Source organism: Tenrec ecaudatus, chromosome 1 (genome assembly GCF_050624435.1).
Source record: "Tenrec ecaudatus isolate mTenEca1 chromosome 1, mTenEca1.hap1, whole genome shotgun sequence".
Classification (NCBI taxonomy): Eukaryota; Metazoa; Chordata; class Mammalia; order Afrosoricida; family Tenrecidae; genus Tenrec; species Tenrec ecaudatus.
The window spans coordinates 39,278,692-39,347,703 of record NC_134530.1 but is presented as its reverse complement, the minus strand read 5'-3'; the positions used below and the strand labels follow the sequence as shown (position 1 = coordinate 39,347,703).

General features: G+C 53.8%; 3 protein-coding genes across 5 annotated transcripts; all 3 read right to left on the bottom strand.

Moving 5' to 3' along the window:
* Positions 1–9,418: 9,418 nt before the first annotated feature.
* On the bottom strand, positions 9,419–13,682 carry TMEM82 (transmembrane protein 82). Its single transcript, XM_075538350.1, has 6 exons — positions 13,595–13,682; positions 13,402–13,474; positions 13,106–13,277; positions 11,637–12,054; positions 10,124–10,311; positions 9,419–9,828 (listed from the first exon to the last, which is right to left on the bottom strand). Exons 1-6 carry the CDS (start codon positions 13,680–13,682, stop codon positions 9,739–9,741), a joined length of 1,029 nt encoding a protein of 342 aa, XP_075394465.1. The 3' UTR covers positions 9,419–9,738.
* Positions 13,683–14,792: 1,110 nt separating this feature from the next.
* On the bottom strand, positions 14,793–18,709 carry SLC25A34 (solute carrier family 25 member 34). The gene is made up of 5 exons (XM_075538344.1): positions 18,317–18,709; positions 17,699–17,764; positions 17,476–17,628; positions 17,076–17,210; positions 14,793–16,426 (listed from the first exon to the last, which is right to left on the bottom strand). Exons 1-5 carry the CDS (start codon positions 18,692–18,694, stop codon positions 16,244–16,246), a joined length of 915 nt encoding a protein of 304 aa, XP_075394459.1. The 5' UTR covers positions 18,695–18,709; the 3' UTR covers positions 14,793–16,243.
* A 2,654-nt stretch (positions 18,710–21,363) lies between these two features.
* Positions 21,364–66,108, bottom strand: PLEKHM2 (pleckstrin homology and RUN domain containing M2). 3 transcript variants are annotated; one of them, XM_075550945.1, is made up of 20 exons: positions 65,867–66,059; positions 35,366–35,472; positions 34,819–34,928; positions 34,310–34,409; positions 33,767–33,854; positions 32,808–32,994; positions 31,098–31,157; positions 28,066–28,294; positions 26,668–27,471; positions 26,410–26,479; positions 26,202–26,292; positions 25,922–25,986; positions 25,511–25,599; positions 24,858–24,990; positions 24,444–24,634; positions 24,013–24,078; positions 23,417–23,576; positions 23,036–23,215; positions 22,839–22,955; positions 21,364–22,249 (listed from the first exon to the last, which is right to left on the bottom strand). In XM_075550945.1, the coding sequence occupies exons 1-20, from the start codon at positions 65,924–65,926 to the stop codon at positions 22,112–22,114; spliced, it is 3,045 nt and encodes a 1,014-aa protein (XP_075407060.1). In that variant the 5' UTR covers positions 65,927–66,059; the 3' UTR covers positions 21,364–22,111. The 3 variants fall into 3 exon arrangements, with proteins under 3 accessions (XP_075407060.1, XP_075407058.1, XP_075407059.1); XM_075550943.1 differs by lacking the exon at positions 31,098–31,157 and having other exon boundaries at positions 65,867–66,108; XM_075550944.1 differs by lacking the exon at positions 34,310–34,409 and having other exon boundaries at positions 32,808–33,032; positions 65,867–66,016.
* Positions 66,109–69,012: the final 2,904 nt, after the last annotated feature.

The window sequence follows — 69,012 nt, the reverse complement described above, 5'->3', positions numbered from 1 at the left end:
GAGGCCCCTGGAGCCTCAGTTGGTGTCCTGTCCTCATACCACCAGGACCTCAAGTGCCCTCTCAGTGGGCAGCTCTTTCCGCCACTTGTTCAAGCCGGACCTGCTAGCCACCCAGGATTCCCCGTCCTCTCACACGGCTTCAGTCTTTGGGGAATGCTAGGACATTTGCTAGGAAGCCCCTTCAGACACAAGCCAGCCAGCTGACATGGAATTGACCCTGACTGACGGCGACCGGGACCTCGCATGTGTCGGAGAGTAACTGGGCCATGGTGTTGTCACAGGCGGAGTTCTACAACGTAGATGACCAGGCCTTGCTTTCCGGCACTGCAGCCTTTCGGCCAACAGCTGAGCAAGCCAATCACCTGGACAGCCACGACTTTGCTCCCTTTCCCTGAACATGAACCAGAAACCCTGTCTTCAAAAGATGCCCAGGAGCCGAATACTATGGAGGATCACCGTGGAGGGGGCGGGCAGGGCCCGATGCTTAGCAGACCCCGAGCTCCCGGTCAGGGTCAGGATGTGCTGTGGGACAGCCTCAGGGGATGGCCGCACTACGTTAGGGACATCACTGAGGTGTCCCTGGGAAGGTTGCTGAAATGCCATGCCTTGTCACTGATGATTTTGCCACAAGAAAAGACCGGCCGCCTCCGCCGTAACTAGGGATTAAGGCTTTTTAAAAGGAAGAGGGAATGAGATCCCATGTCCACATCGTGTCATCTTCACTGCGCCCACCCTGGCCAGCTCATGTCCTGGTCCTCTGTCCCCTGGCTTTCTTCCAATGCTCCTGGGCTGGGTCACCTGTTTAGAAACGGCCCATTCTAAAACAAGCAGCTCCTTTAAAAAGGGAGTCGAATCCTGCCAATGGCACAAAACCCTCCACTGGCTTCGTAGAGCAGGCCACGGGATCGTAACCTCTGACCTCTAACCCCTAACCCCCGGCCATGGCCCCAGTGTCCCTTCCCCGCTGTCTCACCTCCGCTCCTCCAGCCACACGCAGTGTCCTCCTGCTCCTAGAGCAAACACTCCCGGTTCCCACCTCAGGGCCCCCCAGGGCGTTATCCCCACTGCTTTTTAAAACTTAATTTTTAACAGTTTTATTGACATACAGTTCACATATCATACAATTCAATAGCGTAAACGTATTCCAAAGAACTGTTCAATCAACATGGCTGGCCCTACTATGAGACATGATGCCCCTCAGTGACTAAGGGCGATACAGGGGACAGCACTGGAGACACAGTGTGGGAATTGCACCTGACCTGATCCCACCACACCGAGGCAAATCACTGGGGGAGTGCAGCGGAACAGCAAGAGAATGGAGTGGCAAGGTCCCCAGGGAATGCTGAAAGTGGACTTTGGGGCCAGGGCGTGGTGCCCCAACAGACTGGACTGGAAAACGCTCCTAAGGGCCAGCAAACGATCCCTGAACTAACTACAAGCTTTTCTCTTGTGAACTGTTTTGTTCTGTTCTTTGTCAGTGGTTTGTTTTTGTTGTTTTGTTGTCTGGTTGTATACTGTTGCTTTGTTTTCCTCTGTCTAGTTTTCGTGCATGTTAGTGACTCCACAGGTCTGTCTGAATAGGACAGGCTGGATGAACTATCTGGAGGAAAAACAACGGGACCGACAGTTCCGGGGGGACTTGGGGTGGGGGGGTGGGAGGGTAAGTAAGTGGTATTAACAAACCCAGGGACAAGGGAAAAACATGGGACCCCAAATGGTAGAGAAGGGGGAGTGGCAGGCATGGTGGGAAATGATCAAGGGTAAGGTAGCTTAGAGAAGAGGTATACTCTAGCCCAGGTGGCGATGAAGCATGGTAGTAGGGCAGGAGGAAAGTCAAGGGAGATGGAGGAAAGAGCTAGGAGTCAAAGGGCATTCATGGAGGTCTAGACAAAGACATGTACATGCAAATATATATAGGAGGATGGGGAAATAGATCTATGTGTCTATATTTATAGGTCAAGTATTGAGGTGGCGGAAGGACCTTGGGCCTCTACTCAGACACTCCCTCAATGCATGAATGCCTTCTTTTATTAAATTGGAACTCTATGATGCTCACTCTCCTGACACAATGGCTGGAGCCAAAGTGGGTGAACAAGTAAATGTGGTGAAGAAAGCTGATGGTGCCCGGCTATCAAAAGAGATAGTGACTGGGGTCTTAAAGGCTTGAAGATAAACAAGCGGCCATCTGGCTCAGAAGCAAAAAAGTCCACATGAAAGAACACACCAGCCTGTGTGATCGAGTGGTCCCAAAGGGATCAGTTACCAGGCATCAAAGAACAAAAAATCATATCATTGACTGCACACCTCCATGATAGGATCGCTGAAGACAAATGGGTGCACAAGCAAATGTGGTGAAGAAAGCTGATGGTGCCTGGCTATCAAAAGAGATAGTGTCTGGGGTCTTAAAGGCTTGAAGGTGAACAAGCGGCCATCTCGCTCAGAAACAAATAAGCCCACATGGAAGAAGCACACCGGCCAGTGCGATCACGAGGTGCCCAAGGGACCAGGTATAAGGCATCATGCAAAAAAAAAAAACAACGATATAAGTGTGTGTATATATGTGTATATGTGTGTATATGTATATATGTATATGTATATATGTATGTATATATATATATGTATATATATACCATATTAAATGAAGGGGGAAGTGCAGAGTGGAGACCCAAGGCCCAAGTGTCGGCCAATGGAGATCCCCTCATAGAGGGGTTTAGGAGAGGAGATGGGTTAATTAGGGTGCGAGGTAGTACCGATGAAGAACACAGCTTTCCCCCAGATCCTGGATGCTTCCTCCCCCCAACTACCATGATCCGAATTCTACCTTGCAGGCCTGGATAGGACAGAGGCTGTACACTGGTACATATGAGGGCTGGAGGTACGGGGAATCCAGGGTGGATGATACCTTCAGGACCAAGGGTGTGAGGGACGATGCTGGGAGAGTGGAGGGTGAGTGGGTTGGAAAGGGGGAACTGATTACAAGGATCCACATGTGACCTCTTCCCTGGGAGAGGGACAGCAGAGAAGGGGGGAAGGGAGACTCCGGATAGGGCAAGATATGACAAAATAACGAGGTATAAATTACCAAGGGCACATGAGGGAGGGGGGAAAGGGGAGGGAGGGGAAAAAAAAAAGAGGACCTGATGCAAGGGGCTTGGGTGGAGAGCAAATGCTTTGAGAATGATTGGGGCAGGGAATGTATGGATGTGCTTTATACAATTGATGTATGTATATGTATGGATGGTGATAAGAGTTGTATGAGTCCCTAATAAAATGTAAAAAAAGAAAAAAAAAAGAACTGTTCAATCGCCATCACAGTCAATTTTAGAACATTATCTTCTTTCTTGTACTCAGTATTAGCTCCCCTCTGTTTTTAAAAAGAGCCTCTGAAAGTGTGTTAAATATATATGTATGTATATATATATGGAACGAAACATTTGCCATTTTTCCGTGTACGATTTAGTGACATCAACCATATTCATCGTTGTGTTCCATCCATGCCCTCAAATGCTCCATCCGTCTGTCCGTCCCAACCAAATCTTGGTGGCCCCTAGCAGGGAGTCTCCCTTCCCCCACCCCTCAACCTGATACAAACTTTGATCTCTGTCCTTTCCTACTGCAGATGTTTCCCATCCGTGTCCCACCCGCTGTGCTCCCTCACTCCCCTCCTCCCTTCAGGTCTCTGCTCCAGTGTCCCCACCTCAAAGCAGCCTCCCTGAGATGTGGCCCCTGGCCCTGATCACCTGGCCTCCGTGGCTTCACGCCGTGCCCTCCTCCGACAGTGGACTACACCTCGTGACTTGCTTCCAACTAATAAAAGACAGCCTCAGCCAAGGGCTGTCACTCCCATGGGGCTCCTGAAAGACACCGACTTCTGTCTCACGCCTGCCCTCCTGTCCTCTCTCTCGCTTGCTCTGTGGGAAGCCAGCTGCCGTGTCCACTTGGCCAGGAGCTGAGGGAGCCCCCAGCCATCAGTCAGCGAGGGACTGGGGTTGGCAATCTAACGGTGCAGGACAGACGGAATCCACGAGTGGCCTGGACGTGGCTCCCATGGCTGAGCCCAGCATGGGCACCGCCAGCTCAGCCTGTGGGAGATGCTGAGCCCGAGCAGCCAGGCACCCTCCGAAACGGTGAGAGTCGAGGTGTGGTGATTTAAACGTGGGCGGGTTTGTGTTTTCATCCACGGGGGCGATCCTTTAGAAGTGAGACGTCTTATCTCGGGAACTCTGAAGACGTCATCGGGACAGATCAATCACTAAAAAAGGACACCATGTCTGGTAAAGTAAACAACAACAAGACACTGACTGCCACTGAGTCGATTATGGCTCACGGCTGTGGGTGGGTTTCCCAGACTACCTCTCTACCGGAGTGGAGAGCCCCATCTTGCTCCCGAGGGCCGGTGGTGACTTTGAGGTCAGCAGCCCAGTGTGTGGGCACCCAGCTGAAGGTCAGTGAAAGCCAGGGGCACCTCCCATGAGACGGACGGACACGGCAGCCCACCCTGGGCTCAAACAGACCGATGGCCTTGAGGCTGTGCAGGCCTAGGTGACGTGCCATTTGTGTGTAAGGTGGCTCTGAGTCAGGCAGACGCTAAGGGAGCCAACACCGACAACAGTGTGTGGTTCAGTTGTAGGTGACAAGCACACCCGTCCTAACCACCCATCCCATCAATTTCATCTGTATTTTAACTCCCAGCTCTGGGCCATGGGGTGAAACCCCCACCAGGGGGCAGTGCTGTCCATCTTGCTCATCGGCATCCCTGAAGCCTCCAAGTACACAATAATCATTTACAGAATACACAAGTTAGGTGAAGGCATGCAAAACACCCAAGGACGGTCAGAAATTCTCACAGTCAGAAGTGGGAGTTAGGAGGGGAGGGGTCAGCTGCCTCACGGGTCACCATCCCCTCTAAGTGGGGCCTGGGGCTCCCCCTCCCCTATTGCCTGGGGCCTAGGCCGCCGGGGCCCAGGATTGAGCCCGTGCCCTCTGTGGGAGAACACGTCACAACGTCACGACCTGCCCAGCTAATGTGATCCGGACTCTCCTACATCCTCTGGCCCTCAGGCTTGTTTTTCCTTCCTTGGCCATCTAATTTTTATAGCCTGGCAGACTTTCTATGAAAATAATGTCAGAGATAAGGAGAGAATCCTGTTCCCAGCCACGTGATCCCATTTTTGTTTGGAAAATGGTCTCCGTGCCCATAAAAGGAAAGGACTGCCGAGTCCGGACATCTTCCTGCCCTGTGCCCGCAGGGTCCCAGCAGCCTGGGCACCGTCCAGCTAAAACACCAGGCTCTGGGTTGGAACTTGGTGCTCAGTCTGGGTCTGGAAGGGGGCTGGCCCCCTCACCACTGAACTGAGCCACTTCCTCCTAGATGGAAACTAGCTTCCTGAGCACAGGGAGGGTGCACACCCCAGAGGGGAGGGCTGAGTCCTGTCCTAGGGAGGGGACAGTAGCTGCAGCTCTAGTTACCCTACCTCACCTACCACACCACACTGGAGCTAAAGGCCTATCCTGGTGGCCAGACCAGGAACAAAGGGGAGAGGGTGGGCTCAAGTGTACCAAAAGGTGGTCAGCTCCCAGGGGGATCAGCAGAAGCCACATGGCCTGATTTGGGGGTCAGCAGGTGGGAAGTAGAGGCTCTGAGGCAAGCTTTGGAGTGCTGGCCTTCTGCTGAGAGGTGGGTCCCTTGGAGCCTGGAACTCTCCCTTCTCCAGACTCCCCTCCTCCCCTCCTTGCTGCCTTCCAGACAGTGATGGCCTTGGAAGCCCTTTGGCTGGGGTCTCTTTTGTCTGATGGGGGTGCTCCTAGAAAGGGGTCCTGAGCTGAGCCCTTAGCCCCTTGGAACCAGAGCTCCCTGTGGGTCTAGAGACCATGACTATGGCGGAGTCTCAGCCTGCTCTGAACAAAAGGCCAGCCATTCACTCAGAGGGCCTGTTGTATTTTGCTCACTGTCCTTGGACCCAGTCTTCAACAGGGACAGGGCAGCAGGGAGTGCACAAAGCAAGCACCTGAGCTCTGGACTCAGGCTGTGTGGGTCCTGGCTCTGCTGTGCACCCTTCAACCAGTGACTTAACCCCACCCAGCCTCAGTTGTTGAACCTGTGTAAAGGGATTCCAACAGTATCTGCTCCTTGAGGCGCTGTCAAAACGGAATGTGATCATGAAAGTACCCGGGAGAAGGGTTCCCCAAACAGGAAACAACCGTGTTGGCAAGACTGGAACCCTCCCCCATTGCTGGTGGGATTGTCAAGTGGGACCACTGCTGTCGAGAACAGTCTGGCACACACGGAATGACCCTCGGACTCAGCACATCTGCTTTGAGGCATATGCCCCAAAGATCTAAAAGCAGGACCACAGACCGGGACGTCAGCAGAGTTCATCACAGCACTGTTCACAAAAGGCAAAGATCAGAAGCAACCAAACTGTCCATGGAAGGATGGGTGAACAGCACGGGGCACACCCCCCATCCCACCCCCACCCCATCCCACCCACCCCCACCCATATACTATATGCTGCTCGCTGCTTCAGGGGCAACTCTGACTCGCAATGACCCTAGAGGACAGGGTAGGACCACCCCTGTGGATTTTCAAGACTAACTCTTCACAGGAGTAGAGAGCCTCCTTTTGTCTCCCCAAGAAGGGCCTGGTGGATTTGAACTGCTGACCTTGCAGTTAACAGCCCCAGGCACAACCCACTACATCACCAGGGCGACATACGCTACAGCAAGGCTGAACCTTGAAATCCTTGCAGTTAGGCGCTGTCCCGTTGGCTCTGACGCGTAGCGACCTCATGTACAACAGAACACACACTGCCCAGTCCGGCTCCCTCCTCACAATGGTTCCCATGCTTGAGCCTGCTGCAGCCACCGTGTCAATCAGCTCCTCCAGGGCCTTCCTCTTTGTCGCTGCCCCTCCACTTCACCAAGCAGGATGCTCTTCTCCAGGGCCTGCTCTCTCCTGACAACACGTCCGAAGTGTGTGAGACGAAGTCTCCTCCATCCTCGCTTCTAAGGAGCATTCTGGCCGCTCTTTTGGCAGGCAGTCCGCGGTGCTCTCGGCAGTCTTCGCCAACTCCACAGTTCAAGGGCATCAGCTCTTCTTTGGTCCTCCTTCTTCGCTGTCCAACTTTCACATGCACAGGAGGCGGATGGAAACACCGCGGCTTGGGTCCAACTGCAGTTCTCAAAGTCCCACCCTTGCTTGTCAACATGTTCAAGTGGTCTTGGGCAGTGGATTGCCTCAATGCAGTGTGTCTTCTGACCTCTTGACTGCTGCTGCCATGAGCATTGATTGTGGATCCAGCTAAAGGAAATCATAGACAACTTCAACCTCTCCTCTGTTTATCGTTAATATTACCCTGTGGCTCAGTTGAGGATTTTGATCTTCTTTATACTGGGTTGTAATCCATACCAATCTTTCCTCTTCATCAGCAAGTACTTCAAGACCTCACTTTCAGTAAGCCAGCTTGTTACTAAGCCTTCCTCTGATCTTTTAAAAAATTATCTGTTTTTGCCTTCCTCTGATCTTGATGGCCCATTCTTCTCTCTGTAAGCCAACTGCTCTGATCATTCTCTCAGCATACCGGTTGAGTAAGTATGGTAAGGGGATCCAACCCTGATGTCCACCTCTCCTCATTTTAAACCAGGCAGTACCCCTTGTTCTGCTCACACAGCGGTCTCTCGGTCCTGGTACACGTTGCAGCGGAGCACAAGGAAGTGTTCTGGAATCCCCATTCTTCTCAAGGCTCTCCAGTTTGTTACGATCCACACAGCCGGATGCCTTTAGTGACATTAATGAAATCAGTGAACATCTCTGTTATTCGCTGCTTTCAGCCACGATCCAGCCGACGTCAGCAAGGACAGCCCTTGTTCCGCATCCTCTTAGCTTTCAGCTTCCCAGCAATTCACCAAAGACCACAGTACAACAAACTGACACAGTTGGACTGATGTGTGGGACCATGTAAATTAACTGTTTGTAGTACACCCAAGGGTTGGATAGCTCCCTAACACTCTAAGTAAGGGTCATGGACCCCTAACAAGAGATTGGTCAGTTTGCCATCCCCATAGACTTCAAAGAGAGCCAATTCCAGAGCACCACGTGGGGGTGGGGGTGGGGCAAGAGAGGTCCACTGCCACAAAGTATCAAAAGTTGGGAGGAGAGCATGTCCCTTGGACCTGTGTTCCTGTGCTGAGAACCTCCTAGACTCAGGAGACAGACATACACACCGAGAACACTCCAATACAGGAGATGGCAGCAGAGAAACGGCAACAAGATAACCAGGAGGTGGGTGGGTGTGAGGTGGCACAGTGGGCTGTGGCCCTGGCGGTGTGCCCATGCACAGACGGAGATTGCTGAGCGTTTCTGGGCCGAGGCTTACTGGAGGAGTGAGTGCCTCTGGGCACTTCTTAGTAGAGCCGAAGAGCTCTGTAACACTTGCCCACACAGGGCAGAGGCCAGGGCCAAGGGCTCTAGAGGCCCGGCAGGCAGAGAGGCTGAGGGCCAAACAGCAGCCTGCATATGGGCACTGCTGGGAAGAAGCTGTCAAAGATCACGATCCTGAATCATTTCTCCTAAATGGTCACCTATTACACTCCCCCCACCTAACTGTGAGTATGGTTTGTGGTTAGTGCAGCGGTGTCTCAGACCCCCCAGCAGACGGGTGCAGAGTGGCTTGGGAGGGACAGCTGCTGTGCGATGGTCTGGGATTGGCAGTGGAGGTAGGTCTGACCGCCGCACCTTGCAGGATCCAACCTTGGGCTGGTTCTCTCCCTCGTGAAGCCAGAGGGGGCCCGGCACCCCTACCAGGCCACGCTGACAGTGGTACAACACGATGAACGCCATGACACTACCTTGTGTTTGTAAAGAGCGTTGACATGACATGTTTTGTACATTCTCCTCTGTGCCTTGGAACACGCCTGCACGCACACACACTCATGCACGCACGCATGCACGCACACTGTTCAGCACATCGCCTGGCACGTAGTCGGCACCTGCTTCGTGGCAACGGCTCTTCAGACAGGCTCGGAGCGGTGCAGTGGCTTGCTCAAGATCACGCTGCAGGTAGGCACGGATGCCCAGCCCCGAAGGCTGGGCCTTGTCCACCCCTCTGTGGAGGCCCTGAGCTGGGCCCAACGGGCAGGAGAGGCCTTGTGAGCAAAGTGCCCCTTTCAGCTGGTTCCTAGCCTCACTGGGACAGGGCAAGGGCACCTCTACCCAAGACTATGAGTGGTTGCTGTACTGTGTGCCCCCAGCCCCTCAGCCACCTCAACGCGAACCCCGCCCGGGGCTGCTGCCCCTCTCTCCCAACCCGGAACTCCCTTCTGTGTCCGCCCGGCTGACCCTGGGGTGCAAATCCAGGAGCCTCCCAGGCAGCTCCGTGGCTCCAGAAAAGCCTTTGAAGCAGCTTGAGAAAACCTTGGTCTTTATTGTCTGTGGGAAGGAAGGACAGGGAGGCCGGTACAGAGCCCTCCTCCCCGCTTCCCAACCAAGGTACACGGGTCTGAGGGGTTGGTGGTCCCTGCCCACCCTGAGAAAAAGGAGGGTGACCCCACGCAGCCTCCTGATGTTGCCACCTTTTGAGAGCCCCCTGCCCGCTCTGCCCTCCACAGGCCCCCAGCGCCCACCCTAAGCTCCAGACAGAGGCCGGCCCTGCCCTCAGCTTCCAGGCAGTGGTCCAGGGACAAGGGCTCGCTGGTCAGCCCACTGGGACCGCAGACAGACTTGAGTCCTCCTGAGGCTGATCAGGAGGGGGCTGTGCTCCGTGGAGAGGCAGCTGCTGGTGGCCGGGCCTGGCTTGGGGCTGGCACAGAAGGATTCTGGGGTAGAGAGTCCTGAGAGATGGTGGGGTGAAAAGGACGAGGACAGTGTGCATTCCCTGAGGCCCCTCTCCCAGGGCCCCCTCAAGCCTGCAGTCATCTAGGACCTGCCTCACCCTTGGGGCCTTGCAGGGTCTGCGGGCGCAGCAGGGAGTGGGCTGCAGACAGGTTAGGGGCTGCTGCTTAGCCATTGTAACCCTAGTGACCAAGAGGACAACCCCCCCCCCCAGCCAGGCTCCACAGAACTCCCTGTGCCTCCCCTCCAGCAGAGGTCACCCTAGCTCCCCTTAACCCAGGGATGCGTGCCTACCTGTACCTGCTTAAGTTGGAGCAGAGAAAGAGTGCCTGCCAGACACCAGAGCTCGCCCAGCAGGGAGGCCAGGATGCCCAGGAGGTCCAGCCAGCGGCCCACCGTCAGCAGCAGCACAAAGAGGCCACCCATGCGCACCAGTACCGTCTGCACCTGGCCTTGCATGCCCGGGTGCTGTCGCTGCTCCTCTGGGGACAGACAGGACACTGTCACATTCTGGGCTCATCCTGAGGTCCAGTGTCCCTCCCACCTGCCCATCCTCTTGCTTCCTCCTTGCCCACCTTATTCAGATGGCAACAGGGTTGGTGGGTGGAGGTACGGCTGACCACCACATCACAAGATTCTACCTTGACGGTGATTCTCCCCCATTCTCCCAGTGCCCTCGGGCACCAGGCACTCTGCTCACCTGCATTCCTCCCCGCCCCTCTGTTCTCCTGCAGTCTAGTTGTCTAAGGGCAACAGCACTGCCACCTGCCAGGGCCAGGGCATCCTGACATCCATGTCCAACATATCAGTAAGCTTAGGAACTCTTTTTGTGAGGACACACCCTCAGCACCTTTGGCCGCTTCCACTGCCCCACCCCGGTCTAGTCCCCTTCACTTGTCCCCAAGGGCCACCGAGGCGGCCCCTTCTCTGGACACCTGGCTTCTGCTCTTGCAGCAGACACAGCGACCTTCTGAGGCATCAACTAGACCAGCAGTTCTTAACCGGTGGGTTGCGACCCCTTTGGGGGTCGAAAGACCCTTTCACAGGGGTCGCCCGATTCATCACAGTAGCAAAATGACTATGATGAAGTAGCAATGGAAATAATGTTATGGTTGGGGGGTCGCCACCACATGAGGAAGTGTATGAAAGGGCCACGGCATCAGGAAAGTTGAGAACCACTGAACTAGATGGACTCCTTCCTCTGCTTCCTGGAGGAGACTTGTAACTCCTTCTCTTGCCTTAGGCGGTCTTGCCCGCTCTAACCCCAGCCCCTGCTCCAAGATCACTCCCTCAGCTCGCCCCTCTCACTCCAGCCAGTCTGGTTGTCTTCTGCTCACTGCGCTTGCATGCTCACCTGACCTCAGGGCCTTTGCACTTGCTGTTGCCTCTGCTGAAGCAGCTCTTCTGGTCCCCTCCTGCGCTCCCCATCCCATCCCTGCCCCCACCCCCACCTGCAGTCAGGGGGCTCTTCCTACAGCCCAGACCTGACCCTTTTTAGAGGTGTCTCCTCAAATTGGCTGGCCTGATGATGACATCACAATTCGGTCCCTACACACTTGGCCAGCCTTAGCCCTTCCCAGGTTCCTGAGGTGATGGCCAAGCACCATGCTCTCCCTCTCTCCTCTGGGCTCCAGTCCCCTTCTCTGCCCTCTTCCCTCAAGGAGCTCCCCTGTACAACACCCCTTTTCTGAGCTGCCCCCTGTGTTACCTCTGCCACCGGCACAGGAGCTGGGGGTGGGTGGGGGTCTGACTGTTGCCCCCTCAGGGCCCAGCATGGGGCTTGGCCCAGGCCCTCTGGGGTCCTCACCCTGCATGTAGATGACCAGCAGCGTGTAGCAGATGGTGAGTGGTGTCCAGAAGCGCACGGCCTCCGAGGCGGTCAGGAAGTCTCTGTTGATGAGAGCCACGGCCGCCAGTTCACCCACAGCGAAGGCCACGGTCAAGGCTCGGCCCAGCAGCTTGGGGAGGTCGTGGGCACCGGCCAGCAGGCCCAGGCACAGCCCGCAGTAGCGCTGGCTGCTGTGTAGCTCATAGAGGCGGTAGACGTGGCGCCGGAGACGCCGGGCCCCTCTGCAGAGCAGCGTGGCCAGCCCGAGGGCCAGCAGCAGGTTCAGGGTACGGTGCGGGGCGCCCTCCTGCAGGAAGCTCAGGCCGCAGCTTAGGCTGCAGCCCAGCGAGTACTGGCACAGCAGGTAGAGTTGCAGCCTCTCCTTGCCCTTGGAGCCCTGCAGGGATAGCGGGAAGGTAGGTGAGGGGCCAGGTGGTGGGGCCAAGGGGCTGTCAACGATTTGATGCTTCACTGTACAGAATCCATAGAGACCTGTGGTCTCAATCCCAACAGACACTGGGGTTTATGGGACTATTTGTTTCGATTTCAATCTTATGGTTTGAAAACCCCTCTGCTGGCTGAAGAGTACTGGGTCAGCAAGAGAGTCAAGCCAGGCTCTGCCCCCTGCTGGCTGCTGCCGGCCACAGGCCTCCCCACCCCTGACTGCACTCCCCTAATCATACCCGGAGGTGCAATGGAGGCAATGCGCTCCGAGCATTTAACCCCCGGAAAACCAAACAGACTCATCCCCACCGACTCAGTCGGACTACAGGACGGAGCGGAACTGCCTCACAGAGACTCCAAGGTTGTCCATCTGTCGGAAGCACACGGCCACATCTTTCTCTGGAGGAGCAGCGGCTGGTGGGTTTGCACCCCTGACCTTTTGGTTAGCAGATGAGCACTCAACCACCACGCCAGTAGAGCTCCCTGGTGGAGCACAGTCCAGGTATTCGGAAATTCCTGAGACCCAGTCTCACAGAAAAGGGGGTGGTGGAAGGACTGGGATCTCCCCATGGGTCTCAGGGGGAGTTCCCGCCTGTCCCAGGGAGGAAAACAGCCCTGAACCAGCCCTGATGAGTCAGAATCTATCTACCTTTCAATCAGACCGCCAGGTGATTCTGAGCGACTCAGAGTGGTAGTTAAAGTGTGGAGTCTGATAAGCCATCAGGAGCCTGGTGGCCCAGTGCAAGGCCAGCAGTTGGAAACCACCAGTTGCCCTGCAGGAGAAAGACGGGGCTGGCTTTCTACTTCCCTAAAATGTGACAGCCTGGGGAGCCCACAGGGGCAGTTCCCCCCAGCCCTGGAGCGCCTCTGTGAGTCAGCATCAATGAATTCCTGGGTTTTCAGGGGGTGGGGATGTGCCTTCTCAGCAGGGGCCCGCTGGGACCAAGGCTGCCAGGAGCCCCAGAGTGGTTCGGCCACCGCCCTGTGGTGGGGGGTGGTCTCACCTTGCCCAGGGACAGTAGCATGGACACCGCCCGGAGAGAGAACTCCAGCACCACCAGGGCTGCCACGCGGGCCCCCACGAAGGTCAGGATCAGGGCGAGCCCCGCCAGGTGCACGGTCTCCAGCGAGGCCCACTGCAGCCGCTCCTCTTCAAGCTGCCGCCGCTCTGGGTCCCTGCGGAGGGAGGGGCAGCGCGGGTGGGCGGGGCGAGGAGGCGCCGAACCCCAGGCAGGGAGGTGGTCTCTCGGCCCGTCCTCCCCAGGGGTTGGGCGGTGCTCAGGGAGAAGCGGGCACTCACTTGGTACAGCGTACGAAGAAGTACACCTTCAGGAGGCTGCTGAGGATGGAAACTCCGCAGGCCCCGATGAGGCCTGGGGGGGGAGGGGCGGGAGGAGTGCTGGATGGGGGGGCAGCCCGGGCACCCCAGGCCTATGTGGGAGGGGTCCCGTGTAGCTCCAGCGGGCAGGGGCGGGGCTGATGGAGCCGCTCACCTTGCAGGAGGGCATCCAGGAGGTTGGAGCCCCACTCGAGAGAGGGGAGGCCAGGGAGCCACGAGGGGAGGGCCAGCAGCGAGAACATGGCTCCCAGCTCCCTGGTAGCCCAGGCAGGGCAGACTGACGTCACTGAGCAAAGGTGTCCGCCAGGACGGGAGGGGCAGGTCAAAGGCCCACAGGAGGACGCCCCCAAGGGAGAGCCAGGAGGAGAGGCCAGGCCTTAACCCTTCCCAGGCCGCAGGAAGGCAGAGCCTCAGCTCCAGGGACTTGAGTCCGGGCTGGCTCAGGAGCTCCCCATCTGGGGCAGTGTGGGTTGAGGGCATTCTTTGATCCTGTGGAAGGCCAGCATCCACTTTCCCACCCTCCCTACAGCTGGGGCCCCACAGCACCTTCCTGAAGCCCAGGCCTCCCCTCAGGGTTGGGCACCCCTTTCTCTGAGCCTGAAGGCTCAGAGCACCCTCTCATCCCAAGGTCCAGAAGAGGGGCGCTATTCCCCCAAGTCCAAGGTCAGGCTCTGCTTTCCTGTCCCAGGACTGAGCCTCTGTCCCCCCACATCCTGAGGTCTGGGGTCTACTCCTAAAGCTTGAGAGAGACCTGGGGTCCAGTTATTCCCCCCTACTCCCCCGCCCACCAAACCTGAGATCAGGGGTCTACTGCCATAATCTGAGATCAGAGTTACCCCCCACAGCTTAGATTTGGGGTCTACCTCCCCCAGCCTGAGATCTGGGGTCTACAATCATAATCTGAAGTCTGGAGTTACCCCCCACAGCAGAGATCTGGGGTCTACCCCACCTCCCAAGCCTGTGATCTAGGGGGTCTACTTCCCACAGCTGACATCTGGGGTCTACACCCCTCCCACAGCACGATATCTGGGGGCCTACCCCCAACAGTCTGAGGTCTGGGGTCTGTCCAATCCTGGCCCTCAGAGGTCAGTAGCCTCAGTTCTGGGGTGTGGCTAGCTGAGAGCGGGCTTCCTGCACAGCCCCTGGCCTCCCGTTCCTCAAGCCTGGGCCGTCGCCTTGACATTCCCCCTGCGTCCACTAGGTGGCAGACCTCACTGGTGTCAGACTGGGTGGTGCTGGCCCCAGGGAATCCAGAGAAAGAGCAGGGAAGGGTTCAGGGATGGGGGACACAGGCCCGTTGCAGAGAGGAGCCATCCGAGTAAACAAAATAGAAAACTTTATTGATTTGGAGTGTGTGGTAGCGGCGGAGTGGGGGTGGAGGTAAGCTCCTGGGGCTCTGCTGGTGGCAGACACGGGAGGGCCTGGCAGGGAAGGGGGTCCCGGTGCCTGTCCCTTGCAGGGCCTTGGGAAGGGGCCCACAGGGAGGGGAGGGAGTGCTGCTGGGGTTCAGGGGCAGGCCCTAGCTCATCTCTCACTTCATGCAAGTCCCTTTCCTTCTGCAATCCTCGTCTTCTCCTGTAAATCATGGGCATCTCCCAGGCCCCTTTCCGAACTGTGGAGAGGCCAGGTGCAAACGCCCACATGGGCTGGACACCTGGCTGCTGCTCCAAACTCATGGCCAGCCAGTCTGTGCCAACCTGTAGCGGGCCCCATAGGCCAGGGCAGAGCTGCCCCGTGAGTTTCTGAGGCTGTAACTCTGCACAGGGGTCGAAAGCCTCATCTGTCTCTAGATGAGTGACAGGTGGCTCAAACGGTTGGCCTTGAGGTTAGCAGCTCAACTCGTCACCAAGGCCACCAGGGCTCCTGAGCCCGGTGCCTTGGCCTCACTATGCACCTCAGGCCTACCCAGGGGTACAGTGAACCCCACCTCAAGGACACAGGTCTAAGGTCAGAACTGAGTTCCAGTGCTGCCACGTCAAAGCTACGTAGCCTCTCTGAGCCTCAGCTTCATGCCAACAGAAGATTTAGTGTTACGGAGCCCGGCTGGCTCCTTAACTAAGTGGCTAAGTGTTCGGCAGCTGCTCATCAGCAGGCTGACAGAGGTTCAAGCCCACCAGCTGCTCAAGAGAAAGAGGTAGTAGTCGACTCCGACAGAGATGACAGCCTTGGAAACCCACAGGGGCAGTTCTACTCGGCCCTACAGGGCTGCTGGCAATTGGAATTACTCGACAGCAATAGGCTTCCATACTGCTTGGAAGCCTCTGGGTGGTTTAAACAGTGAATGTGCTCTGCCACTGACTGAAAGGTTGGAGGTTCCAAGTTGCCACACCTCCTCCACCCAGGTACCTCAGAAGAAAGGCCTGATTATCTACTCCCAAAAAAACAACCCCCCCCCAAAAAACAGCCATTGAAGACCCTGTGGAGCACAGGCCTATGCTGACACATCACGAGTTGGAGTTGACTCGATGGCGCCGTTTGGGTGGGTTCTTCTTCCTGCTAATCAGCGAGTTGATGCATATCATATGTCATCACCCTACTTAAGGGAGTGCTCCCTACCTAAGGGAGTGCTCCATGGCCCCCAGCGAGCGGTTGTCCTAACAGTGAGTAAGGCTGTGGGTGGGCAGAGTTAGCCATAGATACAGAGGGGAGAGAACTTTCCAAACAGAGTGGGGAAACACCCTGGGCCTGGTTGGGATGGGAGGTGGGTGGCCTACAGCCTGTGGCCTGCTCTGGGAGGGCCAGCCCCTGAGGTGTGGGTGAGTCCCTAGGTGAGTCAGTACCAGTGGAGGGGGAGGGGAGGTGCCTAGGTGCCCTGTTGCTGGGCCCGCCCGGCCAGTTTCCGAAGTTCGTCCCAGAACAGCATGCTGAGGATGGTGTGGGGGCCCAGCCGCACGTAGGCGGGACCCAGGCCCTTGTACAGGGCCAGGGGGCCCTCCTGTCTCCAGATCTTCACCAGGCAGTCCGCAAGGCCTCTGTACAGCTGGCCCTGGGGAAGGACACGTGTGGGCGTCACTACAAGGGCTGAGGTCCCTGGTTGGCCCACTGGGGGTGCCTGTGACCAGGCTGGCACACACACAGCTCTTTGTGCCAATCAGAGGTGGCTTCCCACTCACATCGGGCCACTTATACAAAAGTGACCTTCTGGGCTGCAGAACAAGAAAAGTGGCCCTTACAGCAGGCAGCCTTGGCCTCATACCAGGGGCTTGGTACGACTAGTAGGATACTGGCAGGTGCCGCCCCTAGTGTCCTTTGGCAGGCACCTCTGTATTGGGTACAGCCTGCACCACAGTGAGGCCGGGCCTATGTGGACCTGGGTAGGGAGGCCAGCAGTCCCATGGGCAGGCAGCTGAATCAGGAGGGATCCCCAGTCTGGCTCCTCTGCCTGTGAGCTGGTGACCTCAGCCAAGTCACTGGATCTCTCTGGGCCTCCCTTTGCTCATCAGGAAAGTGGGGGTGCTAGAAGAATGGAGTCAGGTCCTGACAGGACAGCAGTTATGAGGGGTGTGGGACACAGGTACTGCTCAGGAGCAAACTGGATCATGGTGCTGCATGTGTGTAACCGTGTGTGCATGCTCGTGCATGCATGTGCTCATGTGTTCCCGCACCCCATTCTGCCCCACCGCGTCCCGGCTCACCCTGCCAGCTCCATCCACGGGCTGATTGTACAGTCTCGTGCTGACCACATCAAAGGGTGTCATGACTGCAGCCACAGCGACACTGCTGATCATTCCCCCAGCCAGGGCCACCAGCCAGCTTTCTTCCGGGAGCCACTGTGGGGACAGTACAGGCTGCTGACCCCCTTGCACCGACTCTCTGTGGTGACCTGCCCCACTCCCAGGGCACAGGGGCTGAGAGCTGGCCCAGAGGAGTAGACGGCTCCCAGCCATCCTCCCAGCGCCATCAGAGTTTCAGGGTTCACCAAGGGTAGAGACAGGCCCCCGCCTCCCCCCCTCTGCTCACCTATCACTCCCCCTAGAATTCCCAGTGTTTGGGGACCTGTCGAGGATGGGAGTCCAGGCTTACTGAGTCCCTCACCTGCTGCTCCTGCACCCAGGCCTTGGCGGAGGCGAAGGTGGCCAGCTGGGCAGCAGAGCCCACCATGACTCGAGGCACAGCTCCACCCACGCCTCGCCATAGTCCCGTCAGGCCCTGCTGTCGCCAGATGGTCTCCAGGGCTCCAAGGACCCCCTGTGTGGGGAGGGCATGTGTCAGTGGATGGTCCTGTCCAGCCCACCCAGCTCCACCCGGGGGCTCTCACCTGGTGATGGTGTTGGTGGCCCACAGCCATGGCGGCCACTGACTGGGCCTGCAGCTGCGTCTTGACCTGTCAGAGCGGCAGGGACAGAGAGGTTTCTGGGTACAAGCCTTGGAGGGTTGTGTGTGTTGAGGGTACCCTCCCAGGGCTCCCCAAATCCTGGCTGTGATGGCCCCACACCTAAGCTGGGGAAGGGGGCTGTAAGGGTGAGGGTCTGGAGTTGTGTGACCTGGACATGACCGTCACTTAACCTTCCCTGTGCCTCAGTTTCTTCTCCAGGTCCCTGGAAGAGCATTCTAAGCTCAGGACTAGACTGCTGTCCAGTACACAGCCCTTTGCTGGACACCACAGGGGGCCCTCGCTCATACCATGCACAGGGCACACAGGAAGAGGGTGACAATGCTAGGACCTTAGATACCACACCTCCTGCCACCCTTAGCCCTGTCCTCTGGCTCAGGGACCAGGAGGTAGTGAACTCAGGATCAGGTGCCCAGGGCCAAGGGCAAATTCCAAGCCTGGGCTGGGAGTAGCCTCACCCAGCTGGCCCCACCTGGGACAGGTCCTCTGCAGGGACCCTGGAGGGAGTTGGGTGTTGGCGTGGAGGTGGATGAGACCACTCACCAGGTAAGCAGGGCTCCCCACGAAGGCTCCCAGCGCCCCTGCTATGGCGCCCGCCACCATGGTGCCGCCGGGCTGCTGGGCGAGGCCAGCCTGACACGCCAGGCTGTAGCAGTAGAAGCGGACACCGTTCATGAGGGCCTGGTAGAGGAGGCCGGCGGCCAGTCCCTTCTGCAGACCCTGCAAGCCGTCGGTGCGGGCCACGGCGGCAGCCGCAGCCACAATGCCGCGGTAGGGCCTTGGGTAGGTGCCCCGGGCCCGCAGCTCCCCCTGCAACTGTAAGCGCGTCTTCACCACCTCCAGGGGGTTGGTGAAGACACAGGCCAGGCAGCAGGCCGAGGCGCCCAGCACCAGGTCCACAGCTGGGGACACCGGCTCCATGGCCTCGGGGCCAGGGGCCGGCTGTGCCGGGCTCAGGGACATAAGCTCTCGGCTGGGGGTGGTGGCGCTTAGGCTGTTTGTGCCCGCGGAGGGCCGCAGGGCCAGGGGCCGAGGGCGCCCAGGCGCATGTCTGGAGGGCAAGCGTCCCGGTGGAACAAGTCCGCGGCTGCCGGGCGTCCGGGTCTATCTCGGGAGTCCACCTGTTGCGATCTGCCTGCCGGCCCCGCGGCCAGAGCTCGGGACACGCCCCCGCCAGTTCCAGCCAATCCCAGCGGCCTCTGATGCCACACCTCCTGGCCGGGGCGGGCCCTGGGCCCTGGGATCTGGGGGAAAGGTCTCAGGGGTCTGAAAGCCAGTGGGGTGAGAGGAGCCCCTGCCCGAGTGCTTCTAGGGACGCTATTCCACCTCTGGTTTAGCCAGCCCTGCTCTGGAGCAAGCAGCTTGGTGGTGCAGTGGCTGCGACTTGGGCTGTGGTCTGCAAGGTTGGTGGTTTGGAACCATCAGCCTCCCCAGGAGAGAAAGGTGGGGCTTTCTACTCCTGTGAAGTCTCTTTAAGCTCACAGGACCAGTCCTTCCCCTTATTGGGTCACTATGAGTCTATGGCACTGAGTGTGCTTTATGTTTTTCTGGATCGTGTTTGGGGTGGTGGTGTTGGGTGGTGTTCCAGAGCAGAGCCCTAGGCAAGGGAAGAGGTAACTTCCCTGCCCACATCCCATCCATCCGCCTCCAAGTGCCTCCCAGCCCGAGCCCAGTGCCAACAGGGCTGCAGCGTCCGAGCATGAGTTTGAATCTCAAGCCTGTGAGCCTGGGTCAGTCCTTCCCTCTCCAGCCTCAATATCCCTGTTGTAAATTGGAGGGTTTTTTCCCTTCAAAAGATGGGTTTTTTCACATCTAAAAAATGTCACCCATAAGAGGTTAACAATAGTCAAACACAATAGTGGGGTAGGAGGAAAAACTCCAACTATATACATATATATGAATATGTGTATTTACTTATATGTATATTTGTAAACACAAGGAAACAGACTTTGGACCTCTACCTAAATCTTACCTCAGTACAAGAATGGTTTGTTCTACTAATGCGGCATTGTATGATACCCACCTTCCCGACATGATTGCTGAAGACAAAAAGGGTGTATAAGCAAATATGGTGAAAGCCGATGGTGCCCAGCTATTGAAAGATAGAGTGTCTGGGTCTTAAAGGGTTATAGTTAAACAAACTGCCATCTAGCAGGGACACAACAAAACCGACATGGAAAAAGCACACCAGCCTGTGTGATCATGGGGTGTTGATGGGAAGAGGTCTCAGAAGTTAAAAAGACACACAAGCAAATCTATATAAAGGGGAGTAGATGTAGTGGAGACCCAAACTCCACCAGCAAGACAATTGGACAGTCCCTTCTCAAAAGGGCCTCATGAAATAAAGGATAAATCCAGGGTGCGGTATGGCACGGTTAAACCACATAACTATCCTCTAGTCCTTTAAGAGTTCCTCCCTTTACTATTAAGGTGTTTATGTGATATAACTCATTAATCATGTTAGATTTGCCTATGCTCATTTGTATATTTAAGATCGCTGGGTAAGTGGCAGTCAAGATAGACCCCTCAGAGACAGTGAGGGTGTAAGTTCCCAGGGCCTGGGAAATGGGAGGGGGAGGGGCAGAGGGGAGCTGATAGCATTGATGATTATATAACCCCACCCGATGGGACTGAACAACAGAACTGTATGGAAGGGATCTATTGGAATAAGATATTTTTATTGGCTCCCTCGATAAAGGACCAACAAAAATATATTTAAAAAAGACTCGTATTATCACCCAGAGGTCTTAGGAACTGCCCAGCCTTGTTTCCGCAGCTGGGAAATTCTTAGATCATACTCAGACACTGATACCATCTAAAGTTTTTCTGATGGCCTTGTTTGTAATTGTGGGGACTTGCTTAATTAAAGCAACTGAATTTGATATAAGTTCAATGATGTTTCAAGAATTAACTTATCCTTCTGGGCAGATACCACAGGGCAAGGGGCTCTGTGCCACCTGTCCCAGAGGGCGAGGCCCTGGATGTAAGAAGCCCTTTGCTATCCTGTCAATCACTTGTCAGCTCATCCCGCTCCTCCCATTTTGGACTGGCCCTGCCCAAAGTCCCCACACCTCTGCGTTTTACCCAGTAAGGGGGTTCAGTACACACTTCCTTGTGAAAAAATGTAAAACTATTCACTGCAGAGTAGTAAGTAATCACAGTAGGCCCATGCCTACCTTACCTTCCTGACTGGATACGCCATCCCCGGTGGGGATTGCCGAGCTTTGGCTCTGTAGGAAGGGGCGAGTGAGACAAACGAAGTGGAAGAGTGGGAAACCGTGCACCGTGGTCACGTGAACTGGGCTTCCTCTGCTGCCTGGGTAATCTGACAGCCTCCGATTGGAGGGGGAGGGTCAGGGAACGGGGGAGGGCAAAGGTCAGGTTCAGACACTTCCTAGAGGCCACGGTGGGTGCGGCTGGAGATGGGTTCCCCGTGTGTGGGCAGTGTAGAGCAGGTGACTTCGGATCTTTATGCTCGTAGGAGGAAGTAGAGGGCTGTCAGGAGGGCCTGGAGACTCGCCCAATTGTGCACCCCCCCCACCCATCCCAACCCCCTGCAAAGGGCCAATGAGGAGCCACGGCACTATATAACAGGTCTATTTTATTTTTTTTAAAAACCAAACCAAACCACCTGATCCCTTCTCCCAGAGGGTCTGAGACAAAGCTCCTGGGATGGGGAGGGGCCCGGCTCCAGCCAAGCAGGGACAGCTGGGGTGTCAGTGTAGGGGCTTCGCTCCTTGCCCCAGCTCTTTTTCCTTCTTTGCTCCCGGCAAAGGGACATGGCCTGGTTCCTGGGCCCTGCTGGGCTGCAGGGCGAGGCGGTGGTGGACATGCAGGGCCTCCTTGGGGTCGGTCCCAGCTGCAGGAACAGGTGCTTGGAGGTGGCGCTAATGGGCACAGCCATGCAGAGACCAGCACCCCGGTTTCCTTCAGCCAGGCTGAATGTCCAAAATCGAACTAGGGTGGCCCCGCGCTCGGCCCCACGCTGTCCCTGAGCCTCTGCCTGGGCCCCTGACCCAGAGAGCAAGAAGGGGCTCCTGACCCCCAACTCCTCTCTCACTTCCTCTATTCTCCTTGCCACCCTGCCAGCCCAAGGAGAGGCTGCGGATCAAGGGCGCTAGCCCCGGGCCCAGAGGGCATACATCTGAGGCCCACGGGCTCGGAGCCCCACCCCTGAGCTCTCCATTTTCGGTCTGCTGGGCACCCCACGCTGGATCCTCTGGGGTGTCAAGAGCCCGCCCCGTGGCATCCTCACGTGTTGGGCGGGGTCAGCCTGGCCCACAGTAGCAGCAGCAGCAGCCCAGCTGAGACAATGACCTTCCACCGCCCAGCGCGGCCTCAGCACCACGGGTCCCGGGAGGCTCTGCCGCGGCACAGGCTGTCGCTCCGCTGCCAGGCACTGTGGATGAGGCTCAGGGCGTCCTCGAATTTCTTCTGGCTGGAGGCTTCCTGGATGGCTTTGTGGGGGAGGTCCACCTGTAGGGCAGGGGCATCTGAGGGGCTGCAGAGCTGGGCCTGGCCCACAGCACCCTGGGGGCCTGCCTATGCCTTGGCGGTGGCACCCCTTACACCAGCTCGTCTCCCTGTTGCTGATGCGTGCCCAGCCCCCTGCTAAGGCGGCTTGGGCAGTCCAGGTCTCTGCGGAGATGGGCAGGACTTCCTGAGCACCCCTTTCTGGGCATGCCCTCTGCTCCCAGGGGTTGGGGGGAGGGCAGTTCCATTTCAGCTCTGCAGACAGGGGGCGGTCTCAGCCTCAGGCTGACATCTAGCCCTAGGCTGGTACCTGTGCTCAGAACCATCCCAGTACCTGATTAAAGGGGTGTCGAGGCAGCCAAGTGTCTCTGAGGGGGCGGCCAAGCTGCAGTCTTAGGTACCACCACTCAGCTCCAGAGGGGGCACTTTTAGATGGGAACCAAGGAGGTTAAGACTGAGGTTTTCTGGCTTCTGCTGGCTGGGGCCTCAGACTCGCGGTCCTAAATGTCTGCCTGTCCCAGAGCTCTTGGCTTGCTGCCTTCTCCAGGACCTCCTTACCAGGGTCCCAGCTGACACATCCTGCAGCACATACCTGGTAGATGGCCTTCCAGGCAGCGCCCAGTGCACACAGGAGGCGGTCCAGCTCAGAAGGGCAGCTCAGGTAGATGACCCAGGGCGGGAGGAGCTGCTGGCTGTCCTGGGAGAACTCCTGGGGGCAGACAAGCCTCAGGTGAGCAGAGGCAGCTCTGCATGCGGGAGGAGTCCGCTGTCACACTGCCCCCAGCTCACCAGGACACAGTACTCCTTGCCCGGCTCAGAGGAAGTGGCACTGATGTCAGCCAGTCTGGCTGAGCCCAGGGAGCGGAAGAAGCTGGTCTGGCAATCTTCGTGGCATGTGAAGAGCCACTCGTCGGTGACAATCAGGCAGCAGGGAAGGCAGGGGCTGGGGGCTACGCCCTGGGGGATGACCTGGGAGGGAAGGGCGGAGGGTTGGGCCAAAGGTCAGCCATGCTCTCTGGGAAGGTCTCTCAGGACCTAGGCCTACTGTAGGAATCTAGGTGTGAGAAGAGGGTGACTGCATATGTAGGCCAGGGAGCAATACCCTGAGCCCCAGGGTCTCATGGTGGTGTGGGTCCTGGCAGGGGCTAGGCAAGCCTAGGAGGTGCTCACCCCCTTGGACACGGCCTGGCAGAGGTGCTGCATCCAGTCTGCCATCTCAGCCTCACTGTCGGCACTGAGCTCCAGGCAGGGCCGGTCGGCGAGGATGACCTGGAAGGCGTGGGGCCGATCCGTGGTGTTGGACCTCCGGCAGCCACCGCACTGTTCCCCCCTGGGCCAGAGGAGGAGGGTGAAATGGGGGCCGGGCAGCAGGGCTGGCTCGGGGTGAGAGCCCTGGGGTTGGCCCAAAGTGGACGAATACCAGGGCTTGCCCCCATCCCAAGGACTGGAGGGTCCTGAAGGCTGGGCTCTCTGGAAAGGTCACAGCTGCCCAGCAAGACACCTTTCACTTCCGGGATCACCGAGCTCCCATGGCCAGGTCAGAGCTCCAGCCTCCTCAGCAAGGTGCATCCTCACTCGGGGCCCCCTCTAGGGGCAGTGTCACTCTCGGGGCACGGGTGTCCATGTCTTATTGGCAACACTTCCACTAGAAGCCCTGGGCAGCAGCCAGGTGGGCTGAGGGGAGGAGGGTTAACCGGCGGACAAGAGGGAAGGCTATCTCTCTCTAAACAGGGAAACAGGAGTCTGGCAGTGGCGCCAGGGCTCACCCCATGTTCACGGAGAGCAGGGGGATGACGTCGGTGCGGTCTGGATACTGGTAGAGGATTCCATTGCTGCAGGGCCAACACAGTAGGGTCAGGCCTTCCCAAGGAAACGGGGCCCAAGCAGAGCCCAGGGCCTGGGGCTGCCCCCACAAACCTCAGTGGCCCAGGAGGCTAAGGACCTGTTTTCTAGGGAAGGGAGGTGAAGAAAGACCTGCAGAGGACAGCAGACTCCCTCAGGCTGTGGGGCAGCTGAAGGCAAGTCCCAGGGGCCCAGCTGGCTTCAGGGAGGAATTCTGGGATCCCCCGGGCACCACAGACATCTACTATTCTGAGGGGTGCCCACTCCAAAACCCTTTTGAAGAGGTGGGCTTCCTCCCTCCTCAGGCACCCCTGACAGCCCCTGAGCTGGAGGCCTGAGGCTGCAGGGCCCCCACCTGAGCACCACGAAGCAGGCCTTCCAGTGCTCCTTGCCCAGGTAGGAGGTCCCGGCCTTGTAGTACAGCATGCCTTCTTTGGTGACGGTGCCCTCTGGGGGTGCGCAGTGGCAGGGGACAGGGCCCAGAGACTCGTCCGAGGGGTCCTCCCAGTGCACAAGCCCGTAGAAGCGCACGGTAACATCAGACGCCTGGATTAGGGGCAGGGGGCAGAGCCATTGAGGGCCTGCTCACCACAGCCCAGGAGCAGATCAGGAGTGGCCACACCCCAGTGGGAAGGGGGTAGGATTAGGGACTGGAGAGCCCCCCCAAATGGTGACTGAGAAATGCTAGAGAATCTACTTTCACCACGTCACCAGGGCTGGCCAGCACAGGACGAGCTCGGGGGCAGGTCCCTGGTGCGCAGGCTCTCACCTCACACTTAGATTCCTGGGCCACAAATTTGGCCAAGGCCAGTCTCTCCATGGTGGCATCGGTCAGGACGCTGGGGTAGGGGGGTTCCCGGCAGCCTTTGATCATGGCCGACTTCAAAGAAGCCAAGAAGAACCTGGGGTGGGGGTTCTTGTCAGAGGCGCGGGGATCCCTGCCCCACTCTCTACCAGACAGGGCTCAGGCCGCAGGGCACCTGGCTGGGGTGGGCTTTGGAGCTCGGGGGAGACAAGCCTGGCTGGAGTCAAGGCTCAGGGCAGGTGGGCACAATGTGGTGGCAGTACGTGGCCATCAAACGGTGCCTGGAAAAGGCTGATGCAGTCGCAGTGGCCCAGGGAGAAGACTGGACAGCAGGTGACCAGCTGGACTTCCACAGGCTGGGCTCCTAACACATGAACGTACTGTGCTTCCCATGTTCACATGTAAGTACGCATGTAAGTACGCATTTGAGGGTGCACTGGGGTGAGCCACGCCAGGCCCTTTCCTGGGGGGTTACGGGGTCTGGGGGCAGGTGGGTTAGTCACAGAGGTCAGTCAGTGGGACCGCTCTCTGACCACACAGTGGTTCCGGAGCGAGCACAGCTCTCCTGCCACTTTGTGGTGGCCCAGCCCTGCCGCGGGGACAGGGCACGCACTCACTCAGCCAGGGTCACGTCCGCCGTGTCCAGCAGAAACTGCTTCCTGCGGTTGGTACACACCAGCCTCACTGTCTGCTGGCCGAGGCCCACCTATGGAGACGGCACGCTCACCTGCACAGGCTGCTCTGGCCCCGGGCCACACGAGAAGCAGCCGTACTGGCTGGAGGGCTGGGTGTGGGTCGGGGAAGAGGCACACGGTGGGGCGACTCGAGTTGGAGTGAGGTGGTCAGAAACCGTCTCAAGGAGGTGCCTCCTCAAGCCTGGCCTTACCCCTGGCCCCTTGTGCAACTGCTTCTCTGAGGGACAAAGTGGTGGTGGGGGTGGGGTGTGGGGAAAGCTCCACAGCTCTCCGCCTGGGGGGGTGGGCACAGGTCTGGCCCTTCAGCAGCACCACTGTGGTGCTGTAACTCACCGACACGTAGTCCAGTTCATTGTAAGCCATGGCCTCTTCCACCAGGTAGGGCTTCTCTGTTGCCCCTGAGCGAGAACAATGCACATTATCCTCCAATGGCCTCTTGTCCCTCCCCTGTCCCTGCCGTCTGAGGAGCCGCCTCACCCTGCAATCTGAAAGGACAGGGCAGGGAGACTGGCATGACAACAGGGCTGTGAGGACCAGCCACGGCTTCTTGTGAGCCCTGCCATGACCTACCCACCCACCCAGAGGGTGACAGGGGAGTCTCCACAGCACCAACCTTTGCGGAGCAAGTAGATGTAGCAGTCAGTGAGCAGCACGAACAGCAGCTGTAGGTTGCCCTCCATGTGCCCAGTGCTCATCCGGATCATCTGGGGGCCCAGCAGACCCAGTCAGCCGGAGAAGCAGCCTCCCCTTCGGGCTGGGCCATCCGGCTGGCCTCTGGCTGCGACTCCTCGCTTGCTCATTTTGGGGTTCCTGGGACTTACTTTGAATAGCTGCTCTTCATTTTCTCGAAACACATGGATCATCAGCAGGAGCAAGTGATTGTTGTCCACTCTGCGGGCGGGAAAGGCAGCCAGCTTGTGGGGGTTCAAGTGAGGGAGGGAGGTCACACCCTGTCCTGTCTCCCTATCCAGGCCAGAGGTTCTGGAAGTTTGCGCTGGACTTGTTTGGGGCGGCAGAGTCCCCGTGGCCTAGCTCCAAGGACTGGGAGGCTCCCCACCAGCTGAAGACCCCTTGCTCACCTAAACTCTGAGGGGTGGCTCATCTCAGAAGGACTCCCCTGTCCTTCATCCACCCCTGAATCCTCGGCACTGCTCAGACACGGGCTGGGCTGCTCTCGCTTCAGCTGGCACAGCTCCTCCTGCGTCCCAGGCTCGGGATCAGCCACCGGCTCCTCACTGACCACGGGCAACGGGACTTCCAGTTCCTGGGCCTCCGGCTCCTGAGCCTCCCCCTGGGTGTCATCTAGGGGCCGAGGCGCCTGTCCCTCTCCTCCTCCTCCCTCCTCTTCTTGGCCAGCAGCCGCAGGGCTACCAGGAACATGCAGCGGTTGGCCAGGCCCTGCAGGGTCATGGTGGCCACCACCTGCTGCAGCACTGCTTGGACTCTCAACGGTAAAGCGGTAGAAGTCCATGGGGGCTGGAAGCCCCTCACTAAAGTCGCAGAGTGGTGGCCTCTCCGGGGCATCCCCGGGAGAGCCGGTCCGAAAGGGCTGCTCCGGGGGCTGTGTGTGTGAGTGCCACGTGCGAGGGTCCAGCTGCCCGTTGAGCTGGTCAATGACCTTACTCAGAGGCTGCCCCAGGCGCTCCATGGAGGTGTCTTTCATCGCTGGGATGAGCAGGCCCACATGGCCGAGCTCAGCGCACTCGCTGCTCCCAGCTGCACAGCTGGGTTCCCCACCCTCCTCTGGGGGCGAGTCCTGCCCATGGCCTGGGTCGTCCCTGTGGCTGGCTGGCTTCTGCTGGGTGGAAGCCGGGTGCAGGGGACTTGCTTCTTCGTCGGACTTGGTTTTCTTCTTCTTGCCCGCTTTCTTCTTCTTGGAGACCCTGAGCGACAGGTAGGAAGAGTACTGAGATGCCAGGGCCACTATACAGCGAGGTCCAAGAGATGATCCCAGCTCATGGCTGCAGAGGACACAGCCTGTGCAAGCCTGTGGTCCTGGACAGTGGGCCGCAGGGGCTCAGGCCCTGGGACTGGACTGGGTGGGAGCTTCCTCTGGGAGGCACAACTGGCAGCAGGGGCCCTGAGGAGGCCCTACGGCATCCCAAAACATGTCCTGCCCACTAGCCAGCAACACAGGTACAACACCTGGGGAAGTCTGGCTGCAAACTCCGGCCCCCGTCCTTTGGTCCCAAATGGGCTCAGCCAAGCCACCCAGGTCTGAACCCGTGAGGCAGCTGTTCGCTGGACCCATCGGTGGGGGTGGCAGCCACCCTCATCCGTCCTGCTCATGGCGGAGTCTCACGAGCTGGGGTCAGGGGAGGCCAGGGTCCCTTGCCATCCCCTCCTCTGCCCTGCTGGCATGGTTTCTCTTTCAGACTCGGCAGAATCAGAAATCTGTACAAATTCCTGGGCAGCCAGCCTGGACCTGGCCCAGCCCTGCAATGATGGGGACTCTGAGCCGGCTCTGCTCCACTGACCTGATGACCTCGAGCTCGGCACAAGCCTCTGGCAGGTCCAGGCCTCGGGAGCCACCCTTCTGCAGCTCGGTGGTGTGCACGGGGGTGGTGTCTGAGGAGGACACGCCCCCCGCCTGATCCTCGTTGAAAGGGTTGTGGCGCTGGGTGGGACTCTTGGTGGAAGCCTTGCTGCTGGTCAGGTCTGAGGCCGTGGAGCGGGGCCCGCTGACAGTGTCTGTGAGGTCTCCGTCTGTGGTGACACGGGAGGCAGCCCATTGGACACCACCCGGGGACCCAGCTCCCCAGAGTCTGCCGGTCTCAGGAGAGAGGCATGGTCTTTTTTCAAAAGTAGATGTCCCAGACCACAGTGAGTAGGGTTGTAGTTTAAGAGCAAGTGGGAGAAGCCACCATGGCCACCACCCCAGGAGCCCTGAGCACACAGCCGTCTGGTGGGAAGCGTCCTGTCTAGGCTGAGCTCCTTGGCAATGGTGACCCTGATGCTTCGATGAGTGGCTGGGCCTCATGAGGAGGGCACCCACCTCTTAGTTAACCTGAGGGCCCTCTGCCAGAGGACGTTAGGGAGCACGAGCAGCCCCGGGAGACCCCTCACAGGCTCCTGCGAAGGGTCCCATGCAGAGGCAGATAAAGAGGAAGAGACAAGGAAGAGGGATCAGAGTGGATGCAGCACCCAGAGTGGGTGTGAGCGGATGAGGGGAGGGGCTGACACCTGGTCACGGGGTGGGGTGGGGGCAAGAACGAAAGGTAGAGGGGAGAAGATGGATGGATGCCTCGTGGGCCCTTAAGAGGCTGCTCTCTGCTCAAGGTCCTGCTGGCACCCTCCTGGGGGCAGGGGCAGGGTGGAGACTTCATTCTACCCGGCTTGGTTCCTGCTCCTCTCTGGGTCCCACTCTGCTCTGTCCCTGGCTCCAGCCTTAAGGAATAGGTGGCCCGCTCCCTCCCCCACCCTCTGCCAGTCCCTGGAGCATGGCAGGGAGAGGCAGAGGGGCCCCCAGACAAGCAGACAGGTGTGGCTCTGGTGGCAGATGGAGATACCCAGCAGAGAGCGAGGGGAGGCCCGGCTGGGGAAGGCAGCCTGGTGAAGGCTAATGGCATGGTGCGCCAGGTATTCACGCTCCATTTGCCAGTGCACACACATCTTGCTGACCAGGCTGTGCCCAGAGGAGACATGGCAAGCATGCTCCCTGCAGCCCTCTCCAGCGGGGTTTCAGAACCTTCTCCTTTCCATGAACGTGGTTCTCTTTTTTAAATTTGTTTTGTGGTCGCTGAGAATGTACACAACAAACGTACACCAAATCAACACGCTCTACATGTGCAATTCAGTGACATCGGTTAGGGTCGTCGAGTTGTGCCAATGCCCCTCGCCTCCTCTTCCCAGTTATTCCTCCCCAGGCTCCTGAACTCACTGCCCGGAAGGCTCCTCTTTAATAGCTTCAGCAGCTGCTGTCAGTTGGCGCCCCTACAGATTGCTGACTTAGTCCTTTTTGGTCTGTTTTCAGTACAGTCTTTTCAGGTATGGACAAAGCTGGGGGCGATGGCTCGCTCTGCTAGACAACCCCAGTGGAAGATGGGGCGTGCGTTCTTCAGATTGCCTGGGACCCAGAGCAGCCTGAGCGCTCAGATGCAGAGAATCCTGCTCTTTTGGCTGCTGAGCGGGCCTTGTCCAGCCCTGCGGGTCCCTAGCACCAAAGGTTGCTCTGGGGAGGAGCGCTGAGTGGCAAGTCTGTGAGGGTGAAGGCTAGGGTGGCTCACTGGTTCTGAAAGTGGGCCCCAAGAGCTCTGAGCATGGAGCTGTCCCCAAACTTAGTTTTCTCCCAGGCCCAAGGAGAAGCCCGCGCCTCTCAGGTGAACTGCCAGTGTTGGGGAATTCTCCGCAAGGCAGGACACCTCTGCCAAGTTAAATCTCACCAGCCAGCCCCAGGGCTCAGCCCGCCCCAACAAACACTGTTACGCAGGCTGTTAGTTCTCAGGCCACGGGCGCGCTGAAGGGCTGCAGAGGGAGGGCAGGCTTGCTATCAGGTGCAGGCCTTGCAACAGACAGGAAAGGAAGTAGCTGGGTCGTGAGGAGGGTTAGTTGTTAGATTCAGAGGGGTAGGGGGAATCAATGCCCAGTGTGCGCTGCGAGGAGAGGAGCCAGGAGAATCAAGGATGTCTGGATGGAATTCTGGGTTCATGCTCATCTGAATGTGGGGTTCCTCCAAGCAGCTCCCTGAGCTGGAGGATGGCCCTGACTCTTCCGCGTGCTGTATTGTGTCAGCCAAGTCACCCCACACTCACAGAGCTTGAGGAAAGACCACCTGCGACCCACTCCTCCGCCCCAGGCACCTTGGACAGCCTTGGTTCCTCATCCCCACTGCCCTCCATGAGGCTGGGCCCTGGGGCTGGGAGTGGGTCGCAGGACAAGAAGCACTTTCTACTGGGAGCCCTTGCTAGCCTCAGTGTTGGTGGGAGTGCTAGCCAGCCCAGAAACAGGCCCATTGTCCTGCATGACCGTGGAAGCCTGGGTAACTCGCTCTGGGGAGGTGCACAAGCCCAGAGGCGGGGTGGAGGTGGTGGTGCACCCTCACAAGAAGTCTCCGCTCAGGTGGACCTCTTTCAAAAACCCGGGTGAGGACACCCTGCGGAAGGGACTGGAGGAGCCACACCCCTGATGTCGACTCCTCCTTCAGTGCTGTGGCCCAGAGGTGTGACTGGAAGGAGCTTAGCCCCGCCTGTGAGAGCCTGTTTGCCACAGCGAACCTGACCCACTTAGCAGTTTCCTCGCTGCAGGTGATGGAGCCAGGCACCTGGCTGGAAAAGCAGTCATGGTAGCTTAGTGACTCCACAGGGCCAGCTGTCCTGCACTGGGAGAGGGGACTAGGCTGGCGCTAAACCTGGACAGGTGCTCCTACTGCAGAATTCCATCTACCCGCACACCAGACTTGGCTTTATGACATTGTTATCGTAATTAGCAAGGGGCTGATTTTGAGACATGCGGCAAGCTTGGCATGGCAACGTGGCAACACAGGAAAAGGGTGACAGCGGACTCTGCCCACCTTCCCAGTCTGTGCTGGGTACAGACGGCACTGCTGGAAACACATCTCCAAAATCATAATCTATAAAAACGAGGGACAAAACTGAAGATTAGAAACACAGGTAGTGGAAGGCCGGGGGCTGGGGGAGGGAGTGGGGGTGGGGTGAGAACCAGAGGAAAGCGACTGTCACACGCTCTCCAGCCACCTCGGAAGAGCTGATCGGGCCACAGCTAGCCCCAACTCAGGTCCGCCCGCACCTCTGAGCAGCCAGCAAGACCCAGAACCTGGTTCTGGTGGAGAAGTACCTGGGGTCCCTCATACCTAACCTGGCTTTCTACCCCTCCTCGTCCCTCCACACCCTGCAGGGAGCAGGGTGGGGCACACACAGGTCCTGCTCCAGCAGCCCCAGTTGTAGAATCTCTCAATCTCAATGACGGGGGCGGGGGGGGGGGGGGAGTGCAGACACGGATACCTCCATCCCCAGGTACTTGGGCTGCTCCTTCAAGGTTCAACCCAACCCTAGAGTGGCCATTTTCAGCATGGACAGCGAGTGTATGCAGACTGAATGTGACCCCTCCCCCAGAACATCAGACGTGGGTGCCAGCAGAAACGGGAGGAAGGTCACAGCCAAAGCTGAGGAGCCCAGTGTCTGAACTTGGCTTGGGTTCCCTTCTCTGGAGGGGGCTGGGAACAGTGCATGACGAAATCCACTTTCCCCAGGGGCGAAGGGGAAGGAGCAGCTGGGTTTAGAAAGGAGCAGGAGTCCTGCCCTGCAGTGGCAAGGCGCCCTCTCGCCCCACATGATGAGCTGGTAACCCTCAGGCCCCGATGCAATGGGCACAACCATCTCTAACACAGTACCGCAGGCAGGAGGGACTCTGAGAAGCTGGACGACAGATGAGAAATGGTGAACCATTTTCCCCTAAACGTTTGTCTGACCTGCCAGCTCTGTCTTTTCCCTGGGGCTTCTTAGCCTCTTTGTGCGTAGAATCTGGGTAGGACAACCCCCCAAAGCAGGCACACTGCTGATCCTCCGTGCTCAGAGTGGCTCCTAGGCACCGTCTAGAAAGGGACTTGCGGGTCGAGGCCTCTAACTCCCGGAAGTGCCCAGGCCCAACAGGACCACCCAGCGGTGCCGTGGCGTGGGCCCCAGACTCCGGGCTGTACTGGGGCCCAACAGGACCATCCTGCTGTGCCGTGGCTTGGGCCTCTTACTCCCGGCCATGCCAGGGTCCAACAGGACCACAATGCCATGCTCCTCCTGGGGGTTTTCACGGGCTGAGCTTTGGAAACCACACAACCAGGTCCCAGTTTGTCTTGGTCTGGAAATACCACTGAAACCTGTCAGCCTCATGGCAGCATGCAACCTTCCCACAGCAGAGGGTAGTGGGGGGCAGACAAAGGCCATTGTCCAGGATCAGTTTTTTTCAGCCCCACAAGGACTCTGGGGGAACTAGAGCCTGGGAAATGGCTTCCTCTGTTTAACTTAAAATTTCAACCACTGAACTAAAACAAGCAAAGGAAGACAGGCCCCAGCCGGGATCACCCCACTGCCTTCAAGTCAATTCCGACTCATGGAGACCCTGCACAGGGAGGCTTGGTTTCCCAGACTATAGACCTTCACGGGAGCAGACAGAGAGCCCTTTCTCCCGAGGGGCAGCTGGTGGGTCTGAGCTGCCAGCGCTTACCCCACAGCGCCACCGGGGCTCCTTGTGGCCCAGGGCCACTCACCCTCGCTAGACGGGGCGATGGCACTGTCATCCCACTCCAGGTTGGTGGACGTGACGGAGTTGAAGGAGTTGAGGGACAGGCTGTCCGAGCCATGGACTGAGCTAGGCAGCCGGTCTTCGAAGTCCAGCAGGTACTGAGGCTTATAGTAGTCGGGCATGTAGGGTGCCAGGTCCAAGTAAGGGGCGTCCTGAGGACAGAGCAGGAATTGGCGCCTGGTGGGGGGCCCTGGAAGGCGAGAACACCTGGTCTTTCTCGAACTGCAGAGTCCAGGCTCAGGGCCAAGATGGCCCAGGTCTAGTCTCTCTCTGGGAATCAATACCTGGAGGGCAGGACGTTCTGAAATAAGCTGCTAAAAAGAGCCATTTGAATGGTCTGGCTTTTCAAGTTGTGAGCTGCAAATGAACAGAGATTACCCAAACCCAGCTACAAGCTACGCTATGCCTTCTGACACCTCTCGGCCTTTCATGACTAGGGAACCTTGTTCCTCCTGGCCGAGTTCCTACTGCAGCATAGGTTGCTGGGGTAGGGACAAGGAAGGCAACTTAATAAGCAGGGGCAGCTGAGTCCATCTCGATGAGCCAGGGTCTGAGAGGCACTGTGGACCCGCTTTAGCTCTTTCTGGGCCACTGTCCCTCACTACAGGGTGTGGGATGGAGGAGCCTGGCGTGACAGTGGTGGCCGAGAGTAACTGGGAGCATGGAGCCTCTGACCCTCCAGCCCTCACCACAAAGGAGAACCCGCCCCCTCCAGGCTGAGAAACCCAGGGCCAGGTGGCTTTTCTCGGGGTTGGGCTAAAGACATAGAAGCCACTGGAGCAGGAATTCGGGCTCGAAGTGAGCCGAAGAGAACCATCGTTCTTCCCTCCTGGTCACTACCGAGGCCCTGAAACCATTCTCTGTCAAATAAGCTGGGCCTGGAAAGACACCCTACGCCCCAGCCCCACTGCTGTCGGGTCTCACCAGCTCCAGGTCGAAGCGGATGAACTCCAGCCCCGACACCAAGGTCAGGAAGAGAGTCAGGTGATCGTGGCTGCAGACGAGGGCATTCCTGCAAGGCACAGGGAGGGGTGGTGGAGGTGCTGAGTCCCCATGCTCACCAGGTTGAAAGTTGACCCATGACCCTCCTGAACTACACTCAGCCTCCAGCCATCACCCGCCACACACGGAGCGATTCAGAGCCGGGGCCTATAGCCTAAGCGCATCGGGCTCTCTCTCAGCAGCTGCTCCCTCAGGAACCCATACGAGGTTGTGCCAGGGGAGGTGGGCATCCAGATGGGTCTGAAGACCGCTCTAAGGCAGCACCAGCCACTACAGAGGCCAGGGAACACAGCACTAACCACAGCCCTCAGGGGCGAGCTAGCCTCCTGTGCCTCTGGTCATCACTGAGGTGTCCTCAGCCCGCAAGGCCAGATTGGCCACTGGTGGGCACGCTGAGATGTGCATGTGACACATCCCTGGGATGAGACCAGAGGGCGCTGTGGAGTGGACGGCCGGGGCACTCACTTGACGTAGTACTTATGCAGCAGGCCCAGGTTCTCCTGGAAGAGCCGCAGGTAGCTCTCCAGCGAGTTCTCGTTGAGGGCCAGGTACAGCCAGGCCCGGCCTGCAAACAATGGGCAGGAAGGTCATCAGGGAGTGGACTTCTTTGCAGAGCAAGGGAGGGGACCCACGACTCCCACAGACTTCTCCCTTGATGGTAGTTCCACTGCCCCTGAGCTTGCTTTTCTCTGCCAGACCCCAGCCTGCAGCTGGCTGGGAACTCCAGGAGGAGGGCAGATTGTAGACTTCAGCTGGGCTGAGAATGCCAGGGGTCCACGTGGATGCTGTGCACAGGCCTTCATCCCAGCACCACATCATATGCTTGGGCTAGAATTCCTTCTCTGGCTCCCCTCGACCCCATCATGAAGACGCCAACAAACTCGCATCTACAGGGAGGGCCCTAGCATTCTACACCCAAGGCCACTGCTCACCCGAGGCTTTCCACCTCCCCAGCATCCCCCGTAACAACTCACTGCGCCCCAGGTTGGTGGCCACATGCTGCAGCACCTCGATCTGTTTGATGGCTTCTCTCCGGGTGAAATGCACCACGAGCACCCAGTAGCCAGACGAGAGGTCCTGCAGGCTGAGAAAACAGGATGGGGGATGGTATGAGAGGCACCCTCAGTAGTTAGCTCGCGGTACTTCCTGATCTAGAGACAACCACTCAACTTCAGACTCTCTCATATTTGCTGCTGTTCCGCCCGCCAGGCAATAATGCCTGCCCAGGGACAAATGCGGCGTGGTAGTTACTCGCTGGTCAGCAGTTCGAAACCACCAGCTGCTCCTCAGGATAAAGACGTGGCTTTCTGCTCTTGCAGTTATGGTCTTAGAAACTCACAGGAACAGTTCCACCCTGTCCTATTGGGTCACTATGAGACGGCATCCACTCGATGGCAGTGAGTTTATTTGTTGAGAGACAAATGACTGGGAGATCCACAGAAGCCTGTGGAAAGGAGAACTCAAGGGTGGACACGACTAGGCACTGATGTCTGTGGAGCCCTCCTGTCTTGTCCTGCTCACCCGTAGAGCAGGGCATGGTCCAAGTGCTCACAGAGCCGCTGCAGAACTTTATCGTGGTTCCGGATGGCTGGGGTCTCGTCCTCACAGGCTGCAAAGTAGCTCTGCAGCTGGGAGAAAGAACATACAGCACCTGGTTGGTAATGGAGGAAGAGGAGGGCAACAGGCCTTCTGGGGTCAGGGCAGTGGCTGGGTAACTCCCAGGCAGATAATGTGACTGTTGTGGCCGGTTGGGGAGCTGGCCTCCGTCGCCCCTCACCAGCTGCTTATGCTTCATGGAGATTCCTGAAGGCTGAGTCCTTAGAGCCCGTCCCCAAGAAGAGCTTCTCCTGGCAACAGCTCAATGATGCCAAGGAGTTTCAAGTCCCTGTGTAGGTTTCAAGAGTCACAGGCTTGAGGCCAGAGCCCAACATCACCAGGGGATACAGTTCTGCCGAGATCCCCAAACTTATTTCGCCCATCACCCCCTCTTCAGGGAAAAAAAAAAAAAAAAAGACTGTTTTCACGTGCCTGTCCCCGCAGCCACCGCTCTGCAATGAGAGTCCAGGACGCCGAGCTAGCTAGCTGCTTTGACAGCAGCCCTGGATCATGCCCCACCCCTGGGGCGGGGGGAGGCCTGGCTCACTTTGGGAAACACTGGTCTAGAAGAAGGCATCCTTTGTCAATGTCTCCCACCCCAAGGTTTTGCACCCCAGTGGAGTGCCCTCTGTACATGCTGAGGGCCCATGGCCTGGGGCACCTGTTCTCAGCCTTGCCAATAGCTGGCATGGGTGAATGGGTCTGCCTGAGGATCCTGGCACAGCAGGCTACGGATCTGGGTGCAGGTCAGGCTCATGTCAAGCCCGACACCAAGGACGACACTGTTCTCAGGCTGGGCTGAGCAAAGGCCACGTGGACAGGAGAAGACAGGAACTGCAACACGGAGCGAACACCTTCAGGGAGGGGCATGCTGGGCAGCTGGGACGGCTTAATTAAGGTGAAGAAAGCCTAGTAATTCAGCTGAGTTATCTGGCACTTTCAGTTAAGGATTTCACTTTACACATTACTTCGATTCACAACCAACACCCACAGAAGTCATGAAACCAGACAACATAAATGTAATAATGGATTTGCTCCTTATTACTGTGAGTAAACCAAGTACACTAAAACAAATTTTAAAAATTCTTTATAGTATTAGTAAGTTAAAATGTCTGCCTGGCCAAAGCCAGGGCACTTTTGTTTCCATCGAACACCAGACGTGTAGAATGGCCTGGCCGCAGGAAGATCTCCATCATCACCTCTACCTTAGGCCTGGGGTGGTTTCCAGGCGCCTCACATACATGTGAGAGTTCCATGGTGAATAGGGAAGACACAGAAGAATCAACTTCTCTGGATGATGGTGTTGGCGAAAAATACAGAAGCTCTGGGGACTGCCGGAAGGAAAAACAACTTGTCTTGGGAAGAAGTACAACCAGAACATTCCTTAGAAGGAACTCTGGCGAGCCTTGGTGTCAGCACGTTAGAGGTGCTTTTGAATGGACCAGTCCCTGGAAAAAGACGTCGTGCGTGGCAAAGCAAAGGGGCAGCACCGCAGTGGGAGGATCCTCGGTGAGATAGGCTGTAACTGTGGGCTCAAACACAGCGAGGGCTGGAGGATGGTGCAGGTGGGGACAGTGCTTCTATCTGTTGTCCGCAGGGTCACATGGGTGTAAACTGACTCGGGGGCACAAGCACCTGTGAGTTGCCTATTCATAACTGAGCCCAATCTGTCACTGGCTGCTTATCTTTTTCATATCGACCTGCCATTGCCCTTTGTTAAAGATTTCACCGTGCTTATTGCCGGGTGCCATTGTGTCCCCTCCGTGTCAACAGACCTTTACATGTTGCTCAGGGTATTTCCCCCTATTCAACATGCTAACTGCTTCATGCGGTCTGACTTGTCAGCCTTTTCCTTTGTAGCTTGTTATACCCAGTCTAATTCCAAAGCACTTGCATTTCCAAAACAGAGGACTTTTCTGTTTAATGTCCATTTTATATATGACACGAGGTAAGGTTTTATTCCTTTGTAAATGGATAATCTGTTTTCCTCATACCCGTAGTCATCCAGCCTCCCCGCTACTGTATCACTTTAGTGTATCACTTGGCTAGAGTACTTTGTTCTATTGTCTCTTCTTGTAGCAAGCCCTCACTTTCAGTTATGTTTCTTTCCCTCATACATTTTTTTAAATGAAAATATGTACAAAAAGCACACGTCATTAAGAAAATCTCTACGTGTACTATTCAGTTTCTTTGGCTACATTCTTCAAGTTGGACCCCTTTCTCAGCAGCCTTTTCTGCATTACAGTCACCACCACACAATGAGCTCGTAAAGCACGTAAGCTTCTCATCTCACCTTTGGAGCCAGCTAAATGTGTGGTCAACGTGGTCATCTACAGATCACTCTGTAAAAAACGATAGGACCCAAGGCAAACATTCTCTGCTAACTAAGAGTACGTACTCCTTGGTCTACAATGACTTCCAGGGACAGCGTCTGTATTTTTGTGGAGGGGTGGGGTCATTCAGCCTTAGTGGCTCCAGAAAGTCTGGATTCTATGAGAATTCCATTATACACCCCACCCTAACCCTACTTTTTCACCACGATTGATTTATAGAATCTTTGATCAAGATGGTAGGCAGGCATCGTTGAGTGCTTGTGGTCTCACGGCAGAGGGGCAGTTCAGAGGCCACTACACCGTCTCCTCTCTCTGCTGCTCCAGGAGGCTAGGGACCGCCATTGTTGGGCCTTGTCTGGCCGTTCGCAAGGTGTGCAAGCCCAGGCATTACACGCTGAACTCAGACGCAGGACAAAAGCACGAAAAACCGGATTGGTCCAATTGACTAGACTTTTCCTATAAAACCATGACCATAAGCATCCGAACCAAGCAAATAAATCCCATGAAGTATTGCTTGCACACTAGTAGTGTGAGCAGCTACTTGTTGTTAAAAAGTATATATCAGGGGTCCTCAAACTTTTCAAACGGGGATAGTTCACTGGCCCTCAGACCGTTGGAGGGTCAGAATATAGTTTTAAAAAAACTATGAACAAATTCCTATGCACACTGGATGAGTTGGCTGCTAAGCAGGGCAGGCAGCAGCGGCAAAAACACCAGGTGGGCCGTATGTGGCCCGCAGGCCATAGTTTAAGAGATATATACAACATCACTTACCAGCTCAACCTTTTTCGGGTGTATCAATACATCCATCAAGTTGTGTAATCAATTATTTGATTCAACATTTTGATATGGGCAGTCCACCTCATCCCAATTGCTCTTTGTCATAACTGCTTTTAACTATTTGGCATTCTTTTACTTATTTTATTTTGCTGGCACATTCTTTTAAAGTCAAATTTCATTACAGTTCCCTGTGAGATTTGGAGGAGAATCACCGTCAGAGACGATACTGGGAAGAAATTCTATTGTGGCAGTATTTCATTTTCCCATCCAGGAGCAGCTAGCTCTTCCCATTTTTTTTTTCAGGTCTCCCTGTCTATCCTTTGGCAGGTTTTATAGCTTCCTTTGGATATGTCTTGGACATTTACTTCAAAGTGAGTTGCATGTAGAACACAAATATTGCCTAAGGAACTATTTGTAACCATGAGACAATCTCAAGTACAACACGAATAGCGGAAAGCGTGGTGGTCAGAGTGTGGGCGGTGGGGCCGGGAAGCACGTGCTGCAGTACAGAGGCTTTCACTGGGCAGTGCTGGCTGAGGAGATCAAATGACGTAATGATGCACAAAGCTTACTAGAGAACCAAGTGCTCAATAAATATGAGCTGATGGTATCAATAGTAATGAACCATACTTTTGGTCACACCAACAGCACTTGGCCAAAGCTATGCAGAAGAAAGAAGACAAGATGATGCGCTGACCCTCAGTAACGAAGGTTCTATTCCCTCGTCCTCCAATCACTCTTTCTTATGTTTTGTTTCTTAACAGTGTTTTTATTTTGTTTGTTTTTATTTTCTTTGCAGTATCATGACATCTTCAATTACTCTTAACTGCACGGGATCGATGTGTCCATGAACTCAAGGAACAAGCAGATCCTGCTGTCAACCAGCACCGCTCTTGCATGGGACAGGGAGGTTGAGAATGTCTATGAATCAATGATGGAGGGCCGGCAGGAGCTCTGTCAGCAGCTTGAGCTCTATTTGGGGAGGTGGCCAGGAAATAGGACTTAAAGTGAGTAAGCGGCAGAGGTATACGCCTATAATGACAGTGGGACAGCAGCCAGCTAACTATTTACCACGCCAGGACGAGGCCCATAAAGAATGGATGTGGGCAGAGTGGGAAGAAAACAAATATGGAAGGAATGAGGACTCCGGAACCCCCACATTAATGGACCAAATCTAACTAAGAGAACTGCGCCTGGAAGCACAATGAACATCTTTCATGCCAAATTACCAACAATGCCTGCTGGTGGAGCTACTACCAGCTATAATTAGAGGCATGATGATCATGTGCTCATCACGTGCACTTAGACTAGAGGCAAATGGCTAGGAGCGTGGACTCTGCCACTGTGCGTGACTTTGGACAGCTCCTGAACGTCCCTATATTCAGCTTCCTCATCCGTAAAATGGGCTTAGCAGCAGGCCCCCCTCCTTCAGGTTGGGTGAGCATCGAGGTCAGCCCCGACCAGTCTCTCAAAGCACTTGGCCCCTGTAACCAGGTGATGAATGTTCGCAGCTGTGATGATGCCCACAGTCATCAGTCACACTCCACGAAATCAACACCCCAGCTCTTAAAGCCACTCACAGGCCCAGTGAAAGGCAGGGCTCAAGCTCCCTAGATGGCTCCTGTGATGGAAACCCTGCTCAATTCTAGGAGAGCCCTGGAAAGCCACAGGCTGCCCTCCCTGTTCCACTCGAGAACGAGAAACCCATCGTGGTGACGAGCTTTTCTCCAGCGGACCTTCTAGAAGACAGTCCGAGGAGAAAAGCGAGGGGCTTCTTCAAAAAGATAGCCCTCTTCCACGCCAGCCCCTCCCCAGGCAAGAAGGCCTACCCTTAGGTTAACGCTGCAACCCACGACAGCAGAAGCTCTCTCTCCCCACTCCTGGGAAGAAGTTCTTCCGCTGGTCAGACGGCCAAGTGGTTCTAAGTGTTGTCTTTCTGCCCACATGGATTTGGGGACATAGCAGTAATCTTTAAAGTTAGTGGGTCAGATTCCAAATACAAGGATGTCAAAAAGCTTAGCTACAGAATCATAGCTCCTTTTATTAAAGAAAAACACCACAATAAGACATTACTGTCTCTCTACATATCTTAGAACTAGGTCTATACACTGCTGAAGGCAGCATTTCCATCTCTCTAACCTGCCCCGAAGAACCCCGAGCATCTGCATTGACACCAGCTTTGGCGTGGTGGGCCGGCCTTGGGCTGCTAACCAAAAGGTCAGATGTTGAAACCCACTAGCCTCTCCTCGGGAGAACGAGGAAGTTTTCTGCTCCTGTAAAGATTTAAAGCCTCAGACACCCACAGGGATCGTTCCTGTCTGTCCCACAGGGTCCCTGAGTTGGAATCTGCTCTGTGGCAGTGAGTGAGTGGGTGACATGTCAAAAAGGCAGTTTTGGCTTTCTTGAGGGATTCAAATGATGTTCCCTTTAAATGTTCTTTGAGTTTGGGGATTACAAGGAAGTCTAAAGAGGTAAGATAAGGGCTGAAGGGTGGATGGTGTAAGATTTCCAAAGGAATTCTCGAAGGACAGTCCTTGTCCCCGGAGGGATGAGCAAGGCCACTATTGGAGGATGAGCAGGGGCACTATTGGAGGGATGAGCAGGGACACTATTGGAGGGATGAGCAGGGACACTATTGGAGGGATGAGCAGGGACACTATTGGAGGGATGAGCAGGGACACTATTGGAGGGATGAGCAGGGACACTATTGAAGGGTGAGCAGGGAAACTATTGGAGGGATGAGCAGGGACACAATTGGAGGGTGAGCAGGGACACCATTGAAGGGTGAGCAGGGACACTATTGGAGGGTAAGCAGGGACACTATTGGAGGGATGAGCAGGGACACTATTGGAGGGTGAGCAGGGACACTATTGGAGGGTGAGCAGGGACACTATTGGAGGGATGAGCAGGGACACTATTGGGGGATGAGCAGGAACACTTGGAGGGATGAGCAGGGACATCCCTGATCTGAGACACGGTTACACATGTTTGTTTAGAATAAAATCGTGTGTGTGTGAGCTGTACTTTTTCACTTGTCCTCATATATCCTAAAGACAGTGCCCAGTCATGTATTGGTGGTTTGGAATATGGAGTATGAGAGAAAGAGAGGCCCAAGGATAAGTAAGTCTGAGAAACCCATGACAGTGTCATTTCTTGAGATGGGAAATGCTGAGGAAGGGACCAGGTGAAGGATGGAGGCCAGAGTTCTTCTCTGGCCATTTGTTTGATCACTAAATCCAATTCATAAGCAATTCCCCTTCTTTGACACCAATTAAACCAAAGGACTTTAGATTCAAATCAACTCAATTCAGTTCCAATTCAATTATGATGTCTCATGAAATTATTACCCTAGTCTACCCAGAGAAGGAACTAAATCCCATGAGATGTTCAGTTGTACATAAGCAGCCTCAGCAGGTACTCTTTGCGTGTGTGACATCGTTATAAGTACAACTCATTGACAGCAACTTGCAATAATCAGTTGTACAACTCTACCTTCATCAATGCAACATTTCTATTAGCCCATTAACCCTCCTCCCAACCCCTGCTAAATAAATTTGTCTCTATATATTTGCCTTTTCTTAACTTTAGTTGTCCTTTTGCAATTGGCTTACCCCACTCAGCATGACAAGCCCCACCCACACTACAGCATATATTAAGATGCCATTTCTTACTGGCTCAGTGTTCCATTGGATGCATGTACTACACTTTATTTAATCCATGTGTCTGCTTATGGGCATTTGGGTAAGGTGACCAGATTTTAACATTGGTAAAGCGGGACACCATTGACTGGGGTGGGGTGGGGGGGTGTTCTTGATTAAAAATTTGGTCTATATGGAGCAACAAAATTTTTCATAGAATGCAAAAATAGCATTGTAATATATATTTTAAAATTTCAACATAAGTACAATTTACAAATATAATACATTTTAAAAATTATGTATACTATTATTTTATTCTTTGGCCTATTTCTCATTTGAGTGAATTTTTTTTTGGTAGATTGCTGTCCTAGTTTAAAAGGTCATGAAAATTTTCACAAGAATTTGTTAAACTATATTTCACATATAAAATGGCTTTCAAAGTCTCAACACTTAATTGTGATTTTTCTGATGTCCACACTTTATTTACAATAGAAAAAACGTGTTCAGTTGCAGCATTAGTCCCTGGTAAGGACAGCGTGTATTCCACAATTTTTAGTGTATTATTATATGGAACATGGTTTGTTTCAAAATGATGAAATATTTCTAACCATTTGTTCTCTATTGTGATTTTTGCTGATGCCCAAGATTTAACCTTTTCCTTATCAATATTTTTAAATGATACCTCATTAAAAAGATAATTTTTGGAAACATTACTATATGGGAAATTTTGAGTAATATGATCAAATGATCTTTGCACAGCAGGAAGAATGATATTTCAAGGCACTTGGAGACACAGAAACATAAAAGATATTTAAATACTGCTCCATCTTCCTCCAAAATACAGGAATTTTTTCGGAAAACAACTTATGGAGACGAAGAAAAGAAATTAGCATTAGCAGAATAGCTGATTTGTTGACATCACAAGTTAAACTAGCACTAGCATGCAGTACGATGTGTATTATCTGAGAGACAGTTACAAAATGTTTTCGTCTTTGCCAATGCCAAAAAATGCCATTGTCCATTAAGTCCAAACAATGGTGGTCGAATTCTAACAACTGATCAACACTGCCAACTTTGATAAGCAGTTCTCAACAATTATTTGTTATTATTAAAGTTTAACATTATAAAATTAACAAAAAATAATATAAAACTCATATCCTGGCGAAATAGCCACATGGCAGCCGAAAATCGTATATGCCCTTCCTATTCTCCCACCATTCCCTAGCTTGTCATGCATTCTTTCCAAAAATCGGGACTTTTTAAAAACGCTGCGGGACGCGGGACACATTGTTAAAAAGCGGGACTATCCCGCCAAAAGCGGGACGTCTGGTCTCCTTACACTGGGTTGCTTCCACCTTAGGACTACTGGACACAGTGATGCAATGAACACACAGATCTTGCTTGGTCTCTGCACTCACGTTTCCTAGATACAGCCCTCGGAGTGCAATCTCTGGGTCACATGGTAACTTGTACAGCAATCTGTTTTCTAGAGTGAGTGGCTGCACAATTTTACAGGCCCATCAACTATGTATACGGGCTGTGACTTCTCCATATCCCTGCCAACGTTTGTTTTTTCTGTTTTTGTTGACCTTAAGCTCTCCTAGTAGTATCTCATCTCTCTGAAGGGTACTGACACTGAGCATAGTTCCATATGATGGTGGCCATTGAAAGTCTTTTTTGGTGAAATGTCTATTCAAGTACTGGCCTTTTTATCTTTGCCCATTCTATGACTGAGCCATTGGTCCTTTTTATATATTTTATTGGGGGCTCATATAGCTCTTATCACAATACATCCATGCATCCGTTGTGTCAAGTACATTTGTTGCCATCATCCTTTTCAAAACATCTTTCTACTTGAGCTCCTCATTTTCCCTCCCTCTTCATGAACCCTTGATAATTTATAGATCATTATTTTTTCATGTCTTACACTGACCGATGTATCCCTTCACGCACTTTTCTGTTGTCTGTCCCCCAGGGAGGGGATTCTATGTAGATCACTGTGATTGGTTCCCCCATTCTCCCCCCACCTTCCCCTCCTGCTATCGCTACTCTAAATATAGGTCCTGAGTGGAGTATCTGTCCTGGATTCCCTGTGTTTGCAGCTCTTATCTGTACCCATGTCCAGCCTATTGGTTCTTTTATAAGTGGCTGGAGTTTTTATGTATTTTGGTTATAGGACTCTTGTTGTACCAAAGATGCCTTTCTCGGGGCAACTAGCAATCCCAGTCAGCAGCTTTCAGCACCAACGAGTGGTGGAGCAGACAGACTAGAACACTCTCCAGGAGGTGTTTTGTGGGTCTGAGACCTCTGTGGTGGGGTGCACAGGGAGGTAGGGAAAGTGACTAAGAGAGACCACTCCACAGCAGGGGGTTTTCTGCAGCAAAAGTAGGCTTGAAACCAACCATGTCTGGGTGGCAGCGGTGCAAACACATTTCAAATGGACCTCTGGGGAGGCCTGCCATGCTGATTGTATGGAAGAAGCGTGGGATCCTGTCTTTGGGTACTGGCGAGGGTTGTGGTGGTATTGGGGGGGGGGGCACATTCCCAGCTCACAGTAGCCAGCAGCCTGCATGTTCCGGGTGGGGAGTGGAGGTTGGAGAGGCAGATTTCCCTACTGGCGCTTGCTTGCCTGTAGTTCCCTGTTGCTTTCCCCGACTCTGGCTCAGCTCAGCCTCCGGTGGTCTTTCTTGTTGCACTGGTGAGTAGAGGGTCAGAACAATGGTGTGTTCACATTGGCATCTTCCCACAAGAAAACCCAATTGATCACATTTTTAAAAATAAGCGGGGGAGTGCATGGGGCATGACTCAGGACTCACTGCCATCAAGTCAATTCCCACTCAAAGTGACTGTAGGAGGGTTTCTGAGACTACTGATCCTTTACAGGTGCAAATAGCCTCCAGTCTCCTTCAAAGTGGCTGGAGGTGTGAACCACAGACCTAGTGGCTAGGCAGCCCCACATTTCCCTGACAGGCCCACGAGAGCTCTTTAAGGCTTCATTCGACTTTTTGTTAGAGGAGAGGGAAAAAGAAGAAATCAGGAAGAAGGGAAAAGCAGAATTAGGATGAAGGAAAGTCTGAGCAGGAAAGGCAGACAGGGACCCACGGCCCCAGGGAGGGGTGCTCACAGGTGGGAAGACCAGGGAAGAGGGAAGCCCAGCAGCCCAGAAACGGGACCCTAAGCTGTGGGAGGATGAAAAAGTTGGTGTCAGAAGAAAGATTTAAATTAAGCAAGGTCTGTCATGAGTGGAGAGAGGGATCGAAACTTAAAATGCCCTTTTAAAAGCTGCAGTCTCCCCCTCCCCCGAAAAGAATTTGTTCCAAAGGACGACATTGACTCTGCAGCTATGGGAGATGGACATATTTGATCAGAGCACACGGGAGCAGATGAAGGGGCAGGAGGAGAGAGTGGAGCACAGCCTGGCCCACCAGGCCGTGATGATGATGTTCCTGAGTAGAGCAGCCAGTCCACAGAGAGAACAACATGGCTGGCCCTACTATGAGACATGATGCCCCTCAGTGACTAAGGGCGATACAGGGGACAGCACCGGAGACACAGTGTGGGAATTGCACCTGACCTGACCCCACCACACCGAGGCAAATCACTGGGGGAGTGCAGCGGAACAGCAAGGGAATGGAGTGGCAAGGTCCCCAGGGAATGCTGAAAGTGGACTTTGGGGCCAGGGCGTGGTGCCCCAACAGACTGGACTGGAAAATGCTCCTAAGGGCCAGCAAACGATCCCTGAACTAACTACAAGCTTTTCTCTTGTGAACTGTTTTGTTCTGTTCTTTTACAGTGGTTTGTTTTGGTTGTTTTATTGTCTGGTTGTATACTGTTGCTTTGTTTTCCTCTGTCTAGTTTTCGTGCATGTTAGTGACTCCACAGGTCTGTCTGAATAGGACAGGCTGGATGAACTATCTGGATGAAAAACAACGGGACCGACAGTTCCGGGGGGACTTGGGGTGGGGGGGTAGGGGGGGTAAGGAAGTGGTGTTAACAAACCCAGGGACAAGGGAAAAACATGGGACCCCAAATGGTAGAGAAGGGGGAGTGGCAGGCCTGGTGGGAAACGATCAAGGGTAAGGTTGCTTAGAGAAGAGGTATACTCTAGCCCAGGTGGCGATGAAGCATGGTGGTAGGGCAGGAGGAAGGTCAAGGGAGATGGAGGAAAGAGCTAGGAGTCAAAGGGCATTCATGGAGGTCTAGACAAAGACATGTACATGCAAATATATATAGGAGGATGGGGAAATAGATCTATGTGTCTATATTTATAGGTCAAGTATTAAGGTGGCGGAAGGACCTTGGGCCTCTACTCAAACACTCCCTCAATGCATGAATACCTTCTTTTATTAAATTGGAACTCTATGATGCTCACTCTCCCAACACAACGGCTGGAGCCAAAGTGGGTGAACAAGTAAATGTGGTGAAGAAAGCTGATGGTGCCCGGCTATCAAAACAGATAGTGACTGGGGTCTTAAAGGCTTGAAGATAAACAAGCGGCCATCTAGCTCAGAAGCAACAAAGTCCACATGGAAGAACACACCAGCCTGTGTGATTGAGTGGTCCCAAAGGGATCAGTTACCAGGCATCAAAGAACAAAAAATCATATCATTGACTGCACACCTCCATGATAGGATCGCTGAAGACAAATGGGTGCATAAGCAAATGTGGTGAAGAAAGCTGATGGTGCCCGGCTATCAAAAGAGATAGTGTCTGGGGTCTTAAAGGCTTGATGGTGAACAAGCGGCCATCTAGCTCAGAAGCAAATAAGCCCACATGGAAGAAGCACACCGGCCAGTGCGATCACGAGGTGCCCAAGGGACCAGGTATAAGGCATCATGCAAAAAAAAAAAAGATATAAGTGTGTGTATGTATGTGTATATATGTGTATATGTATATATGTATGTGTATATATGTATATATATATCATATTAAATGAAGGGGGAAGTGCAGAGTGGAGACCCAAGGCCCAAGTGTCGGCTAATGGAGATCCCCTCATAGAGGGGTTTAGGAGAGGAGATGGGTTAATTAGGGTGTGAGGTAGTATCGATGAAGAACAAAGCTTTCCCCCAGATCCTGGATGCTTCCTCCCCCCAACTACCATGATCCGAATTCTACCTTGCAGGGCTGGATAGGACAGAGGCTGTACACTGGTACATATGAGGGTTGGAGGTACAGGGAATCCAGGGTGGATGATACCTTCAGGACCAAGGGTGTGAGGGACGATGCTGGGAGAGTGGAGGGTGAGTGGGTTGGAAAGGGGGAACTGATTACAAGGATCCACATGTGACCTCTTCCCTGGGAGAGGGACAGCAGAGAAGGGGGGAAGGGAGACTCCAGATAGGGCAAGATATGACAAAATAACGATGTATAAATTACCAAGGGCATATGAGGGAGGGGGGAATGGGGAGGGAGACGGGGGGAAAAAAAGAGGACCTGATGCAAGGGGCTTAAGTGGAGAGCAAATGCCTTGAGAATGATTGGGGCAGGGAATGTATGGATGTGCTTTATACAATTGATGTATGTATATGTATGGATTGTGGTAAGAGTTGTTTGAGTCCCTAATAAAATGTAAAAGAAGAAAAGAGAAAAAAATGATTAGGGCAAAGACTGTACAGATGTGCTTTACACAACTGATGTATGTATATGTATGAACTGTGAAAAGAATTGTATCAGCCCCAATAAATTGTTAAAAAAAAAAAAAAAAAGCTGCAGTCTCTCTACCAGTCCGTGAACTAAGAGGCCTCCGTTTCCAGGCTCAGCTGTCCCCTCTCCCTGCCTCTGCTCCTGGGGTGCACTCTGGGAAGACGGGCCATCATGAGAGGCCATCCCGAGACCTCACCAGACCCTATGGCTTCAGGGGACTGGGGGTGGCACACTCCTGTAGGCCCAGACTCAGTGCATTTAGGGCCAGTCCCCCTGTTCAGGATGGCCAGTTTGGCCCTCTCTGCCTTGCTCTCTCAGAAACACATGACCACAGAGCGATGCCTCCAACTCTGGTCGGCACCAAGAAATCCTTGCAGAATTGAACCCCAATAGGTAACTGAAAGGTGGCCGTGAAAAATTCTAACCGGTCAAGTGCAAGTGAGATGCTCTCCTTTCCCTCCCACTAGTCAACCAGCGTCACAAAGAGACCCGATGCTGGACACGATGGACGGATTCATGGATTGTGATAAGAGCCCCCAATAAAATGATTAAAAAACAAACAAACAAAAAGGGCTCCCGAGGCTGCCTGGCGCAATCAGTGGGAGATCAGGACCCTAAATCTGCCTTCGGCTCTCAGGCTGAACTGGAGGAGGGGTGGGGGAGCCTGCGCATTCACAATCATATAGAATATACAAGACAGACTGGAGATCTCTACTAGCAACCCCGGGAGAGAACCTGGGAGCTGGGCGGACCCAAGCCTATCCATGCGTCTGGCCACTACCTGGCCCCTGCTGCTTGAGCTATTTCCCAGCTTACCACACCCAGCCCTGCGCAGGGGAAGCCACCTAGCAGCAGGTCACCAGGTAACAGCAGCCTCCCTAGGGACTCCACGGGGACCAAATATACTAGGATGACAGAGATTTAGGTTTCGGCCTCTGCAATCCAGGTCTGGGAAGTGGAAATACAAAAGCAACAAAGACCCCAGTGGAAGGAAGGGTGGGCTGCCACCTCACCTCTTTTAAAAATCACATCAACCGGGGCCATGGCGAGACACTTTAGGCTGCGCTGCAGAGACCCTCTAAATAGCAAGGCACCAGTTGGTTGCCCTTGAGTGGATCCTGACACACAGCCAGCCCACGAGCTGCAGCAGAGATATGCCATCCATTGGGGTTAGCAGGCTCTGCCCTTTCAGAAGCAGGCCGCCAGACCTTTCTTTCGAGGAGCCTCTGGGTGGATTTCAACCACCAACCTTTGGGTTAGCCACTGAGTACTTAACCCTCTGCACCACCCGAGGCCCACACCCACGAGGCCGTCCGGCTTTGGGACGCTCTGGAATTCTCTCTCCAGTGTGGCTACAGGTACGTCAACAGAGCCCCGAAGTCCTCCCAGGCATCCCGCCTTCTTTCCCAGGCGCAGCACTCTCAAAGGAGAGGGCAGGCGTAAGTCACATGACACCCTTCATCCACGTTGGAGGCAGAATTCCCCAGACCTGGACACCAGACTCCCCCAGGGAAAGGGCCCCCAAGATATTCCTCCATATCAGTGTCAGTTGGGGGAGGGCTGGTGTGACGAACGGGTGGCCATCAGGGCAACGTCCCCAACCCGATCCTGGTTTCAGGCACAGATATGAAGGGAAAGGCTGTGCTTACCACCCATCCCCCCTTCAAAACACACAAGCAAACAGGTAAACAAAGCCAAGCCAGCAGGGTGGAGTCTGCAGTCTTAGCAAAGCTTCTTTAAGAACAATAAAGCCTCTTCTGTGTGGGCTTTGTTGCTTCTCAGCAAGATGGCCGCTTGTTTAACTTCAAGCCTTTAAGACCCCAGACCCAATCACTCTTTTTTAATCTTGATGTTCCTTTATTGGAGCAAGATTCCTGACCAGTGCAGTGATGTATTTTACTAAATAAGAGACCTGTGCAGAGAGATGACATACTATCCATCTAAACAAGTGTTGGTACACTTTACTTCTTTGATGGAATAGTTCCATTTATAGTTTTATACAACAAAAAGCTTTGAATTTTCCCAGGTTGGCCACTGATTCATTTTTGAAGGTGGCATCAATGTAGCTCCTATATTTTACAGCATTAAAAAGCTTATGCTTTAGGTAGCTTCTCAAAAGGGTATCTGCACAATGGCATTGAGTAGACTGAGCAGACTCCATCAATCTCACTCAGATCCACAGAAATGAGTCTCCTTTGATAGCTTTATTCTAATGAGCTGGTACTAGAGACCCAAAGAAAGTACTCGTAACCTGAGTTTCTCACCACCAACTAGGACTGTCTGAGGACAGGCCTGTCTTCTATGACACACATTACAGTGTCAGTTAAGACATGCCAGCAACTGCCTGTTGGTGGTGGCAGGCATTATTCATTATTACATCCAGGCAAATAAGGGCCCACTTTTAAAAACTGTCAAGTTGAGATAGAAATCAAGGGTACACACTAAGAAACAACAGATGACATATCTTCAATAGCTAGGCACCATCAACTTTCTTCACCACATTTGTATATGCACCCATTTTGACTTCAGTGGTCAGGTCTGGAAGGTGAGCATCAGAGTGCCAGGTTATTAGAACAAAGTGTTCTTGTGTTGAGGGTAGACTTGAGTAGAGGCCCAATGTCTTTCTGCTACCTTAATACTTAACATATAAATATATGCACATAGACCTAGCAGGGAAGCAACAAAGCCCACATGGAAGAAGCCCACCAGCCCGTGTGACCATGAAGTGTCGAAGGAATCAGGTATCAGAAAACCCCAAACAATCATATCAATGCCAATGAGGGGGGGATCTGAGTAGAGACCTAAAGCCCAAAGATAGACAACTGGACATCCCCTCACAGAAGGGTCACAAGGAAGAGACGAGCCAGGCAGTGTGCAGCATAACCCCGACTAACCACACAACATTCTTCTAGTTCAGTGGTTCTCAACCCTCCTAATGCCATGACCCTTTCATACAGTTCCACATGTTATGGTGACCCTTAACCAAAAAATTATTTTCGTTGCTACTTCATAACTGTAATTTTGCTACTGTGATGAATCGGGTGACCTCTTTGAAAGGGCCGTTCAACCCCCAAAGGTGACTCAAGGTTGAGAACCACTGTTCCAGTTCTTCAATGCTTCCTAGCCCCCCACTATCATGACCCAAGTTCTACCTTACAAATCCGGCTAGACCAGAACATGTACACTGGTACAGATAAGAGCTCCAATACATGGAATCCAGGGCAGATAAACCCCTCAGGAATAGTAATGGGAGTAGTGATACTATAAGGTAGGGGAAAGGTGGGGGAAGAAGGGGGAGAAAGAGGGAACCGATCACAATAATCAACCTATAACCGCCCCAAGGGGGACGAACAACAGAAACATGGGTGAAGGGAGACAGATGATGTAAGAAATGAAAATAATAATAATTTATTGATGTACATATGGATTGTGATAAGATTTATAAGAGCTCCTAATAAAACTATTTTTTTTAAATAATAATAATCTATAATTTATCAAGGGGTCACAAGGTTAGGAGGATGGGGAAGGGTGGGAAAAAAGAAGAGCTAATATCAAGAGCTCAAGAAGAAAAAAATGTTTTGGAAACAAAGATGGCAACATATATATAAATGTGCTTGACACAATTAGTGTATGGATTGTTTTAAGAGCTGTAAGAGCCGCCAATAAAATGATTTATATAAAAAGAAAATGAACAATAATGTTATACTTGATCCAAGGAGTGGAAGGCTACTGGCAACCATCTTTCTACAGAGAAAGCTAGATTTCTGGAGTCATAGGATGAGGCTGGGTGCTGGCCAGAGCTGAGGACAGTTGGTTTCTGAGCCCCAAAGCAGAAGCATCCGTAGAAATCATTCGGTCAGGCAGCAGCGCTTCCCAGGGATTCCCACTCAATGTGAATGCGGGTGCAGGAGGGTGTGGGGGGTGGGGGAGCATAAGGGAAGTTACCTTCGGAGAAGCTGGTAGTGAATCAAACACTGCCAACTAAATACATCAAAAGTCAGCAAAAAAACACACAATCATCACTTAGGCAGAACCCTCAGTTTACAGGCCAGGAAACTGGGGCCCAGAGCAGTGAAGCCCCCCGCCCTTCCTCCCTACATCTCTTGGCTTCCCCAGGAGCCCATCCAGTTCTCTGTCTTGGCCACAGCTGCTCAGGCACCACGGAAAGGCACTCATGGTGCCCTGCTGCCCTCCTACCTGCAGACAGAGTGGCAGTTGAGGGCTCCTGCTACAGCTACCCGGGGAGTGGACCTTCTGGAGTTTCCAGAGGAAGGTTGACTGGTAAGGGGTCCTTCCTGATGGATGCCTGTATGAGAGCCTGGGAGCCATGCCAGGCATGTCCTAGGCACCTCCTCCCTCGACATCCTGAAGATCAAGAGAGGCTTTGGCTGCTAGGAACCAGCTGCACCACCAGGCCCAGGTGAGTACTCTCTCCTTAGACAATCTCTACCCAAAGCCCACTCTCCTCCTTGGCCAGAACAAAGTTTCACAACTTGGAGCCCAGGAGTCAGCCCTGAATGAACACCAATAGGCATCCCATGGGTTGGAAATAACCAGCCTGGTTTCCCAGAGGGCCAGTCAAGGCCCTTGGACTGACATGTAGGGGCCTTGTAAAGGACACACTGTATGCCTGCCTCCATGGGCTTCCATTCTTTAAGCAAATTTGATGAAATTTATGTTTCTTAACCATTCATATCCCACGTCCCAAATCATTACGTGTTAGTCTTTTCACAGGAGAATGCTCAGGCTCTTTGTTTGGTTGGCAGCTCTGATGAGAGATTTGCCAGGGACACGTGGGAGAACGTAGGTGCCTAAATTACCCATGGACTTCATCTTTCTTTTGGGTGTAGGAACATTGGGGACTTGGCTGAGTTACAGACCTCTTGGGTCATGTGACAACTCAAGGGTCCCCAAAATGCTTCTCCATCTCACACGGGGAGTGTGTCCAAGTCTCAAGGTACTAGGATCCGCCTCTGGACTCAGCACAGAACTTGACCTCTCAGGACCCAGGGCCCTCTTCAAAGTGGGGAGAGGTCCTCAGCCAGCACCAGAGACCCAGAGCCAGCTCTGACCTGACACACACGCCGCAGCCCACGCAATTCTACCCCACTCAAGCCGAAAGCTGAGTCACTGCCTGAACATCCGCCACTGGCAGTGGCCAGAGTTAGGGCATTCTCAAGGCCCATTTTAACCAAATTCACGGCATGGGCGCTTTGACTGATTGTGAGTTCATTTTCACTTCCCCTTTCATTGGCTCTACCTCCAGCATGACCTCAGGAGGGCTGGATCCACCCTGACAGCCAGTTTGCTACGGAGGAAGAACAAGCTTCCAGTCACTAAGTCACAGTGTTAGATTGAGACGCTGTTGGAGGGACCCCTGCCCCCATTCCCAGGCCCATACAACATAGTCCAGTATTTTAAAACTGACCTCAATGCAGGGCTAGAAGCATGATGAGCACCTCGTGGATTACAAAGCCACGTGGTCACTAGAAGGCCACTAGAGAGGGCTGGGAGACAAACCTAACCCACCGCAGTTCGTTCAACCCGCGTCCTCACCTAGAATGTAAGCCTGGGGCAGCAGCTCCGTGTGCTTGGTTCACCGCCTCTTCCTAGTGCCCACACATGCCCTAACAGTCACTCAGCAAATGTCTGCTAAGTGGTGGGGTGAGTTGATGGTAGCCCCTGGATCATGCCACCTGTTATGCTCAGGCAGACGTGCTGGAGAAATGGGAAGAGCAAGAGCCAGAAAAGTGGGTTCAATCCCAGCTCTGCACGACCAGCTTTGTAACTGTGGGCAAGTGACTTCTGGAACCTCCTGTTTCCCTCAAGAGTGGGGTTCAGGAGCCACCCTGACTGAGGGAGTGTATGTCCGCCCACCATGCAGTGCTGGCCCATAGCAGGTGCTGGAGAAACGGACGGACGGGCGGATGCTTTGGGGTGGCCGCTCTCCCTCCTCTTGCTCGGCATGTTGGGGCACTCTGCCCTCAGGGTCTGCACACACTGGAAAGAGAGAACTTTGGAGGAAACGTGGAGAGAGATGGTTGACCACTGACTAAAATTCCACTTGGGGACTTTTGTCTGCATTAATCTCTTCCGGGTTCTCACCCATGACTGAGTTCTTAGAATCTGTTAGTTCTTCTTGGAGGAGAGCAGTGGGATTACAGGAAACAGATACTTTTTTCCTCACTGTTTTGGTGATGTTTACACATACAAGCATGGTGGAAAAAGATGAATTACAGATACACATGTGCAGTGGGGGGAGGAAAACCTATGTGGCGGGGCCAGCTGCCTGGCCGACAAGAGTGGGACCCTCCCAGGGCCCTGGTGGTGAAGATGAGTAAACTTCCAATTCCAGTCAAATGGATTCCCCTAGACAGCTCCTGGTGGCCCAGTGGCTACATGTCGGGCAGCTAACTGCAAAGTCGGCAGTTCGAACTTTCGACTCCTGCAAACAAACAGTTACAGTTCTGTAAACTCCTACAGGGTCGCGACGAGCCGGCATCGGCCCGAGGACAGTGAGAATTAGTTGGCCTGCTCCCTTACGCTCCTGCCTCAGATGGAAGTTCCAGGGCGTTCACTTTGAGCGAGCCGCACTGAGGAGGAGGGCAGGTTGGGAACAAAAGTTCACACAAAGTACCCCAGCCCGCTGGCTGGGTGCAGACTCCACAGGGGAGAGCAATGAGCCCAGCCTGGTCACATCCCTGGATTTGCTGCGGCACAGAGAGAGCGCTGAGAAACCCGCTCCACTAGCAGCAAGGCTACCCCGAAAAGTCTGTCAGCCCAAGAGAGAAAAAGGCCGGATGCAGCCACACTATGCCCTTGCCGTGATGGTGACTGATGCCTACAGTAAGCATGTAGACCAGAGAGGGAACCAGGGCCCCGCCATGAAGCCCACCTGGTGGCCAATATGGCTAACAAGCTTTTCAGGTCACGGCAGATTTTTCAACAGTATGGACTACCTTCGACACTGCGCTGCAGCTGGATGAGTTTTGAGAGGGCACGGCAGCAGGAACCGAGCAGGCTGCATCTGACACTCTGGAGCATTACCAGTGGCCGTGAACACAAAGTCGGCTGTAGTCCACCTCGTTTGACCAGGTGGCCAGGCGCGGCCAGATGGTGACCTGTTTCTGTCTAGCCCCAGGTGCAGGTGAGCTTTCTGCCTGACTGCAAATCATTAAATGGGGCCTATCCAGGTTGATGTGCTTGGACCAAGCCCAGGGTAGGCTGTGATGGGACAAAAGGGCCACAGTGTCACCAAGCTTCAAACAATGAAAGCTGGTGTCAGAGAAGCATGCAGCAAAAGGAGAAGCGTGTGTGAAAGTTGAAGAGTCTGGGCTTTCCAGCAGCGCTTACCACTTCTCTACTAGAGTCTAGTTCAGGCCCGGGTGGGGCTGCGCACGGGGTCAGGAGCTGGCTGTGGGCCCCACTCTCGTGGTGCCTTGGCCGGGACCTGCAGGGCTCTCCCAAGCTTGGCTAACCCAAAAGATCAAACCCACCCATTGCTGTCAGGCTGCTTCTGCCTCAAGGTGACCTCTGCTGTGATACGTGGCTTTTCTGGCTGGTTCTCTTCAGGGTTACAGACCCCGAGACCTTTCCTAGGTGGCAGCACTTCGGAGGTTTACAAGGCATTTACATCACCCAGAAACCACGCTACCCCCTTAGGCTGGAGTAGATCCTGGCTCGCAGGGACAGAGCTCACGTAGGCCACAGCAGAAGTGGCTCATGGGTTTCCAAGGCTGTCAATCATCACAGAAGCAGACCGCCACATCTTTCTGCCTCGGACCAGATGGGGGCTGGTTAACTGCCAACCTTTTGGCTAGCAGCTGAGGGCTTACCCACTGCGCCACCAAGTTTGCTTTGGGGACTGTACTAGGCTGCCTGTTCTGTGGGAGCGAGCCAGCTGCTGTCTCCCCTGCCCATATTAGATCACAGAAGGGTGGGAAGCAGTGAAGGGAAGGAACGCGATCCTTAGCATGTCAGTCAGTCTATGCCTATGTATGTAGACAGCTCCTCCCACAGATCTGTGCACTGGTAACTCTGCTCAGCACCTTTAAAACTCTTCCCAGTTTTCCTGTGATATCAGAGAGAACAAATTCTTTTTTGAATCATTTTATTGGGGGATTGTACAATTCTTATCAGTGTAAGACATGACAAAATAATAATAATTTATAAATTATCAAGGGTTCATGAGGGAGGGGGAGGAGAGGGAGGGGAAAAATGAGAAAGAATTCTTGATCGAAATCAAATAGTCACTGTAATTCCCACATATATCTGCCAGGCCCTGTCCAGAAGCAAGTCATTCCCAGTAGATTTTTAGTATACTGGCAGAGCAGTAGGAAAAATGAGATCAAAACCACCAGGCGGTGGAAGTGTAACAGCTGTAGCTCACTCATATGCCTGCTCAGCACACGATGTGCCTGGTCAGAAACAGAACCTCTTTTTACCTAGGCCTGCCCGGATAGGGTGGGTGGTCGGCCTGGGGGTCTAGAGCATCTAAGAAGCTTCATTAAGATTCATTTACCTAAAGGACATTTTGAGAGGTCTAAATACAGGCATGAACATATATAAATACATTTATATACAATGATAGGGACATAGATCAATGTACATATACTTATTTGTTAAGTATTAAGGCAGCTGATGGACATTGGGCCTCTACTCAAGTACTCTCACAATACAAGAATACTTTTTTCTAACAACCTGGCATTCTGTGATGCTCACCTTCCCTGACACAACAGCTGAAGACAAAATGGGTACATAAGCAAGTATGGTTAAGAAAGCTGATGGTGTCAAAAGATAGAGTATCTGGAGTCTTAAAAGATAAATAAGCGGCCTCTAGTTGAGAAACAAAAAAGCGCACATGGAAGAAGCACATCACAAGGTATTGAAGGCATCAGGTATCAGGCATCAAAAACCCAAAACAAAAAATCATATATATGTGAATTTGGGGGGGCGGGTGGGGTGGAAACCCAAAGCCCAACTGTAAAACAATTGGACATCCCCTTACAGAAGGGTCACAAGGAAGAGATGAGCTAGTCAGGGTACAGTAAAGCACTAATGAAACACACAACTTTTCTCTAGTTCTTTAATGCTGTACCCCCTACTCTCATGACCTGCCCAATGCTACCTTACAAATCAGCTAGATCAGAGCATGTACACTGGTACAGACAACAGCTGGCAATACAGGAAATCCAAGACAGATAAACCCCTCAAGACCAATAATGAGAGTTGTGATACCAGGAGGGGAAAGGAAAGGTTGGTGGGAGAAAGGGAGAACCAATCACAGTGATCTATATATAACCCCTTCCCAGGGGGACAGACAACAGAAAAGAGGGTGAAGCGAGACAGTGGTGGTGTAAGACATGAAAAGAACTATAATTTATAAATTATTAAGGGATCATGTGGGAGAGTTGGGGAATGAGCTGATACCAAGGGCTCAAGTAAAAAGAAAATGTTTTGAAAATGATGGCAACATATGTACAAATATGCTTGACACAATGGATGGATGGATTGTGATAAGAGTTGTAAGAGCTCCCAATTTTTAAAAAAGCCCCCAATAAAATGATTTTTTTTAAATGATGATGGCAACATATGCACAAATATGATTGATATAATTGAGAAATGGCTGATTGGTTTTAGGAGCTATAAGAGCCCCAAATAAAATGATTTTAAAAAGAAGTGATTTTCCCCCCCTGCCAAAAAAAAATATTCATTTACCCTGCTGTGGATTGAATTGTCTCCTCAAAATTTGTGTTGTAAATCTGAACCCCTATGTCTGGGCCATAATCCCACTTGGGAATGGGCTTTCTTTGTGACAGTATTGATGCCGTGTTAAGGTGGGGTGTGTTTTACGGCTACTGATTCTGCGCTGCAGAAGAGATTAAGCAGGCAGCTGAGAAGCTGGGACGGGGGCGGGGGGGTGGGGGGAGATGCCAGGCGGTAGGAAGTCCATCGAGGGACAGAAGCTGAAGAGACCAAGACCTTGCTCGAGAGCCAGCAGAGGGAGTAGGCTTTCCTCTGGAGCCAGCACCCTGGTGGTGGGCTTCTACCCCTAAACTGTGAGGAAATTCACGTGGCTTGTTAAAAGTCACCCACTCAAGACAATTCGAGGACAGCAGAAGCAATAAGGCCCCTACTTACCAGCTGCTGACGTGCCAGCCCCAACTCAGGGGACCCCATCCCCTGGGTGCCCGTGTCAAACTGAGCTCTAAGGGGTTTCCATGGCAGATATCTGAAGCAGATTGGCAGGCCTTTCTTCTAAGGTCCTTCTGGGTGACCTGAGCCTCCAGCCTCTTTCATCAGCACCATCCAGAGGCAGCGGGAGGGAGAACAGACGCCTCTTACTTTTTATTCTATAGATGTCGGGGATATTTGTGCGTTTTTAGAAACAATAGCTTCCTACTCAAAGATGGGGCTTTCTATTCCCAAGAGAGTTACGGTCTTCGAAACTCAAATGGGGCCAGTTCTAGCCTGTCCTCTGGGGTGGCTATGAGGCAGCATGGACTCGATGGCAGTGAGTGGCACGGGGCTGCTTTGTGATGATTTTCACTGTGATCCTGGGTTGTGTTCCTTGCGTGACACAAGGTGGGTCCCTTAAGGAAGACTTCCCTCTGGCCTTCTCCCAAGCAAACTCCCCTGCCCCTCTTGCCTGTCTCTGTAACACTTACCACCACCTGAAGTTACCTTTTTATTTTGTTGGTTGGTTGGTTTTGACTATCACCATCTTGGCCTGGAATGTCTGAAAGAGAGGGTGAGCCCTTCCCCGCCTCAGGTACTTCACCTCCTGCTCCTGGAACAGCACCCACACCTAGGAGCGGCTTGGTCAAAAGCATTTCTGGGTAAATAAGAACACGGGTGCTTGGTGGGCTTTCCGAGTCCCTGTATTCATTCCACAAGTAGCCTGGTGGCACAGTGGGTGACATGGCCGAACTCACCGGCCACTCAGCTCAGAGGGAGGATGGTGACACTTGCTGCTCAGATCTGCAGCCCCAGTCCCCACACGGGCCGCTGGGAGTGGGCACGGCTGTGAAGGCAGGGTTTGGTTTGGGGATGCATGTATTCCACAGGCCTGATATGACATGCAAGAAACATAGGTAGTGGTTTGGGAGGGAGGGGAAAAACTGAGGAGTTGATGCCAGGGGCTTAAATGGAGAGCAAATGTTTTGAGAATGACGAGGGCAATGAATGTACAGATGTGCTTTACACAATTGATGTAGGTATGGATTGTGAGAAGAGTTGTATGAGCCCCCAATAAAATTATTTTTTTTTAAGTTGTATGAACCCCCAATAAATGATTTTAAAAAAGAGTAAATGTCTAGGGAAAAAAAAGAAATATAGTTAGTGTAGAAGGCTAGCTAATTCTAAGAGTGAGCACAGGGACTTCTCTATGAGAACGGTCACTCGTCCACTCTGGTGAGGGCTTTTGTGCACACAAGCAGGTACACATGGGGGTGAGGGGGAAAATATCGTAACAAAATGATAGAAACCGTTCTTGAACAAAAACATGGAACTGTGAGGCCATTTCTCGCCATACCCGCCTCCCCCCCAGGTCCACACCCTTCTGCGGCAGGGGGTGCTTCTCTCTCCAGCCCTGCCCCCAAACGTCTTTCATTCCCACGGCACCTGACAACGGTCTGGGCATCCTCAAGGGACTCGCGCTGTGTCCCTCTTAATGGGGTCCTGCCTTTCTTCGAGCGCTGGGAGGAAAAAGGTGGAGGGTGCACGGAGGAGGGAAGGGCTCCCAGTGAAACTCGCACAGGACAGCTCTTGAGTAAGTACACTGTCATAATGGGAAAAAATTCCTCGGCATAGCTTTCTGGGCCTTTTTCTCATCAAGGGAGCTTTCCATTTTCTTAAAACTGCTTCCAAGTAAGTCCCCACGATTACGCTCTACCCTTTGAGAAATCTATCCAGATTATCCTGGTGGAATTCAGAAAAACCAGTGACCACCACTCTCTGAGCTGCTCTCCGTGACTTTAGCTGGCCCACTAGATCCCGTCACAAGCCACCTTTGAAGGCACCCAAGGAGCCCAAGACAAGTGCATTACCGAGAACTTGCTTACCCACTGATTGCAGAGACAGTTCCAACTGTTTCTAATTAGACATTTCTCAATACGGTTTGTCTGGAATAAACCCGTGCGTGGATGAGCTGCAACTCTAATGGCAATACTTTTTGATTCACCATGTACACTTGTCCAAAGCTATCCTTCGCCTCCACGGATGAGACAGGCTTGTACGACAAGGTTTTATGTCAAGGAGGCTAACGGATCAGCAAACTATAGCCTGTGGGCTGGACCCAACCTGATAACTGTCCTTGTCAATAAGGTTTTATTTGAACCCAGCCATACCCAAACGTTTATGGATTATCTGTGGTTGCTTTTGACTCACAAGAGAAGCGGGTAGTTGTAACAGAGACTGTATGGAACAAAAAGCCTAAAATAGCTACTAGATGACCTTTGAAGAACAAGTTTGCCAAACTCTGAATTTAAAGAAACAGAGAAGGGTGGTACTAAAAGATTTTCACTTGCCCCAGAAGAGATGTCTTATAGGAGCCCTGGTGGTATAGTGGTTACCTGTTGGGCTGTGATCTGCAAGGTCAGCAGTTCAAAACCACTAGCAGCCTCGAGGGCGAGAGACTGGGCTTTCTACTCCTGGCACAGGTTCAGTCTCAGTTTCAGCCACAGGCGGTGGCTCTGAGTCAGCGTGGACTCGATGGCAGTGAGTCTGCTTCTGGAGAACTGAAGTATGGAAGGCAGGCAGGCAAGAACCTGTACACCAAAGTTCATTGGTTGCAGTACTTTTCAACATAGCCCTAAGGGTCCCAGGAGCTACCTGCAAGTCTGCTGAAAGATGAATGGATGAAAACAAAGGTGGCCCACAGGTACCATGGACTATTGGGAGGAGAGAGTGGAGCACAGCCTGGCCCACCAGGCCGTGAGGATGATGTTCCTGAGTAGAGCAGCCAGTCCACAGAGAGAACAACATTGGCTGGCTCCACTATGAGACATGATGCCCCTCAGTGACCAATGGTGCTACAGGGGACAGCACCGGAGACACAGTGTGGGAACTGCACCTGACCTGATCCCACCACACCGAGGCAAAGCACTGGGGGAGTGCAGCGGAACAGCAAGGGAATGGAGTGGCAAGGTCCCCAGGGAATGCTGAAAGTGGACTTTGGGGCCAAGGCGTGGTGCCCCAACAGACTGGACTGGAAAACACTCCTAAAGGCCAACAAACGACCCTTGAACTAAAACAAAACAAAAAAAGAACACTTTGCTCTAATAACCTGGCATTCCATGATGCTCACCTTCCCAACATGACCGCTGTAGACAAAATGGGTGCTATGGTGCCCGGCTAGGAAAAGATATAGCATCTGGGGTCTTAAAGGCTTGAAAATAAACAAGCAGCCATCTAGCTGAGAAGCAACAAAGCCCACATGGAAGAAGCACACCAGCCTGTGTGATCATGAGGTGACCATGGGATATGGTATCAGGCACCAAAGACCCAGAACAAAAAATCATATCAACGTGAATGAGGGGGAGTGCGGAGTAGAGACCCAAAGCCTATCTGTAGACAATTGTACATCCCCTCACAGAAGGGCCACAAGGAAGAGACAAGCCAGTCAGGGTACAGTATAGCACCGTTGAAATACACAACTTTCCTCTAGCTCTTTAATGCTTCCCTCCACCACCCCCACTACCATGACCCCAATTCTACCTTACAAGTCCAGCTAGACCAGAGCATGTACATGAGTACAGATAAGAGCTGTAAACACAGGGAATCCAGGACAGATAGTCCCCTCAGGACGGATATTGAGTAGGGTAAGGGGAAGGTTGGAAAGAAAGGGGGAACCAATCACAATGATCTACATATAACCCCCTCCCTGGGGGACGGACAACAGAAAAGTGGGTGAAGGGAGACATCGGTCAGTGTAAGACATGAAAAATTAAAAATAATTTACAAATTACCAAGGGTTCATGAGGGAGGAAGGGCGGGTGGGGAAGGGAGAGAAAAAAATGAGGAGCTGATACCAAGGGCTCAAATAGAAAGAAAAAATGGTTTGAAAATGACAATGGCTAAAAAAAAAATGACGATGACAACAAATGTATAAATGTGCTTGACTCAATGGCTGGATGTATGGGTTGTGACAAGAGCTATACAAGCCCCTAATAAGATGATTTTAAAAGGACATAATCCATGTCGCTGAGTTGTAGCAGTGGAAGCTGTGTTGGCAGAGGTTCTGGTGTGTACGTTTCACCACGCTTAAAAACCGGCAAACTATCTTCAACTGGGAAACTGCTGCGGAGTTCACAGAGGCAGTGCGAGTAATAATTATCTGCAACTAACCTTTACCTTCACCATGAAGTGGGTAGGAAGCCGGGGTGGTGAAGCGGATTCAGCACTGGCTCCACTCAACAGGAGGTCATTCGTCCAAATCTGCCAGCTGTTCTTTGGCAGTGAGACAGGCAGTCAGCTCCCTAAAGCTTTGTAGTCACTGGGATCCTGGGGAGCAGTGCTACTCCGCCCTTTGGGGTTCCTATGAGCCGGATCCACTTGAAGGCAGTTGTTTTCATAATGTGCGGGGTCCTGAGAGAAGTGCTTTAAATTATCAAATTGTCCTAAGTGATTTAATTTTGCTACACCACCATGAGTAGGCGCTGAGTGCTGAGGCGAATACTGGGGTTAGCTGTCACTGGGTCTGCCTGCACCTCATGCCCACCCTGTGGTATGTGAGGGTAGAACTGGGTGCCACAGGGTTTTCAATCACAAAGGACTGATCCCCAGGCGTTGTCTGGGAGTGTCTTTGGGTGGATTCTAAGTGCTGACCTCTTGGTTAGCAGCCTAGTGCTAAAGCATTCGTGGTTTGACTCAGCATACCCTTGGAAGCTAGTAAAGACCTGGTAGTGCTCCAGGGCCAAGATCATCAGGGATGACCCAGGATTCCAACCCTGCCCTGGGTCTGCGGCCCTCTGACGAGTGGTGCGTACCCTCTGCACCACCCAGCTCCCACAGAAAGCCTCTGCAGCCACAGCTAGCAGAGCCCGCAGCATTCCTCAGAACAGCGAAGTCCAACTGGCAACTTCCTGTGCTCCGACGCCCACCTGGCATCCCCACTTCCTTGGGGGCACTCAGCCTGTTCTTAGCTGAATGCTCACTTCTGTTTTTCTGAGGTCTTAAAGGCTTGAAGATAAACATAGCAATCTAGCAATGTTCAATTTAGCAATCTGCCAAGATCAGTTGAGCCCCAGACCTCTCTGAGGGCTTCCCCGTGCTCTACTTGATTTTTCCTTCTTCTGCCCCTTAGCCAATACACAAACAGCAGGCACAGAGACTCTGCCGATCCTGCACACTCAAGCAACGACAATCGCCGCTCCTCACAAACCCCGCTCGCCTGGAAACCACCGCCTCCCATCTCCTGGAGAAGATACTATTTGCCAGGACCACATGCCAACCCCAAATGCCAACATGGCCCTGGACTTACAAGGCACCCTGGTGCCATAGCAGGTATGGGCTTTTTGTATTGGGCATTTAACCACAAGGTCAGTAGTTCAAAACCACCAGCTGCTCTGAGGGGGAGAGATGAGGTTTTCTACACCTGTAAAGAAACCTACAGGGCAGTTCTGTCCTGTTCTATAGGGTCGCTATGAGTCAGGGTCAACTCAATGGCAGTGGGTTTGGAGCTTTGCATTTTGGTCTTGACTTTTCTCTTTTACTCCTTTCTCTTTCACTACTAACAAACCAGCAACTAAGGCTTGTTTTCAAAAGCTATGTGCTATTAAACCCCAACTCTCTCTGCTCGCCACCTTTCTCCCCGACCCCAAGACGCCTAACTCCATATCAGGACCCAGGTTCACTTGGGTTCAGGTGAGCCAGTAGCTGCTTCTCCCCTTTGGTGCACAGAGCACATTCACCATGAAGTTCATCCCCACAGTCTAGGTGTAAAAACTGCTCAACAACCCAACCCTGCTGGGGTTGGAGGGAGCAATTTGTGGAAGGGAGTGCCAGGGGGACTTCTGGGATGCTGGTCATGTCATTTCTTGATCTGAGTGATGGATACTCATCAAGCTGTACATTTGTGATCTGAACCCTCTTCAGGAAGCATGCTACAATTAAAAAAATAAACCCCAAGTCCCTTTAATGCCATTCTTTACAAGCACAGTAATGTACAATGGCTCTTTCTTTGCAGAAAGATACACATCATTTTTTGTTCCCATACAACATTCTTGGAAAAGAACCAGGAAAATCATTTTAGTAGTGGTGGGATGAAAGAAAAAGGCAGCTCTCGGGGTGCCGGTGTGACAGACTTTGGCGAGGCTCGGGTTCAAAGGCGAATCTAACCCCATGACCCTGAGCCCATTGCTATACCGCTGTCATAATGTAGATTCCCAGTCAAAGCAGTCCTCTGATTCAGAAAGCAAATGAATGTCATGATCCCCAAATTAGATCACCATTCTGGGAAGCACAGCCCAGGTAGGAAGGGGCTAACAGGCCCCTAGGGGCGGTGTGAAAAGGTGTTTAGAGGGTGTAGCTCTGGAGGCATCCGTAGACCCTGGGAAAGGGAGGGGCTGGCTCTAGCACACTTATAATACCACCACTTATTAAGACAAAACACCCCACATGCTGTACAGCACTCACAACACTTTGCATCCAGAGGAAGAAGCCAAGGCACGGGCAGGTTCAGGAACCTGTCCAAAGTTACAGGGCAGGAATTCAATTCAAGCACTCAGCCTCCCGCATCCGTGTCCTTAATAAGGAGGCTGGGCAGGCATGCCTTCGGTGAGGCTACATCCAAAACCAGGGTGCCAGCTCCGAGTGTGCAATTACATTTTTGTGGTGCAGTATCGCTCAATAAAACGTGCTTGCCCACACACGATATTCGGATTTTGACAGACAGTCTCATCTGCAGAACATATCTGTCCTCAGAAGATGCAGGCCAGCACAGGGTACAGAGGTGTGCAGGGACTTCCTCCTCATATTTGTGTGAAATCCAAAGACATGTTTGACGTACCCGAAGCCACCCTCGCCCAGACTAGATGCGAAGGGCAGCAGTCTTCCTTTCGCGCCCATTACGAAAGATGCATTGCTTTTGACCCAACGATTTGTTCACCCTGTACTCCTTGAGTAAGCAAAACTCAGAGCTATGGCATTAGCAAACCTCAGAAAACAAGATAAACAAAACTCTGTTGGATCTCCGCGGTGTTACCTTGAGCTGGACTAAATAGAGTCTTCTTTCCATCTTTCAACCTTCCTTCAGGCCTAACCATTGGTGTGGCCACCTGAGTTTTCAGAGAACATGAACTTTAAGGAAAGCTCAGTTTCCGACAAGCTAACTTGATCAGAATCGCATCTCCCGGCCCTGAGCGGCAACCACTGCTCCCTGCACTTGGGGGAAGACCTCTAGGCCAGCAAGCCCCACGCCACAAGGTGGTCGGGGTGTCACCAGAATCCACAGATCACCCCCTGAAAGGTCATTCCCGGGCACTGGAGGTTCTCAATCACAGTTCGGAAGGAAGCCTCTTGGAAACCGCCGGTACCGAGAGCGAGCTTGGCGGGGGCCTCCCCAGGCCGGGAGGCAATGGCTGCGGAACGCGGAGGAGGGGGACTGCTGGTTACCATCCGCCTGGCTTCACCCCGGGCACTTCCCCAGCGGCGGCCGAGGGATCCCGCGGGTGCCGGCGGAGCCCGCCCGAGGATGCGCTGCCGCTCGCGAGGTGCGGCTGGTGGAATGCGGGGCTCCGGCGGGGCACCCGCTCCTCACTGGCGAGGCGGGGTTCCAGGCCCTGGCTTTTGGAAGCGCTGAGAATGTGACCTTAACTTTGTTTTTAAAAATAGCTCCGAGGTTCCGCTTCCCCTCCAGCAACCCCGGGGCTCCAGGCGGCGGCTCGCCCCCAGGGTCGCGGCGGGGAAGGGCGGTGTCCCCGAGCCCGGGTGCCAGAAGGGACGCCCCCCCGCCCGCCGGCCGGGGAGCCGGAGTTAGGGGCGCAGGTGGGGCCCGGACCCCGGGCGACGAGCAGGCCCGCGGCGGCACTCACCTTCTTCACTGACAGCGAGATGTTCTCCAGGATCCGGTCCTTCACCTCCCGCGGCTCCATGGCTGCGCCGCCGCCGCCGCCCCGCCGCCTCTTCCCGCGCCGGGGGCCCGGGGCCGCCGCCAACCGCTGCCGCCGGCCGTGCGGGGACTCCGTCGTGCCGGCCGCGGGGCCCGGCGCCCGCCGCCCGGCCCTCGCCTCGCCCGGCCGCTCGCCCCGCCGCCTCGGAGCGCGGCCCGCGGGGAAGGAGGCCGCCGGCTGTGCGCGGCGGCGGCGGCGACAGGAAGTGACGTCAGGAGGGGAGGGACCAAGGCCGAGGGCGGGGCCAAGCCCGAGGCCGCGGCGGGGACGCGCTCCCACGGCCCGTACTCGCTGCCGGGGCGACCGGGAGCCCCTCCACTTGCCCTGCCGGCCGGGGCCTTGAGAACCGCCGGGCCCTTCGCCCCGGCCCCCGGCCTTCCCCAAGCCTCGGAGGACCCTCGCGCACCCCGCCCGGACAGTCCACTTCCCCGACGGCGGCCCGGAAGCCGCCGAGCCCGGCCATGCCCGCCTGCAAAGTCGCTGGTCCCTCAGCCCCCCCCCCCCCCCCCCCCCCCCCGAGACCTCGGACCTGGCCTTGTCCCACCCGGAGGGCCGGGCCCGGTGTCCCCGCCTCGCCCTCCCGACAGACCCCATCCTTCCCGCCACGCCCGGACGCCCGCGCCCCTCTCCCACGCAAGTCCTCTCTCACCTTCTCCTGCCTCGGGTCCTCCGGCCGCCCGCCAAACAGCCCCCTTCAGCCGTAGTCCCAGCACCCCTCGTCTCCCTCCTGCCGTCACCCCACGTCTGCAGCACCACTACAGCCCTTGAAACCCACCCTAACAGCCGCCGGTATCCCCACACACCTCTCTCCCGAGCCCATCCTTGGCGTTCGCCCTCGCTTACCTGCTGATGGACTGAGTCCCCACACACCGCTGAGCCCTTTGCGATGTGCTGCGCTGCGAGATGCACCCTGTTCTCCCCTCTCTTTATCCTTAGACACACCAACGCGCAACTTTTTGCCGCCTTGGTTCGGGCTACCTGTTTCCTTGGTTCCCCAGACCCAGTCACCCCAGCACTGCTTCAGAAGCCTCATTTGACAAGCTCTTCCAACATCCACTCCCCCCACCTCGCCCCTGCCCCCAAATATCGTCCTCATCCCTGCATCTCCCAAGGAGAGATTCCAGATGGTGCTAGTTATTTTTATTTTGTTCTGATGTGATTTGGATAATGGGACAAAACCTCCTGAAAAGAAAGCAGAAGAATTCTTTGAACTTGTACAGATGACACTGAGGGATGAGGGAAAGGTTTAATCATAGTGCAAGTAGTGGAGCTAAGATACCAAGATTTCACCCCAGAAAATCCTACTCCAGAGATTATTTGTATCCCTTTTTATAGGCCATGGATTGGTGGTGTGTAATGGTGACACATTGGGCTGCCATTCACAAGGTTGGCAGTTCAAAATCACCAGCTGCTCCACGGGAGAAAGACATGGATATTTATTTACTCCCGGGAAGAGTGACAGTCTCGGAAACACACAGGGGCAGTTCTGCCTGCCCTATAAGCCCACGATGAGTCAGTATCAACTCGACAACAGAGCACTTGGTTTAGTTTGGTTCGAAACAGTGATCCCATAAAGGTTTGGTCTCAAAAGGAGAAGCAGCAAGGTCTCTATAGCAACTAAAACTAGAACCCAGGACATTTTTTTTATTTGTACAAAGTTCAGGAAAGTAAGGGATGGACTTTATGGGGTTACAATGAGTGAGAATCAATTCAAAGGACAGGTTGTGTGTGTGTGTGTATAGCTGAGCAGAGGACAGGGGAATGTCATTGGACAGGTTGGAAAAAAGACTGAAGGCAGAAGATGCATGAACTTTGAAGGAGGAGAGAAATCGCCTGCTGGCCAAATGAGTTTGTAGCCAGTAGGAGGAAAGCCGCCTTGAATGCCCAGTCTAATTGCCTCCGTGCACTCCCTCCCTCTCCGCCCAAGCTAGGGTGCCTACAGGCCCCAACCTGCCTGACATGGCTCCAGTTCACACAAATCCATTCTGCCCAGAGTTGAACCAAAGACCTTCTGGATCTTTCCCTGCTGCTGAATAGTAAGCTGTATTCTGCTAGGTACCATCTTCTGCTGAATGCCACCTTCCTACCAATGGCTGCTCATAACTTGGGCACATGGTGGCTTTGACGGGTATTGTAATTGCTTGGCTATATATCTGGGCATCTACCTGGTCTGACTTGAAACCCGACTGATGAAGATCAAGGATTGCAGTCTTCAGTATGGATGACAGCTCAGTGTCAAGAAGACCCAAATCCTCACAGCTGGACCCATAATTAGCATCATGACAAATGGAGAGAGCATTGAAGTTGTCGAGGATTTCACTTTGTTCGGATTCACAATCAGTGCTCATGGAAGCAGCAGTCACAAGATCAAAGGTCACATTGCAGGGGCTAAAGATGCTGCACAAGCCTCTTTAAAGTGTAGCAAAGCAAGATGGTACCTTGAGGACTAGGGTGTACCTGACCCAAGCCTTGATATTTTCTCTCACTTGCTATACATGGAGAAGTTGGACGTTGAATAAGGAAGACCAAAAAAGAATTGATGCTTTTGGAGTATGGTGCTGGTGGAGGATATTAGAAGTGCCAACAAATGTGTCTTAGAAGAAGTACACCCAGAACACTCCTTACAGGCAAGGATGGCGAAACTTTGTCTCACATACCTTGGACATGTTGTCAGGAGAGAGACGGTTTCTGGAAAAAAGTACCAGACTTGGGCAGTGAACAGAGGAAAGCCCTCAGCAGGATGGGTTAACACCACGGCTGTGACAAGAGGTTCAAACTTAAGAACCACGGGGGCGGGGGGACTGGCACAGACCAGACAGGGCTTTCTTGTGTTGTAACAGGTCACTATGAGTTGGAACCAACACCAACACCCCCACCTTGTCTGTGGCGTAAGAAGACAGGATATGGCTGCCATATCATTTTCAGTTCCATCAATTGGGGGGATGGGGACATTCAACTGTTCACAACACTCAGGAGGCACAGATGGGTGGCCTGTCAGATGTGGAAGGTTTGCATGATGGGACAGGAGAGGAGCATTGTCTTTCTAACAAGACTTCTTGCAGGGGAGG

Bases quoted from the DNA above. Each gene is read 5' to 3' on its own strand.
- TMEM82 (XM_075538350.1), bottom strand. From the start codon at position 13,682: ATGTTCTCGCTGCTGGCCCTCCCCTCGTGGCTCCCTGGCCTCCCCTCT. The intron at 12,055-13,105 runs GTGAGACCACCC...CTATCCCTGCAG, and splicing joins TGCTACTGTCCCTGGGCAAG to GGCTCCAAGGGCAAGGAGAG. The intron at 9,829-10,123 runs GTAGGCACGCAT...ACCATCTCTCAG, and splicing joins TCCAACTTAAGCAGGTACAG to GACTCTCTACCCCAGAATCC.
- SLC25A34 (XM_075538344.1), bottom strand. From the start codon at position 18,694: ATGGAGCCGGTGTCCCCAGCTGTGGACCTGGTGCTGGGCGCCTCGGCC. The intron at 17,765-18,316 runs GTGAGTGGTCTC...CCGCTCTGACAG, and splicing joins TGGGGAGCCCTGCTTACCTG to GTCAAGACGCAGCTGCAGGC. The intron at 16,427-17,075 runs GTGAGCCGGGAC...GTCCTTCCCCAG, and splicing joins CCGTGGATGGAGCTGGCAGG to GGCCAGCTGTACAGAGGCCT.
- PLEKHM2 (XM_075550945.1), bottom strand. From the start codon at position 65,926: ATGGAGCCGCGGGAGGTGAAGGACCGGATCCTGGAGAACATCTCGCTG. The intron at 34,929-35,365 runs GTGAGCAGGACA...CTGTTTTCTCAG, and splicing joins GACCATGCCCTGCTCTACGG to CCTGCAGGACCTCTCGTCTG. The intron at 26,293-26,409 runs GTAAGTCCCAGG...CTGGGCCCCCAG, and splicing joins ATGAAGAGCAGCTATTCAAA to ATGATCCGGATGAGCACTGG.